Consider the following 59891-nt stretch of genomic DNA (forward strand, 5'->3'; position numbering starts at 1 on the left):
GAAATATGGAGGAGAGAGAATGCAAATGGACATATATACAATTAATTCTGAGCAGCGTCAATTTGCACGTGCAAACAAACACAAGGACCTTGACGGCAAGGCCTCGTGGAAATGTCAACCGTCAGATGTGAATCCAGCAGTTTTTCGTTCAGATCCGTCCGTCCATTGCCCTAGACCTCCGGACGGACAGTTTTTTTGTCCCACGGGACGAAAATCGTCCCGTCCGGTGGTCCCCGGGACAAATTTTCGTCCCGAAATTCGTCCATATCCTCAGACGGGACGATTTTTTTGTCCCGGGACAAAAAATTCGTCACATCCATGTCCCTGAACTATAAGGGTAATGACTGAAATTCAATAGCAAAATGAATGTTGATATTTTCTGTTAATGATACAGTATTACAACTGCAAGGTCAGGCCCATTTGAACAGCCTGCCACCCTTCTTCCCCATGCCAGTCCCGGCAAGGCTCTCCATGAGTACGGACCTCGAGTCGGGCCGCCACTTCAGCTCCTTAAGCCGCGAGAACAGCCCTGCCATGGCCGGCGTCACCCCGCCCTCGGTCACCTTGTTGCACGACACAACCTTCAAACTCTGCAACTCCATCCACGAGAGTATCACCGCCTCCAGCCCCTCCGTCGTCAGCACCGAGCACCCCTCCAACGACAGTGACTTCACCCCCCTGCCAACGTCACCTTTCATTCCTCCGTAATTTAAAGCAACAGAGTGTCAAAGGCGACACACCCCGGCGATAAAAAGTTTAAGAGGAAAAGTAGCGCCCCAGCTATCAGCTATATCTTTTAAGTACAATAATAGTCTGTTGGGTCTTAACACAGTACCACAACCCAGGTTGAGGAGTTTGAATCCTAGGCAAAACACATTAAGCCTTAAAAAAAGAAAGTTGCAGGTTGAGGGGGAATCTTGAAAGCAACACCCTGCATATAAAAAAGGTTTAAAAGGAAAAGTAGCACCCTTTCTATCAGCTATAGCTTTAAGCACAGTAGCAGTCTCAACTGAATCTTAATTTAGTATTAAAGCCCAGGTAAAGGGTTTGAATCCAAGGGACAACAAAGTTTAAGAGTAAAAGTTGTGTCCATTTCTATCAGCTATAGATTTAAGTACAGTAATAGTCTCAATTGGATCTTAATATAGTATCAAAGCCCAGGTAGAGGGTTTGAATCCAAGGGACAACAAAGTTTAAGAGTAAAAGTTGTGTCCATTTCTATCAGCTATAGATTTAAGTACAGTAATAGTCTCAATTGGATCTTAATATAGTATCAAAGCCCAGGTAGAGGGTTTGAATCCTAGGGACAACAAAGTTTAAGAGTAAAAGTTGTGTCCATTTCTATCAGCTATAGCTTTAAGCACAGTAGCAGTCTCAACTAAATCTCAATATAGTATCAAAGCCTAGGTTGAGGGTTTGAATCCTAGGGACAACAAAGTCTAAGAGGAAGAATAGCGCCCTTGCTATCAGCTATAACCTTAAGCACAGAAGTTGTAGACTGGATCTGAACATAGTGTCAGATCCCAGGTTGAGCATTTGAATCCTTATTCAGGCACCTGACACATTAATCCTTACTTGTAAGAATTACCCGGCAATTCGCCCGGGTAAAACATAAAGTAGTGCCCTTGCTATCAGCTATAGCTTTTAAACACAGATAAGAAGGGGTGCTACCTATTCAGGCACCTGACACATTAATCCTTATTTATAAGGATTACCCGGCAATTCGCCTGGGTAAAACATTAAGTAGCGCCCTTGCTATCAGCTATAGCTTTTAAACACAGATAAGAAGGGGTGCTACCTATTCAGGCACCTGACACATTACTCCTTACTTATAAGAATTACCCAGCAATTCGCCCAGGTAAAACATAAAGTAGTGCCCTTGCAATCAGCTATAGCTTTTAAACACAGATAAGAAGGGGTGCTACCTATTCAGGCACCTGACACATTAATCCTTATTTATAAGAATTACCCAGCAATTCGCCCGGGTAAAAAATAAAGTAGCGCCCTTGCTATCAGCTATAGCTTTTAAACATAGAGTAGAAGGGCCACTACCTGCAGAGGGCGGCCAAGGCGAAGCTCTCGTCGTCGAGGCCCCAGCAGTCCCGGAAGAACAAGTCCTTGGCGGCGCCGCAGACGTAGAACAGCGCGTTCAAGCTGCGCTTATCGCGCAGCTGGCAGCGCTCGAGGTGGAGGTGCTCGACGGCGGGGCACACGCCGAGGTGCTCCGCCGGGCCGGGGTCCTTGTCGATGCTCCGGCAGCCAATCAGGCGCAGGGTCTTCAAATTCCCACAGAAGGGCAGCCCGGCGAGCCAGCCCTGGTCCATTCTATGGTCACAGAGGGTCAGCTCTTCGAGCATGGGGCAGCACCGGCCGACGGCGCTGACGCCGTCGTAGCTCCCCTCGCAGCCGCTCAGGTCGAGCTTGACGAGGCGCTTGCAGCCGTGGGCAAGGATCGTGAGCCCGATGTCGGTGACGGCGCCGCCGTTGACGAGCTTGAGCACCTGCAGGTTGACGAAGGCGGAGATGGCGCCAAGGGACGCGTCGGAGCACGAGTGGAGCTCGAGCTCGAGGAGGGTCGGGCAATTGGCGGCGGCGGCGAGCATCCCTTGATCGGTGGCGGCGGCGACGACGGCGAGCTTTCGCAAGCCGGGGCAGCCGCCGGAGAGGATGGCGAGGCCTCGGTCCGCCGTCTCCGGCGAGAGGCGGCGGTGGAGGGAGAGCAGGGCTCGAATAGGGTCCTCTGCGGGGGCGAATTGGGGGTCGAGGTGGAGGGCGAGGCGGCCGTGGGAGAGGACGATGCCGGAGGGCTTGGCCGGCTGGGGGATCGACGCCGGGACGAGGTCGACCTCGGTGAGGTCGGGGAAGCGGGTGACGAGGCGGCGGCCATGGCCGGCGAGGAAGCCCCAGTCGAGGAGGGTCAGCGAGCGGCGGAGGCGGCCGAGGAGAAGCAACCACTTCTTGCAGACGAGGCTGGCGGAGATTCGAAGGTTTGGATCGAGATGGGAGAAGATGCGGAGGAGGATCTCGTCGGTGAGGGCTGGAACTGGATCGGAATCGAGCTCGGGGTTGAATGCGGCGATGGCGGTGGCGGGGCCGCCGTCGGGCGGCGGCGATGGCTCCGCCGCCGCCGCGAGCATAACCCTAGACGGGGATCGACCGATGAAGAAGACGATGCCCTCGGCTGGATCATTCACGACCGAGGAATCGATCGCCGGCGAGTTCGCGGAATCGCCATGGCTTCGCCCTGCGAATTCGTCTGCGGGGTTGTCTTCTTCGACAGATTTGTTCAGTGGTTAACCCTAATTTTACCTGTTCTTGCCTCTTCTTTTGGGGCTTCATTGATGGTGAAAATGCCTCAAATATTCAAGATATGTTCAGAGGTTACCCTAATTTTTTTTACCTGTTCTTGCCTCATTTTTGGGGGTTCATTCATGGTGAAAATGCCTCAAATATTCAAGATATGTTCAGAGGTTACCCTAATTTTACTTTCTCTGGTCTCTTTTTTTGGGGCTTCATTGATGGTGAAAATCCCCAAAATATTGAAGATATGTTCTGAGGTTTATGCTAATTTTACTTGTTCTTGCCTCTCTTTTGGGGGTTCATTGATGGTGAATGCCCCCAAATATTCAAGATATGTTCAACTTTGAGAGATAAGTTGAAAAATATCTGTGTCATCTTGGGATATATTTCTAGTTTGAGTCTGTGAGGTGCATGAACATTTTGGTTTTGACATCGTCTCCTGTGAGCAATAACCAAAATTCTTATTGCTTATGGTCGATTTCATGAAACCATTTGTTCCAGTTATAAAGAGTAATGAAATTCCAGTTTTCGCTGTTAACATACCTGATTTTCTCTGACTCAAAATAGAATAATATTTGGAGTGTTCAATCTCTTCGTGGGGAGCATAATAATATCTAGGGTTTGACGGTCCCAGTTTGGTCCCGGTTTTTAGCAAAGACCTAAAACTTACCTAAAGTTCAGTCCCGGTCATGTCCCTGTCTGTTCCTGGTCTGGTCAGATTGACTTGTCAATGTCAAAGTCAAATTAGGAAAGTCATGTTGATGGTTATGTTGACTATCAACAATGTCAGTTTTAGAAACGCTGGTAATGAATGCCCCTACGCCTCTCTTCCCTTCTTTCCCCCCTCTCCCTCTATTGCACTCTTTGGATCTTTTTCCCTTACACGTCTCTTTCTTTATGGAGAACGATCCGGCAAATATAGGAGGAATAAACACTCAATAGAGGAAGAGGTTGTGATGGGTTCTTGCAGCCCGTTTATGAAGAAGGATTCATCTTCATCAAGTGGGTGCCACAGTCAGTTAAATATGATGTGACTAAGCGAAGCTCAATAGAGACCTCTCTGGCGAGTTCGATTTAATATTTTTTAGAATCTTACTAAAGAGTATAAAATAAATATTTAATAATTTTTGTCTTGCTCTCGTTTGGTTTGACCCTTGGACCTAAACCTGCCCTAGTAACCGGTCAGTCCTAAAATGGAGGATCTATTGTCCCAATTCATGCCGGTATGACCGATCCTCAGTCTTAAATGTCCAACCCTAATAGTGTCTTAAATATGATTAATTAATCTATTATCCAGCTTAGAGCATGTGCTTGAAACACTTGGCAAGTTGTATACATCTCAAAGCGGCCAAGATAGCTGATAATGTTCTATAAATAGTCAAAGTTACAAGTGTTTATGACTGATGTCATGGAATTCTTGTTTCACTTTTCACTGTTAATAGGAATATTTTTCTCCATAAATAATAGTATAATCTTTAGATAATTTGAGCTGTACCTTGAGGTTAAAATAGTATCTGAGTTTTGAGTAAATATCCTCAAATCCAGCCTTTGTAATGTGTTTGAAAATACAAGAGTTTTCAAAGATGGTCACAACTTAATATAGAACAATATAAAATCAATTTTTTCTCCCTTCAAGTGTATACATCTCTATACATGTATAAGATATAACAGGAAAGTAACCGAGATGGATGAGGTCATCCTAAACACTATGAACTATTAGGGTTTTGGTCCATAAAAACTTTCTAATGTATTAGGTCCTCCAGCTTTCTTCGATAACTTAAAGAGTACAGATTTATCGCCGTCATTTTCCACACTAAAGCTCATACTTTTTAGATCTTGTATCCTCCATGGGCTTTTAATATTTGTAAATGATGACCTTCCAAATCATTATGTGGCCGCCAAGCTAATCGCACCTCTATGTCCTATTTAACTTCATTGAAATAAATGGTTATTCATTACTATCTCGTGTAGTGTTTATATTGAAGTCCTTTTCTGCAAATGGAGATAACTTGGGAGTGATTTTCTGATAATAGCATAAGAAATATCTATAAATATATCCAAATTCTTATTATCTACTAGTTCAGAAATAATCTCATAAGTATTGCTCAAAGCTCACCATTGTACACTCGGTCATTTTTACAAATATACATGCATGAAAAGATGGATTTCTGTATCTTTTAATTTATTTGTTTATTTGTTTTAGAGAAAGCCATAAAACAAAAAGGAGGACTTCTTTCGAGTATGGAAGAGTAGCGGGTAAAGGAAGTCCATTGAATGAAGTTCAACATCCTTTGAAATGAAGAAGGGAATCCTAAAAAAGAGGGAGGAGAAGAGATCTTCCTCTAACTCTAAATCTCTCGTTATTCCTATCTCCATCTCTCTCTAATTCTAAATATATCTCAATACTTCTCTCTATCTATTATCCATTTTATTTCTCTCTTAATATGTCTCTAATTATAAGTTTCCATATATAATTCTCTTTATCTAAATATCCTTCTCCCACTATTTTTCTCTTGCTCTCTTTGGCTCGCACCCTCTTTCCTTGATCTTGAATTCTCGATATATCTCCTTTCCTTTCTCTATTTTTTTGTGATTCGGTCCCTTCATCTTCCTTGTTTTTTCCCTCTCTCTTTCTCTTGCAATCTGTCATTCTTTCTCTCCTCTCTTCTCCTGCTCTTGTGATCTTCTCTCTTTTCTGCTACATTCTCTCTCCTCCATTTTGGTCTCTTCCACCCTTCTATTCTTTTTCTTTCTCTCCCTTATTCTCCTTTTCCCTCTCTCTTTGTTTTCTGAATTCTCCACTTTTCGCTCTCTAGCTCTTTCTCTCTCTTTTTCCCATTTCTGTCCAGCTCTCTCTCTCTCATTTCCGTCCAGCTCTCTCTCTCTCATTCCCGTCCAGCTCTCTCTCTCCCATTCCCGTCCAGCTCTCTCTCTCTCTCTCTCTCTCTCTCTCTCTCTCTCTTTATGCAATCTCATCCACCTCTCTCCCCTCTGACTTCTCTCTCTTCTGATCTCTCCATTCTGACTTTTCTCTCTTCCGATCTCTCTCCTCTGACTTCTCTCTCTCTTCAGATATCTCCTCTACTATCTCGCTTCTCATCTCTCCTCTTCTCTCTTCCTCATTTTGCTTAATTCTCCTCTTTATGCTCTATTCTATTTTCTGTTATTGTTCTCATTCATATCTGAAACTCTATTCTTCTAATTTCTCTTAATATTGTTTCTCTGCTCTGAAATCTCTCTTTCCTATCTATCCTCTACTCTTCTTTTCTGTAATAACTCTTCTCTCCCCTATAGTATTTATTCTGATTACTATTATTCTTCTGAAATCTCTCTTCTAACCTCTATTCCAATCTCTTTTCCTCCTCAAGGTTGTGGAATCTAGTGGTTGTTATTCTTCCTTGGAATGTTGGTGATTGTGCTCTCCATCCCTTGCTCTTGAATTGTGGACTCCGGTCATTCTTCAAGTGTGTAATGTTATGGAATTTATTTTTTGTCTAATGAGTGTTTTTTGTGAAAGATCAACTTTGAAAGGATATTGATTAATTGAAGCAAGTTTTTCTTTTATTATCTTTTGCGAAGTCATCTCTCTATCTCTATCCTCAATTTACACCACTTTATTTCTCTCTTTTGTCTCTCCTCTCCTCTAATTTACCTATATTCTCACATTATTTGATATTATCACACCCTAAAATCCCAGAGGATCAACCTAGAAACCTATACAAACCAAATTCCATTCACAATCTATAGTTTTCTAGTTATAAACAGTAAATTTGTGGATTCAAACACATTACTTTGGGCCTATCAGTTTTCTTAAAGAAGAGGCTCCAGAAATATCCCAAAAACTAATCACATTTCTATATTCTATTTTTTCTTCTATGAATCTTCCTAATCCACCCAATAACTTTTGACATATTCTAAAGGTCTAGAATGCAGAACATTTGAGCTCATGCCAACCAGTCATCTGATTTACATGCCCCTAGAGATGAAGTTCTTAGGGTCATGATATGGTGTATTCATAACAAATCACATCTCTTTTGCTTCTTTATGGGATTCAATATCTCAATAGTGATTTAAGGTACTTGATATTTTTTATATACTGTTGAATTTGATTTATAAATTAGTAATTTTGAAATTTTCGAAATTTATTGTGTTCCCAGAATTTTTAATAAGGCCACCATTATCTATAAATTCATATCTCCAATTTATATTTAATTTATTTAGAATTTTAAATTTTATCAATATGTATCAAAGTTCGGCATGATAGGGGAGATGTAGACCTTCAAGAATAAGCATCTCTACTAACGTCAGAGTGAATTCCATGCACTCACACAGTATTATACCTTTTGCATGTATCATGGAGAGTCACATTCCCTTGTGAATAGTTTGATCATATTTTTAGACACTCCATTATTCCAATCAAGAGTTAGAATGAGAATTTTATCCTTAACTTGTTTTATAATTTGATGTATTGGGTTTTTAACTTCCCTTGACACATAATCTCATAAACAGAAAACGCAGTTCTATTTTTAAGAAATTTTCATCCCATGGGCATAAGATATACAAATATAAGCTTTATAAGAGAATTTTTTTCCATATTTATAAATATTAACTTATTAAGAATGTATGAGATCCAAATGATATACTAGGAAATACATGATGGAATCTCAAACGTGTAATACTCTTAAGTACTTTGTGAGGAGAGATGGTTGTGCAGTGTGGTGCAAATTTTTTCGTAGTGTTCAAAATTCGACTCCACCAGACCCCTAGTGTGGCGTGCAGTTTGATCTTTTGGCAGAAATTTGCACCTCACACTAATTAATTTTCACATTCAGGCAAAATATTTATATTATTAAAAAATCAAAATTTAAACTTTAATGATCCCAACCATCAACAGATTCAAGTAAAATCTGCCATAAATGTATTTTGCAATGATGTTGTTGATGGCCAGATCCACCCAGAAGCAGTACCAATAGCAGGTGGAATTAACCCATGAATGGTGCTTCTTGGATATGTTGACCAAGACGTTGAGCTTGAATTGGACCATACTGAAATGAGATTTACTAAGTGACTTCATCTGTGCATCAGCTAATTTTTCCTCACTGAAAAAACCAAATTTTAATATTCTTGGCTGCAACTTTTTCTCTAATGAAATGAAAATAATAGTCTATGTGTTTCACTCCAGCATGAAACACATGATTTGCAGCTATTTATGTTGCTCCAATATTATTACACCATGTAATCAATAATAGTCCGGTGTCAAAATTAACTTCTTTATAGAGATACTGAATGAAAAAAGTTCTAAGGCACAATTGGCTAAGGATTTAATTTTTTGCTTTTTACTTGATCTGACAATGGTCTTTTTTTAAAACTTCCAGAAATAAGGTTTTTCCAATATATGCTAAAAAGAGTTATATGGTTTTCCTATTAGGGTTATCTCCTGCCCACTATACATCACTGAAAGTGTTAATAGTTAACCTCAAAATTTTATGAGTGAGTAATCACCATAGGATGCTTCCTCTTAGATACCAAAGCAGATGTTTCAAGACTTTCCAATTGTTGTTAGCTGCATCTTCTGGCATTCCTTGTTCACATCAAAATCTATATCTGGTCTTGGATGAGTAATATATTGAATAAAGTAAACTATTTGTCTGTAAAGTGTGACATCATCTAAATAATCAGTACTGGTTGAGTATTTCAAAAGGCACATTGAGTAGAATAATGTTTACAACTATCCATGTTTGCATGATGTAAAATTGTAGAATAATATTTTGAGTAGGATAGAATATATCCTTTTTCATGTTTTATAAATTCAATTCCAAAAAAATGATGTCTAGACCCACATGTTTAATGGAAAATTAATAATGTAAATAGGATAAAAGATTTGCAATTGTGGAAGTATCTGGACAAATTATCAAAATATCATCTATATAGATGTGATCACGGAGAAGCTTAAAAAATAAAGATGTATATGTTTTAGATCCAATAAAATCGAGAGTTAGTAGACCAGTGGTTAATTTCATTAACCAACCTCTATGAGATTGTTTGAGCCCATAGATTAATTTTTTTAGATGAAAAACATGATTACCGTAATTATTATTCTTGAAAACTCTCACTTTCTCCATATAGATAGTTTCATGCAAATCACCATGTAGGAGTGCATTTGATACATATAATTAATGAATTTTCTTACCATTAATAATAGATAAGGAAAGTAATAAGCGAGCGGTAGTATGTTCAATAACTGGACTGAAAGTTTCAGTAAAGTCGAATCCGTCCTATTGGGTGAAGCCTTTAACAACCGTCTGGGCTTTGTATTTATCAATGTCTCTAGTAGGTTTTTATTTTGACTTATAAACCCATTTACATCCAATAACATGGAAATTTGGATCCCTTGGAGTGCATTTTTTTAGATTGAGATTTTTGAAGCTTAATTGAGTTTTGATCTTGACAAGGCCCTTGATCTAGTCCCCTATGGTGATAAATATCTTGAAGATCTTGGTTTCCAAAATAATCCCAGGTTCAAGAATGCAAAATCTTAAATAGGATTTATTTCTTGATCAGTTTCTACAAAGGTATCAAATTAATTTCTAAGACATTGTTTATTAGTTATGGGGATGTAGGTAGATTTTGAAAGGGACTTATATTGGATGAGAGCATGTGAGTGGATTCTTCTGGATCAGTGTTAAATACATATGTAGAGATCGAATCTGGAATGTTATATTTGATGAATCAGTCACTTTAGGAATATCATTGATATTGCTGGATAAAACTCTAGGGTGAGATCCAAGTAACCCAAGGTTCTCCTTTTCATGTTCAACAGATAAGGGGAAAATACCTTCATAGATAATATCATTAGTGGGATAAAAAAACTTACATGTGTGTAGAGAGAGTCTCAACTAATGGGTATCAGAAACCACCAAAGGTTCTGAGTGGGGAATAATCTGGTTGAGTATTGAATAACACTCAGCATGGAGAATTATTTTCAAGAACAAGAGTTTTCATACAGTTGATAAGAAATGTGGCAGTAGCCATGGCTTGATCCCAGTTTTTTTTTCTGGCATACATGCTTGATGAAGTAAAGAAAGAGCTGTTTTTATTAATTTTTTGTATTTTTTTCTGATGTTCCGTTTTGTTCAGAGATCTATGTACATGACACCTTACAAACTGTAGCATTAGTTTAAAGATAGGTGTGTATGTATTGATACTTTCCACCCCAGTCAGCCTATAGATACTTATCTTAGCACCAAAGTAATTTTCTGCTTGATTTTGGAATTCTGTTGAAAAATATTTAAAAAATCATTAGTGTTGTTAAGTTGAAAAGGCCATATAGATTTACTAAAATCATCTTTAAACACAACATTGTATGAATATCTTGAATGTGAAAGAATTTGCGAACAACCCCATATATCTAAATGAATTAATTCATAAAATTAGTTATTTGTGACACAAGTAAAATAAAATTGAAGTTTATGAGATTTGGAATTACTACAAGAATCACATGTGAAACATCAATTTAATGTGTAGTTTCTGTCGATCCCTTTATTACAAGAAACATAGCTTTGTTTGATAAATGTGGCACCAGTTACTAGAGGTTTTCCTCAGTTCTTCCTCAAAGGAGGATCTGATGACTTTCATTTTCTTTCATAAGGTATTAAGAAGCAGCAAACTTGACTTAAGCATTGTTACCCATTGTAAGTTTATGAGCAAATATCAAGATTTTAGTTATCTCAAGAATGTGAAGAATATCATTTAAATGTAGAGTTATATTATAAGAGAACTTTGAAGAACCAACCAATAAAATTTTCAAACCTGTACCATTACCTCTATAGATGATCATTCCCATTGTATTACTGATGCTGTGTAATTTGATTCTGATCTGAACCCAGGTGATGTATAGCTCCGCTTTCAGGGTACCAAGCTTGATGGTTTGTTGAATTACTGATGTGTGATTGAGATACAGAATCATTTGATGCTCTATTGTAATTCTAAGGCTTCCGCCTTTTACTTTTTCTCCAGGATTGATGGAATTCCTTAGTTATATGTTCGAATTGTGAACAGAGTTGGCACTATGGCTGGAATATTTGATTCATGTCCCTTTCATGTCCATATTTCTGATTGTATACTCTGTATCAATTATAGCATGTTCTTTCTATATAGGCTGTTGATTAGAATCCTAGTGCCTGAGTGCTGTTGGCCGCAAGGTGAAAGAAAGTTCTATCTTCTTATTGTTGAAATATCAAGAGTGCACCGTGTGCCAGTTTGCCACAATTTAATCAAACTTCAAGTGATTAATTTTGACATTGGTACTAACCATAAATTGGGCATAATCAAACTTCATTCTATTTTATTCTAGAGATTCAATGACCAATCTAAAATGCCTTACAAAGTCATTAGTGATCAGCATACTATGACTATAAAATGTGTTATCTAATTTCTCCCATGCTTCTCATGAAAACTTAGCTTTGCAAATGTAGGGCATAAAAGATTTGGAAAGATTCAAGACAAGTAATCACAAGACTTGCTGATCTGTTCACCACTAATTCTTGAATGTTGGGTTTTCAACTATGTTTCCATGTGCATCTACAATGTCAATTGGGGATAACAATCTCATATAAACTTCATCAGATCATACATGTTTAGAACCTGCAGAATTTTGTTTTCTACAGTTGGTAGTTGCCATTGGTGAGTTTCAAGCAAACCATTGCTCCCATCAGAAGCACCACAGGTTTTTTCACTTTGTTTCCATATAAATGTGACTCAAGTATCTGGAAAAAGAGGCAACGGTGGAGGAGTTCCCTTCAGCCATCTTGAATCTTGTAGTGCTTAAATAACAAGAAAGAGTTCAAACTGGTTCAAAAACAATTATAAGAGGATATCTAGGATAATGAGAAATAGAGAGAGAGGGAGAGCTCAAGAGGGCTAGAGAGATCTTTGTGATTTCTGGCGTGGACATTGGTTCATATTTATCAAACCTTATAAAATATCTCATATTAGAAATATTTCTATGTATCAATCTAGTAGTTACAATCAGTCATAACCGCTATATCAAGACCATATCTTACCACTGGATTATTTCCTATCTAGGTTAAAACCTCTAAATGGTATTATACCAAACTGTCAATCAGGTTGATTCACGTCACGGTTGTGTAAGTGGTCCTTAGACTTGAGACACCAAAGACGTCTTGTGGACGGACGGTTGTACTTTGGCTATGGCCAACGAGTCTCTAATCATGGGATTCTAAACGGTCTTAGTTCGGGTGCATCATGAAGTACACAAAGGCGATTGAGTGGTCAAGATGGGATCGTCCACCCTCGGTATAAGAGGTGACAGCTCAAGGAAGATGATGTGATGAAGTCCTTGGCCAAGGCAGTGAAATATCGGAGAAGAGTTCTCCGATGATTTCCGAATGCATCAGTACTAACTCAGATGACCGATTAGGGTTTGACAGTTGACCATACTCTAAGTCATCCAAGGAGCGTCAAGTGGATGAGGGATTATACATACACGGTAACCGATGACGAACAGGTTCCATAAGTGAGTCGATACACACTCCTTTGTATCTTCTAGGACACAAGGTGTAGCTTGGCACCCCACGTGTCGGAGTCTCGACCTATCGATTGGGTTCAATCGATCCGACATTAATTAATCTATATGATGATATAGTTAATTAATTTGGAAGGCCAATAAAGGTTATTGGGCCACTAGAGTCGTTAGCTAGACTGATACATGGGCCTAGAGGGTCACACGCAAATGGTCTTTTGGACGTTGGAAGATATACTTAAGTTTTGGGGGTTTTTATGAAGAATACCCACTTAGTATAAATAGGGGACGGCCCTGAACGAAATTCACCTAGGCCAAAATTGTTCAGGGGCCTTTCCCCTTCTTCTCCACTCTCCCCACACCCCCTCTCCATTCCTGATGTGATCAGGACGACGTAACGACGCTTACGGAGAAAGAATGGGGCTCGTCAATGAGAAGGAGGAGATCCGGCGTGCCGAGGGCTGCGTGGATACGTCTAGAGGCTGCACACTTGAGCAGCTTGACTTGTCTCGTTCTGGGATCGAAGAAATAACAAATGAGATTCGTGCAAAGGTACATTGTTTCAATGTTTTCGTTGATGTCGTTCGATTCGCAAAAGACTTCCGCTGCGCATCATTTTATTCTGTTCATCCAAATCTAGGCCTATAGAACCCAACATTTCTAACCCGACTTCGAATCGTAGATGCTAATCTCATAATGAGTATAAGGGGTATGTGTTCAACTCTTACTATCAAATCCTAAGTTTAAATCCTATTGGTCCCCGCAGTACTCCATGTTGCTGACTGGGCTACTGAAATGGCTCCAAGTTGTGACTCAACAAAAGAGGTGTGTGTGTAGTGCAGTGAATGAGAGCAATAGGAACTTGATGCATTATTTTTTTTAGTCCACTACCAGCATGAAATTGTATAGTACAACACTTTGTTCACTAATGTTTACCTAAGATCCCATATTCCCTTTTTTTGAACCTCCACCTCTTTTGGGGGTCGATTTGGAAATTCTTCACCGCCTATCTAGGCTTATATAGACCAGATAAAGAAGAAGGATTGATGGAAGGATAGGTCTGAATTACAGTCATCTCTCAATAGAATCTCAGGTCATTAGTGGAGATCTTTATAATTTTTTTTTTCAATAACAATCCACCAAACCACAGAACTATACAACACATAGGCTTATGTAGTGTGAGGTATCGTTTCTCTCTACAGTGCACAATGCTTTGTTCAAATTTTGACCATACTGCACGTTGCATAAAATTGACCCTGTCTATTTATGAGAAAAAAATAAAAATCAAAGCAAGAATTTAGAATATTTATTGGTGTACTGTAGATCCCATATTCCCTTTTTTTGAACCTCCACCTCTTTTGGGGGTCGATTTGGAAATTCTTCACCGCCTATCTAGGCTTATATAGACCAGATAAAGAAGAAGGATTGATGGAAGGATAGGTCTGAATTACAGTCATCTCTCAATAGAATCTCAGGTCATTAGTGGAGATCTTTATAATTTTTTTTTTCAATAACAATCCACCAAACCACAGAACTATACAACACATAGGCTTATGTAGTGTGAGGTATCGTTTCTCTCTACAGTGCACAATGCTTTGTTCAAATTTTGACCATACTGCACGTTGCATAAAATTGACCCTGTCTATTTATGAGAAAAAAATAAAAATCAAAGGAAGAATTTAGAATATTTATTGGTGTAAATGACTTAAAACTTAATGGATAAAGCCATTCAATTTGCATTTTATTAAAAACTGAAAGTCAAATACCTCTATCTTCAAATGATATCAATGAAGGGCCAAGAAGAATTAAATATGTAGATTGGATCATCATAATTTATAATTATCAAAATAATAATTGGTATTATTTGAATAATATTTTTAAGATATCAATGAAAATAATAAAGATAATGAGATAAGAATAAATGACTAGTTAGTAAGTAGAGATGATAGTAGGTGAATAAGAGAACTAGACAGGAGAGAATATAAGATATTGTATATATTTTGTTTATAGATACTAGAAATAATAAAGAACTAAGATATTAGATATTATAGTTAAGGATGATAGTAATATGGGTAGTGAAGGAGTAGATAAGACCAATAATATAGATATGTTAGTATGATACTATTGATACAAGATAGGATGATATTTATTTAATTCATAGTATGTTATATTTCAGATAGCAAATAGGGATAATAATAATAGATAGTAATGTTTAATTAGACAGAAAAGAATAAAGATATAAGGTAATAAGATCTGACAAGTAAGGAGTTACTTAATAAGAGTAAAGAAGAAGATAGAATGTAAGTAGAAATCGGCTATGTAGAGAAATATTATTTAATTAGGTGTAGATAAGTGATCTAGAAAAGTATTTATATATACTGAGAATTTAATACAACTAAGTATCTAAATAGGTGGAGAGGTTAAGGTAATAGATTTTATATAGTTTTATATGGGTTTAATCAATTAGATAGAGACAGTGTTTAAGAAAGAATAAAGGGTCTACTAAAGGTAATTAGGGAGTATATCTATTTATAAGTCGCGTATAGTAGTAGAATACGATTTATCTAGGTATAATATTTTATAGAGTTAATATATCTATTTTATATACTTTTCTATATTTTATATATTTCTTTATAGTAGAAAATCGGGAGTTATAAGGGTAATTCTTTTGAAACCCGAGGGGTGTTTGACAGAATGCCCGAGAGCGGTTGAAATAGATAGATATATAAATTTTTATAAAATTTGTCTAAAGTGAAAGAAAAATCATGAAAATCCCACAATGCATAGCATGAATTTGATGAAATGCCTCACATCAACTACGATACCAAATTTCTTTGAAAACTCGATCAATCTCTAATCGTGACCAAAAATCAAGCATCCAGAATATATGAACACATAGAAATCAACCCATGGAAGTCATAAAGGAACCTGAATCGCCCTAATTCAATGAGCAAGAGTGGCGGAACCAATCACCAACGCCTAGCTTCGGTGTGCAGTCTCCCTCGCTATTCTCCTCCATCCTGGCATGAATCCAGAATGCTCCAGATCTTCTTAGGCACCTTTCAGAGCTCCAAGAGTGGTCAAAGGGGTGTCATGCCCCTCCTTCAGCTCTCGTAGCCGCCGGATGGGGTCTCCACCGCTGCTAAGAAAGATGGTTGAAAGACGGCAAAATTAGGGGCCTCCTGGCCCCTTTAACAGCTTGGGAAGAACCTCCCAAGGCCATTGATGGAGGGAGACGGGCCTGGGGGTCCTCCCCGACCGTCAAAGGCATTGGCGGTCCCCCCTCTCGGCCAAAAACTGCCATTAGGCGACGGTGTCGACCTCTAGGGGTGGAGATGGATGGATCTGCCTCTGGCCGTTGGATCTCTATTAAGATTCTTCCAAAGGCTTCAATCAAATTTCAGTCATGGACCCCTCTCTTATGGTGTATCCCTCTCCTTGCCCCATCAGCGCCTCATCAGTTTGCCGCATCATCGGTTTCCTCCATGATTCTATCTTAAGGGGACCTGTCAACTAGGGTTTGCCCATCCCTATGCCTGTATTGGATGATGGTATCGGGACGGATGCTGTATCAGATACCAAAAAGGAAATTTCCGGTATCCATTTTTTTATATTTGGATATTGTATATCGGTATCAGAGATCGGTTGCTACAGTGACGATATCCGATACCGATATCCATCTCGATGTCGTCATCCACCTCCGTCTCAGGGGGAGGATGACGACATCAGATATCGGGCTTGGATTTCGAATTTTGATATCCAAGTTAGAGAGTGTTGAGGTTTTTGTGTTTTAATGTACATTAAATTAAAATAGTAATCATGACTTTATAAATTAATAAGTTCTTTGAAGTTAAAGGTTTTTAAAGGTTTTTGAATGCTTTAAAAAAATGTTTTAAAATATTAAGAGCTATTAATATAATTGTTAAAGAAATTGTTAAAATCTTCTGTATAATTAAAAATGCTCTTTAAATATTCTGAAAATGTTTTTAAAATGTTTTAAATAATATAAAGGGCGTTTTAGGTTTTAAAGTGTCTTTAAAACATTGATTTATATTTTAAAATGTCAAAAAATAATAATAAAGAAATTAAAAGATTTTTTATTGAATGAGAAATGGTTTTTTAATCACTTTTTTTGGATTTATTTTGGGTTATAAAGGGCCCAATAAGGCCTAAATGGGCGGAGCCCATTAGCCTTAGTGGCGGACCCGACGGGCGGACTTAACCAGTTAAGTCAACGGTCGGGTCCGCAGTAGAAAGTCTAAATAAAGAAAAAAAAACAGGGCGGGCGGGATTCGAACCCGCGACCTCCGCCTTGGCAACGTGGCGCTTGACCAGTGCGCCACGTGTGCACTTTAATATAGAAATAAAATTTCTATATTTAACTCACTTTGGACCCGATAAATCGAATTAGGAAATTCGATTTATTCCAAAGGTCCGGTCCGACAATTGACTTTCCAAAATTCATTTGTCATTTCTAAAAATCATATTTTTTCCGACTTTTGGAATTCCTATATTAAACCTAACTACTTTAATTAGCACTAATTACTATAATTAATTTTTTAATTAAGGAAACTTTCTATAAAACTTTGAAAGAGCATAAAAAATTAATTACAGCTCCTTTTGAGCTCGAATTTTTTTTGAAATTCTCAGAAAATTACAATCTAGCCCTTTAGCCCTATAAATACCCCTTCAGAGCAAGGATTGAGGCATCCACTTTGAAATCCATCTCTCTTGAGCTCCTCTTTGAAGAAGAAAGTGCTCCCTCTTGTGAAGTTCTTCCCCTGCAATCAGTGTGCTTGTGCTTCTCGACTCTCAAGGGAAGTTTTTCATTTTCATCATTCATTCATTTACTGAATAGGGTGATAGTTTCCTCCACAATCATTGAGTTAGTGGTGATTTTTATGAGATTTTGTGAAGGATAGTGAAGGGATTGATATTATTTTTGAAAGTGATTAAGAGGAATTGATTTGTTGATCTTGAAAGTACTTATGAGACAGGTTTTCAGAATTGATCTTGATATCACATTTGAATCTTAGTGTTTGATCATTCATACATCATTGAGAGCGGTGATTGACCTTTGATCAATCACGGGGAGCGGTATATCGTTTCTTCCACTAATCTGAACAGGTGTTGAAGATCGAGAAGGCAGGGAGGTGACGTTGGTGGCACCAAGGACGTGACGGTGATGAGGGAAGTGGACGTACGAGGAAGAGCTCGTGACGGTCTACCCGAAGGCGATTTGGGGGTGAAGCTCGTGCACCCAAGGACGTGACGTACCATCGGAAGACTCCTCTGCAGAGGCAACTCGGTGAGTTGGGTTAGGGTGCCTTACAAGGGAGGATCCTTAGTAAGGTTATCCTGAGTCCTAATTTGGACTCGAAGGGGGGGGCCTTGGATTGACTCGATCACTAGCGGATCGAGGAACCAAGTAAATCTTGTGTTCGAGAGAAAGAAGGTGAGCGACAATCCAAGGAATCTTAAAAGTAATTTAGGCAAATTAAAAGTAGATAAGCTAATTCACCCCCCCTCTTAGCTTCCAACAGAGAGGATACTTAAAAATATAATTAACCGTTTAGAGTTTAGTGGTTAGGATGAATTAACCTGGACAAGAGAGTCAATAGGAGAGCTTTCCGGTTGATTAAGTGGCTCATTTAATATCTACAGCAGAATATTTTCAATTTCTTCCATATGGGATAACAGGATTCGGAGTTTGATGTTAAAATCCGAATCCCTTTATCCCATATGGAAGTTAATATAAATTTTTAGCTCTATTTCTTAGACGACATGGTAATATATTAATTAACCAACATATTTATGGGGCTTTAAATATAGCAATTGTAGATTAAAATATTGTTTTATTATTTAATATATAGTCTGCCTCATTTAATATATACAAAGCAACATTTCTAATTTCTTCCATGTGGGATAACGGGATTTAGAGTTTACATTAAACTTTGAATCCTGTTATCCCATATGGAAGGAAATAAAAATCTTGCATTCTATATATTAGCTGATGTTTAAAATACATCAAAACCATATGATGCTGATGTACATAAGTCATTGAATGTGATGAATAAGCTTATTTTTCTGTCGATACGGGATATTGATAACCGCAAACCCATTCCGATGTCCAGATATCGAAATCCAATATCTGGTATCTGATACCCATTTCGTCCTCACCCCCCCGATATCCGTCATCAATTTCCGTCTAGACCTAAAGGAAGGATATCGACCGATATCTGATATACAATATCAGACACCATCCCTGTTTTCTCCCGGATATCGGATATCCATTGTCGGATATCGGTTGTCCGATATCGGATATCAAACGGATATCAATTGGACAATCACTATTGTCACCCTTGCCAGCCAATCAAAAGCCTACACATAATGAAGAAAAAAATATTAGTAGACTATGAAGATCTCGTCATCTGATCTTCCTTAAAAGATCGGACAGGTGAGATATTTAATTATTTAAAATGGCATCATCTTCCTTAAGAAGTTGGGTCGGCTCGAAGCTATTAAACTTCTCCTCTCATTTCCTAAGATCGTGGCCCATCGGGCCGCGATCGATCTTTTTGTTTGGCAACCTGGCCTGATGCGGAGCTGAAAGAAGCACTGGAACATAATCTCATATCGACAAAGTTTAAAACATAAAAAGGCTACAAAAATTCAAACTATGATCTATATTAAAAATAAAACACTTTCCTCTCTTGCGAACTGAAGTCGATGGGCCTCCGTTGGCCTGCTGATGGGCCTCTATGTGGCCCGTTTATGTGTGTTGTAAGCGGGCTAGTTGTTGGGTTTCTGGTGTGGCGATGCTCGTCGGCTACTGGCCGGCTTAAGCGTTGTGCGCTCACTGGCTGGCGGATGGCTTGAGTGCCGCCAGCTTTATCCCCTTCAGCTGGCCACTAATATATTTTTTTATTATTATATTTTTATTTTTATTTATATGCATATACTTTGTTCCTACATCTCTAATTTTTATTTATATGCATATACTTTGGCTTCTTCCCTGCAAAAATATTAACTGACATACTAGATAGATCACTAATCTCATGATAATTAACACTGTTTTAAATGTATTTTTACTAAGAAATTCTTGGTCTTGTAAATAATGTAAAAAATTATATTAAAATGCATTGTTTACTTGCTCTATTTCATGCATGAGATGCAAATTCTTGTAAATTTGAAGATAATACAAATGAAATGATCCCAAATTGACCATAAAATATGTATGATTCTATGCCAAATTTTGGGCCTATCATTTATGCAACCGTACAGATATCAAAAAAATTATAATTATAATCCATCCAAACAGATATCAAATTCCCTTCAAACTAAAAAATTATAATTTTATTACTTTAACTTGATAATGAGAATAACTACTCCCTATGCCATTAGATTATGAATTTTATTCAATATGATTTAGTTTTACAAATAGTTCAGAATTAAAAGGGTTAAAATGCTTGTTAGTTTTTTCAGAATTAGAATTTCTTCCATAATAATTGCTAATGCAAATAATTCTAAAATTAAATGAAACAGATTCCCAAAATGATAAAAATCCATAAAAATGCAAAACCGCAATGATATTTGATATACAAATTATAAATTAGAGAACCTAAACATCCCTTTGTGCAAGCTTCATAATATCTTGAAACCTGACTGAGGTAATCTGCCAAAAAAATCATTACAAAAATTGGCCTTGATTGTTACTATTATCAGTTGTTTACATAATATTAGAAACTTCATCTGGGAGAAAAAAACACCTACATAATTACAAGCAGGTAGTAAGATGTACAAAAAAGTAGTTCTAAAAATAAAATAATACTAAATATGAACCCTAAGCTATATTAAAATTTTGGAATTTTATATAAGGAAATATTTATTTGGAGTTTTCTAAACTTTTACTTGGCTATGGTTTAAGCAAATATTGGTTTGGCTATTCGTAGTTAAATTAAATTTTTATTTAAAGAAATTAAATGAATGTAAAATTTTAAATATAATATGGATGAAATTATTATTTGAAATTTGATGATATTTAATTATCTAGTTCATTTATTTTATTTACTGTATTTCCTTTTTGATTTCGTTCATGAAATTTCTACGCATATTTATGATATTTTATTATTTATTGCATAATTAGTCTCAAAGAGAAAAATTTTTAACATAAATGGATTACTTTATTAAACAATTTGCATGTTGAAGGATTGATAATTATCTCATTACTACATATTTACTTGTATTTGTAAACATCTCTATATTGGTGTGGCGATGGGTGTCTCTAAATGTTGAATTTGAAGCATTCACAGTCTCAAAATATACATTCTGAACCATAAATCTTGGATACTTGTCAAAATAGGTAAACAATATTTAATGAAATGAGTGTGAGTAAGAAACTCATATCTACAAAGATCTACCACTCATTTTTTTCTGAACTATTCATAAGTTGAATTTATTAATATGTTTTACTACTACAATATTACTTTAAATTTAATGGAGTATTTAAACTTGTACTGTTTTTATTCTGTTTTCAAAATGTGAATCTTCTGATATCCTTTCATTATCAGCTTTATTTTTTCTTCATCCTTATCAATACTAAGTTTAATTATTAAGTTATTTTATTTCATATATTTCCATTTTGGTTTTATTTTAGGTATCTTGATTCGATAATCAACATTATTTTTATTTAGATTTTCTTTGTATCAGTTATCATTTTTTACTTTCTAATATTATAAGTGATATTGCAATAAATTTCCAACGATTTTCAAATCCATTCTTTACTAATTGGAATAACCAGCCTTATTGATACTCTAAAAGTCTGATGGGGGACCATCCAGTTGACGCCGGGACGGGACGAGTCCAACCACACCAGGCTGCTCGCGCCGACGCTCGCCATCCAAGGTTTAAATACTCCGTGTAAGTATCTTCCCATTTTCGCATTTTATTTTGTCTTGTGTGTTTGTAATTTTCGGTCATGGATCTTACGGACTGGGCCGGTGTTTGGGTCTTGTCCATGTTGTTTTCCTTTTCTTTTGTAACCGTTGAATAGAGGTCAAACCACGTCTCGTGAAGGTTCATCCTCTACCCGACGTCACTTGACACCTATCCTCACTATATAAGGGGATAGCATGTCCAAGTGGAGAAGGCTTTTGTTGAATTGAAATTGTGTGTTCTTTTCTTCCTTAGTTCTTAGAGAGATAGAGATAGATAGGAATTAGAGAGTAGAGGGAGCGTGGCTGTTCCCATCCCACGTCGAGACCACTCCGTGGGTTACCGCCGCACGACTTTACGTCGAGACTACTCCGTGAGTCGTCTACATCCGTCCTCGTCGAGACCACTCCGAGGCCGAGAGTTAAAGATTCAAGATCGTCATCTCTTGGAGACATCCAAGCCTCCTCGTCGAGACCACTCCGAGGTCGCCTTTAAAGTTTCAAGATTTGCCCTTGTCAGGGGTGCCGTCGCCAGCAGTTCCTTGTCAAGAATACTCCGAGGACGTGCCGCTGTCATCATCCGCCAAGATCCACTGTTCTTGCAGCAAGATCCCTCCAAGAATCAAGAATTGCTCTATCCCTTGGGATTCTTGGGTGGTTATTCTTCAAGAAACCCTGTTTTGGGGTGTCGTCACTGAGTCGCCCGCACCCCAGCTGCGCGTTCTTGCACACCACAGGCATCTCGCCAGCGCGCCCTGCATTGCGCCCGAGCTATCCCATCTGCCCGTGCGCGTGCCCGTGCCGCCCCGCCGCGCGCACTCACACACTCAATCGGTGCGCCCGCGCGCCCCTATCTGCGCGCCCCGCGCGGCCCCAGTCTGCGCGCCCCCGCACGCCCTGCCATGTCGCTCCGCACTCCAACTGTGCACCCGAGTGCCTCATCTGCGCACGCACGCACCGCCCTATCAGTGTGCCTGCGCACCCCAACTTGCGCGCCCCGTATGCCTTGCTACGTGCGTCCGCGCACATCCGCCCGCACGGTTGCGCGCCATTGCCGCACACACCCGCGCGCCACCGCCATGCGCGCCTGCGTGTCCATGCCCAGTCATCCAAGGGTCACCACCGCGCCATCCATGCGTCCTCCCTCGGTGTCTCGTCGATTCCCCTCCCCCCCGGGGAATTCGTCTGCCATCAGATCTTGTCAATCCAGACATTCTCGGCGTGGACCCCACCACACCAGGTATCTTCTCATCTTCCCTCCATTACTTTCCAGTATCATTACCTATTGCAGTGGCGTCTCCTCCTATCTGTTCCTCTGCCCAGAACGACGTCGATTACTGCTATAGGATAGCCACTTACCAAGAGTGATATGATTTCTTGTGGTGGAGGATTTCTCGCTGACCCTTAATCTTGGAACTACTCAAGGCCGTTAGATGCCCCTCACACCGTTGACGTCATAGTTAGTCTCAAGGGTCATATGGAGTCTAAGATTGATTAGTTTCTCTCTCATTGGGGTTCACTGATTGATTCCCTATTCGTAGACGTTCTATATTTCTCATTGATGTTTTCTCAACGCATCCATTCATATAAGAATATTCCTGAAGTTGAACTCGTTGTTAACTGTGGTGTAATAGGAGTCGTCGATCCCGGTGGAATCGTATTACATCAAAGTCATCCTAAAAGCATCAAGAGGATTATATGCATAAGATACTTGATGAAATTAGGTTTCCATGCGATTATTGAGCCCTGATCAATTAACCAGTATGTTGATATAGTTAATTCATATAGTTTTCTAATAAATTGTCGATGGATATTATGTGGGCCATCAAGCCAAATCACCCACCATGTTTATTTAAATCCATTTAATAAAATATTTTGTTCATTATTATTCCAGTGTGATGTTTATAACAAAGTCCATGAATAGTTACAATGCCATAGTGAATTATGATGAGATCATAATATAGTGATCACTAATCTTTAAACATGTATTCTAAATATTACTATTCAATGGATAGTCTAGATGGACATCGAATTATTCGGATAGAATAGCACTAACTGATTCTACAATAAGTATAGCTGATATTGGGGCTATTAGTGTGGTGGCACTAAGGGCAGATAGTGGGTGATTTTTGGAGAAAGAGTTCACTAAATTGATCTGTCTGAATCCCTGAATGGTGTTATACATAAATGTATATCATGCTGATTCATGTCACGATTGTATTAGTGATCCACTAACATGAGACGCATAGGACATCTCGTGAATGGACGACTACATTTTGAGTGCGACTTACGAGCTTCTAATCATGGGATTAAAATAAGTCATATCTCAGATGTAGTAATAAACTCACACAACTGATTGAGCGTTGAAGGTAGTATCATCCACCCTTGACATAAGAGGTGATAGACTCAAGGAGGATGATGCAGAAAATCCCTGGCCAAGGTAGTGAGGATTTTGGAGAAGGCTTTCTCTAATGATCTCCGTAACATTTTAGTACTAATTGAATGATGGATTAGGGTTTAACAATCAAACATACCTTAAGTCATTCTAGAGTCTCTTGCAGATGATGGATTATATAATACAGTAAGTGATGATGGTAAAGGTTCCATGAAAGAGTTCAAACACTACTCGGTATCTTCTAGAGCACGAGGTGTAGCTTGGTATCCATGGCTTGGAAACTTAGCCTATCTATTAGGTTAAATTGATCCTTAGGTAATTAATCTATATGTTGATATAGTTAATTAATAAGGTTGGCCAATAATTGTTATTGGGCCACTAAAATTATTAACTAGAATGATACATAGGCCTAGAGGGTCACATGCATAGGGTCATAAGTGTAATGGTGGATATATTTTACTTTGTAAGGTTTTTTGAGAAAATAGGGGAGGGGCACTCATTTTCAAGCACCTAGTCCAGCCAGAATTGAGATCTCCCTTTTTCCACTATGTTCTTTTCTCTACTCAACCAAGGAGAGTGTCTTCATAAAGAGGTGGAGATCCAAGAGAATGTGATCGCATGGATACTTCTAGAGGCCGGGCATGTGAACAACTTCAGAACTGTCTCAGAGTGGGCAAGTCAAGGATGTAACAAGTTCTCCATAAGGTACATGTCTTATTTTACATGATGAATTTAGAATTCATAAACATTTCTGCAGCCATGGAAAAACTTGCTTTCTTTGGTTGAACCAAGGCACAGACCCCAACACCCATTGTGTACTATACTTCATCTGTCTTATTTTACATGGTTGGACTATATATCGATACGATAACATCTAAAAACATGATTTTGCGTATGCATATATATTAAAGAGAGAGGTAGAGGTAATAAGAGGGATGTTTTCCCTCAGCTTCCAAACTTTAAATAATATTCCCCTCTCTTCTCATTTTGGGGTTGCAATCGGAGGCTGGTCATATGATAAGGTCATCGCTAGTGTGCAGATTAACAGGGTTGAATTAAGTTTATGAGCTGATTTTTATTCATTGTTCAAGTTTACTTTGTATTTGAAAATTTCATTGATATGGGCTAATATATATACCCTTGGTAAGTTACTACATTGAAAACTCATAATCTGACCTTGAATATCTTAATGAACATTAAGATATTGAATTAAGTTTATGAACATTAAGTTTCTACATTACCTTCTCATTAAATTTTTATTGAACATTTAATTAGACTTTCAGACCTTAGACATCCTTATCAGAGATATCATATTCATGAAAACTTTTTAGACACCATCATTTTGCATGCCTTAACCTTGAGGGACTAAAGTGTGTTAGCATTGTTGTAGGTTTCAACTTTATCTGGAAATTTAATTTGAAGCTTGAATTCAATTAGAAAATTGTGTTTTATAGAATCAAATTAGGGCTTTTACAGGGATATTTGATTGAAGTTTAACCATTTATGATACAATTTTTCTAGGAAGGAAGAAGCATGAATGTATTAGGAATGAAAACAAAATTAGAAATCAGGCCAAGACGACTGATCAATAGTCTTGAAATAACCCATAAGCCTGGAAGTCAGAATGAAAAATATATAGAAATTTCTGGAATAATCTAATAATCTATGTCACTTTAAGTCTAAACTATGATATAAATTCATAAGAATCTCTATCCAACCATTTTTTGATTCCATATCAATAGTTTATGCACCATATTTTTGGGTTTATACATTGAAATTCTAACAATATAGCCTTTAGCGTTCAGTAGCAATTTTTTCCTTAAATCTTGAATGATTCATGTGATCTTGCTCCTAATGAATTTCAATAGATATGGATATTAGACTAACAGAGAGATCAGAATAATAGAAATCATTAAAAATATGGGAAAGACGAATGAGGATAAGATAGTAGATATATATATCAAAACTCAATCTCAATAGCAGGATTGTCTTGACATTGTACTTTGTTATCATCACAAGGCTATGCTAAACTGAAATTCTGGTGTTCACCGCAAAGTTACATTTCATTATGTCTAGGATATGACATTTTCAAGATCAGTTTATTGAATCAAAAGATGTGGCCTATGTGAATTGAGAGCTTGGCTTTGTTGACTTGTAGTTTTTACAAGGAATGGTATAGGGAAGAATCTAGCCTAAGGTATGGGAATGATGTAGAGAAAAATTAGATAACTTTTAATAACAATAAAAAGTTTTAATTCACTATGGATTCAGAATTATCACTTATTAAAACCTTAGATTCATTGCCACTCTTGAATATTATGAATAAAAAGTAAGATATGGTGAAAAAAATGGTAAACTGTGTCATAATGGGGTTTCTAGGGTGTAATTTAGTGTGATAAGATTGTATCCATTCGTGCTTGGTTGTTTCAGATTTGAATAAATATCCTTACATCCTTACATATTATTTGAATAAATAAAGTATCAGCCCATGTCTAATCATGATATAAGAATTCAAAAAACCATGCCAAGAGTTGATTGGATCAACAGGTGTAAAACAATCTTAGCTATTTTCAAAAACACAAATTACGATTATCCTTTCACTCTGCAACAATTTTAAATCATAGTATAAAAATCCAAAAAAATAGGAAAATATAGGACAATGTAATTTGGGAGTCGGCCAATTTTATTTTAAAATTATAATAAAAGTATGAAGAATAAATGTTAGGAAATATATATAAAAATTATGTTTGCTTTTGACCTCAAATTAATTTATTTACATGAAATTCTTGATGGAAATATATGTGGTCGGCAAGCCAATCACACATTCCACATCTCTTTCCATGTTCATTAATATGAAATATTCATTATAGTGCACGTGTTATGCTTATAATGAAGTCCATGAATACATGGCCGGACTTAATGAATTATGATGAGATCATAATACAAGGATTACTAGTATTTAAGTATGTGTTCTAAACATTGATATTCATTGGATAGTAGAGAAGGACATAGTTATATCCAGATAAATAGCACTATCTAACCTTACTCATATGATGAGTACAGTCGTTCTTATAGCCATTAGTGTGGAGACATTAAGGATAAATAGTGGGTGCTCTTTAGTAGAAAGAGTTCACTGAATTGATCCGTATGAATCCATGAATGGTATTATACCACACTGTCAATCAGGTTGATTCACGTCATGGTTGTGTAAGTGATTCTTAAACTTGAGACACCAAAGACGTCTTGTGGACAGACAATTGTACTTTGACTATGATATACATGTCACTAATCATGAGATTCTAAATAGTCTTAGTTTGGGTGCATCAAGAAGTTCACGAAGATGATTGAGTGGTCAAGATGGGATCATCTACCCTCGTTATAAGGGGTGACAGCTCAAGGAAGATGAAGCGATGAAGTCCTTGGCAAAGGTTGTAAAATATCAAGAGAAGAGTTCTATGACGATTTCTAAAGGCATTAGTACTAACTCGTATGACCGATTAGAGTTTTGACAGTTGACCATACCCTAAGTTGCACTAGGAGCGTCAAGTGGATGAGGGACTATACATACACGATAACAGATGACGAACAGGCTCTATGAGTGAGTCAATACATACTATTTTGTATCTTCTAGAGTACAAGGTATAGCTTGGCACCCCACCTGTTGGAGACTCAACCTATCGATTGGGTTAAACCAATCAAACCTTAATTAATCTATGTGATGTATAGTTAATTAATGTGGAAGGCCAATAAAGGTTATTGGGCTTCTTTAGTCGTTAACTAGACTGATACATGGGCCTAAAGGGTCACTCACAAATGGTATTTAGACGTTGGATGATATACTTAAGTTTTGGGGGTTTTGATGAAAAATACTCACTAAGTATAAATAGGGAAAAACTCTAAAAAAAAATCATCCACACCAGATTTTTTCAGGGGCCTTCCCCTTCTTCTCTCTTCTCCCTATGACTCCTCTCCACTGTCGATGTTATTTGGACGGCTTAACGACGGTGACGGAGGTTGAACGGGACTTGTCAACGAGAAGGAGAAGATCTGCAGGGCTGAGGACCGCATGGATACATCTAGGGGTTGCACACTAGAGCACCTCGATTTATCTCACTCTAGGATCCAAGAAATCATGAATGTGATCCGTGCACAGGTTCTTCTTTTCAAGATTTTAATGATGTCCTTCGATTATGTTACATGTCTTCTTCTGTGTGGAATCCTCATCTTCATCCACATATAGACCTCTAGAACCCAACAAGTCATATTTTCCATAATTAGCCCTAATACCATGTAATTTCATAGTGCTTAGGACAATATAGAATTATGTTGGTATTATATTTTAGTAAGATGTTATTAAAAAATAAATGCAAGGCGAGATAGAGAATTAGAAGTACATACATGCCAGAAAATGGATACAAGGATAGACTAGTATGTATAATGATAGGTAACTTTATTGGTATAATAGCCAAAATATATACAATGGTATAATATTCGAAGTCCGTTGAGAAAAGCTCCAGCCCTGAGTTCATCCCTATATCGTGTCAGTGTCTCGAGATCTGCAGAAGGAGGCTGATATACAGCTAGGTCGGTGAAGATGGATTCCATGGCACCGTAGTAAGCCTAGAGTGACCGAGAGCCTTGTTTGCTGGCAAACAGATCTTCATATAGGCGTACCGTCTTGATCACATTGCTTTTGTTCGCGTACATCGTGGCAAGACGCTGCCAAACAGCACGATCTGGTTGGGTCTGACTAATCGGTTCCATGATGTTTTTCACGACTGATTTGACACAGCTAACTCGAGGGAACTCCACTCGACATAGGACGGATCTGATTCCTTTGGCGGAGGGTCGCTCAGGTGATGTCGAAGACGATGGCACTGAGAAACTCCATGAACGCCGTAGAACACAAACCATAATTGGTACCGTCAAAAGTGTAGGCTGGTAAGGTAAGCGCGGTGATGATAGAATGCTTCCCAAATGGTGTGTTTCCAGTTGGAGCAGAGGTTGCCGCCAAAGCAGAATCTGCTGAGGAAGTGGAATCACCCATGAAGGAAAGAACTACTGAAGAGTCCAGCTGATAGTAGCCAAAATAGACGCCACCGCACTGCTGGCAAGATAGGATGGACGCCGCGTGGATAAATCACAGATAGAAATTTCCGGATAGAAATTTCCAGAAAGAGTGCCGCCGATTGGAAGGAAAATGACGTCGGATCGGAAGGAAGACGACGCCTGGAGAAATAGTGCGCTGCCTGGAGAAATAGGGTGCCACCTGGAGAGATCGTGGATGGAAGTTTTTGGATAGAAATTTCTGGAAAATTTTTTGCCGCCGATTGGAAGGAATCACCATAAATCGCCGCTCGGAGAAATGACGGCTTCGGATGATGATGCGCCGCCTTGAGAGTCGCCGCTTGAGATGGAAATGAGCTCCGGGATTACAACTGCTCTAATACCATGTCGTTCAAGGAGGAGAGGTAGGGCGACCATAGAGAAGAGAGAGGAGAGAGAGTTATATCTAGAGAGAGATGAGAGAAGAGAGAGATCGGCTGATAGAGAGAGCCCACTAATAGAGAGAGAAAGAGACCCAATAACTCTAACAGTATTATATCTGAACATCAATTAGGTAGATTCATATCATAGTGATGTCAATAATCCATATATCTGAGAATCCAAAGACATTTTGTGAATGAACATCTATGTTTTGACTATCGCATTCTAATCCCTAATCAGGGGATACAAACTAGTCTTATATCAGGCATAGAAAGAAGCATAGAAAGGTGATTGAGTGGTCAAGGTGAGATTCTTTACCCTTAATATAAGCAGATAGAGACTCAAGGAAGAAGATGCCTTAAATAATATGTCCATGGTACTTCAGCTATTATAATAGATGTTCTACACGACACATAAGTACTAATTGAAATGAAGATTTATGTTATCATGGTTATGATGGAAATATGTGTGGTCGGCAAGCCAATCACACATTCCATGTCTCTTTCCAAGTTCATTAAGAGAACATATTCATTATAAGGCATGTGTGATGCTTATAATGAAGTCCATGAATAAATGATTGAACTTAGTGATGTATGATGAGATCATAATACGGGTATCACTAGTATTTAAGCCTGCGTTCAAAATATTCTTATTCAAAGGATACTTGTGAAGGGCATCAAAGTATCCGGATAGAATAATACTATTGAGCCTCACTCATATGATGAGTATGGCCGGTCCCGTAGCCATTAGTGTGGAGACACTAAGGATATATAGTGGGTGCTCTTTAGTGGAAAGAGTTCAATGAATTAACACATAAATCCCTGCATGGTATTATACCAAACTATCTATCAAGTTGATTCACGTTATGATCGTATAAGTGGTCCTTAGACTCAGGCACCAAAGATATCTTGTGGACGGACAATTGTACTTCGACTATGACCCAAGCCAGAATTGTTCAGGAACCTTCCCCATCTTCTCCCTTCTCCCCATAGCTCCTCTCCATTCCTGATGACATACTCAAATTCATGCATGTAGTTTGTTACTTTAAAGGTTACATGTTGTATATATGATGGAATTAGCATAAACATTTCTTGATATGTGATCACTAAATTCTATTTCATGCATCAATTCCCACATGAGGTAAATTTCCTATTTCTAATGAATTTGGCATGATTATTACATTAAATATGACCTAATGAGTAAATTGGTGAAAAAATAAAAAGGAATGTATAATATATATATATATATATATATATATATATATATATATATATATATATATATATATATATATATATATATATATATATATATATAAGTTGGGCCCCTAAAGGAGACTCCAAGGGGTCTAGCTACAACCGCAGCCGCAACCCAAGCGCTAAGGTCCACACAGTTGCAAGCCACATCTGCAGCCATATCCATAAAAGTGTACTCGACGGCCTTAAGGTACGTGCACATGCACGTGTGAGAGTCCCTTTATTGTCTTGTTTTTATCTCAAATCTTTAAATTTTCAAAAATTTATATACCATTGAGAGATTCTAACACTTTCGATATGGGATTAAAAAATTAGAACTTTCCGAAAGGATTGGGCTGGGCTAGGGAAAAATAATGAAGTTCTTGGCAGGCCCACAGGACGATGTAATATTGATTCATAGAGGAAGCTAATTTCAGGCTTCAATTTCACCCAGCCCAAAGCCCATGTTGGTATGGGCTTCTCTTATAACAAACGATTTAATCATGACCGTCAATCTTATCTAAGAAGATCAAACAATCAGATTAAATTGATCTCTTTTTAATATATCTCTTTTTCTTTTACAGGTGCCAAATCAACGACGACAGCTGACTGATAAACCATAATTTGAGTTAAATAAGTCATTTTAACACTATGATTTGTGCAACAATATTTATAAATTTTCCTTACATAGAATTCGGTAAGTAAGGGTGAAATACACAAAAGGAGCAGGTAACAAGAGAGTTAACTACATTTGAAATATATTTTAAAATAATTATCGTAGGTGATTTATATTATTTCTAGATTTTATGTAGTTTCTAAATTGTAAAATAAATGAAATAAATATATTTGATTCATAGTAGGTGAAATAAATCAATGAAAACTAGCCAAAACTATTTTTTAAAAAATGAAATACATATTTATTTTGTTTTAGATAAGTTATAATAATATGGGCTTTTTAGAGAATTTTTAGGGCAAATAATAAGATTAAACATTGAAGAAAACCTTCAGCCGCAATTCGTGGGTGGCGGCACTGTACCGGCCAGGCAGTAGATTGAAAACATTGTAACTTTTGCTACAAGAGGAATTTATCAGTTCTGTTTGATGCATTGGAAAGCTTGAAGTCTTGGCTATCTTATGGAACTTAGGAAAAATGGTGAGAAAATTCAAATCAAACATTTAAGAGATCTCACGAACCTTGTTGTCACTTCCCCCAAGGGCCAAGTGGTGCTCTTTCTCCAAGAATCTTGATCACCCTTGAACTCTCTCTCCGAAAATCTTGTAGAAGAAGAATAGATCAAAGAAATCTGATGAACTAGGCCTCCAACAACAAGTTGAGATCAGAAATCCAAGATGAGATACAAAGAGAGGATATAAAAGAATGAATAGAAGTTCCCTAACTCTCCCAGCCATTGGATTTAATTCCAAGGACTTGGAGGGCTAGGATTTCTTCATTTCCATCCTGGACCCACATGCCCTCTTTCTCAAATTTTAAAATAGACCTTTCAAATTAAAATTGTGGGTTAGTTCCACAATTCTTGCCTTTAGTTAACCCAGTCTAAAGTGAAGTGGGGTTAGTCTAAAATTTTAATAACTATTTTAAAATTGAGCTTAGGGAAATAAATCATAATTTTCTCATTTTATCCTTAAATGGTGAATAATGCTAGTGCAAATCTAATAATATGTAGTAAAAATAAGTATAAAAGCATATTTTATTGATTTAATTCGATGTTATCACTGACGCAGGCCATTGAAGAGCTGCCATCGGAAGGAGATGCTGATTGTGTGTGGACCATAGAGTAATAAGTGGATCCACTAGCTATAAAATACATAAAAAATCCTCTTCTTTTCTTATAAAAACACCATATAATATGTCTCATTCAGTCAGATATTTCGTCGAACAATTCACATTCATAGTTATTTTAAAACATTTAATCTGCATTTTCTATAATAAATGGAGCTCTGAAAATTTGATAAAAGTTACCTTAATTCTCTAATATAAATATAATATCATGATACACCTTTTCAACTTCCAGTAAAATCACTAGAGTGAATTTCCCCTTATAAGAAATTCACCACTTCTAGTAAGACTGGATGGTGAAAAGATAAGCTACATCTTCAAGGATGATTTAAGAAAGTCAAGCCTAGTTCATCTTGCTAGTGATTGCATCAACACTTTTAGAGGCTGATCATGTGAAAAACTTGAAGGCACTCTTACTGGTTGACAAATTAGGGTGTAATCAGTTCCGCATAAGGTGATGTGATAATTTTATGTTTTATGGATTAAAATAAGATATGCTTTATATAATTTATACTGTACAAACCATTTTTAAACAGTCAATCAAGTCCAAAAAACCCAATTGAGAGCTATAAAGAGAAAGAGAGATGGATAGAAAGATAGAGAGAGTGTGTGCTAAATAGATAAATAGATAGATATAGATAGAGAGAGGGAGTGAGAGAGATAGTAAGAGAGAGAGATAGAGTTATGGACAATATAGATAGTGCCTGGCTATCCATGACCAGCTTGGCCATACTTAACGTTACCGTTATCTCTAGCTGCTACCGAAGCTTGCTGCATCCATCGCTCATGCCCCTGCTAATTCTTCACTCCAAAGTCCTTGTCAAGGCTAAAGAGTCCAAGTCACAAAATGTCTCTATCTAATAGGAGCACTAATAAATAGTAAATTACCCTAAATTAAACTAGAAAAGTTATCTGATACCAAATCCTAAAAACTACATAAATTGAAAATACTTATGAGTAACAAACATGTTATAGGATAGGATATCATGTACTTTTGAATTATCCAATTTCATTATACAATTACAGATATCTGACAAGGATAACAAAATGGCTGATGTTGTACGAATCAAATATAAAAATCTTGGTGCTGTAATCACATGGTATCATTCCTTTATCATTATCAGAAAGGTAGCAACCTATGTCAAACTAGATTGCATAATCAATGGGTTCCGGTATCTGTAATTTTTTTACCAAATGTATAACTAGAGGCGGAGAAAGAGCCCCTTAATCTTGTCTCGGGTGCTCAATGCCCGTGGTCAACTGCATGATGGGTCAACACATGGGATTTGACTTTGGATGGTCAGTGAACACAGAAATTCTGGATTTCTCTTCGCAGTCCAGCTTGGCTTTGTGGAAGATGATTGCGGAAAATCGCATCGTCGCTCTCTCAAGACATGGAGGGTCCAAGGTGAGGCAGAAGGCTGCTGCGACATCATTCAATACATAGATTACACAATCAATGTAGATTAGAATGTAGATTGGTAAACCATAGGGTTCATGATTTCTTTGGGATGAATAAAATGGAGGGTTGGATTGAGTGACTTGGGTCTACACTTTGCTTTTTTGATCTGGCCAGGAGTTATGGTTGGATATCTAGATAAAGCCAATTAATGGTTCTGTATAGGATGTTATCGGTATGAATATCATATACCACTATTGATATGTTGATGGAGACCTAGTGTTGGAATGGATGTATTTTAAACAATCACTAATCATATCTGGATAATGGAAAGAGAACAAGGAAAATTATTTAATTTGGAATTGATTTTGGATAATGGAGATTTATTTAATTATGAATCTCTAAAAAATATCTTATAATATGTAAGTCTCTACTCGTGCATTTGGATGGGGTGATCTTCTTATCCTTTCATAATTCGCTACATTTTAATTCATGTTTTATTTATCTATACATCTTTATTTGTTTTCATGGACTGGAAATGTGTGCTTATTAAGAATGGTGGAGACAAAGTACAAGGAAAACAAGTATGGGTCTCAATTTGTTGAACTTATCGTCAATCCTCAGGGAAGGAATGTGGCAAGACCAAAAGATTGAGGGAGCACAGACTACCAGTTCTCTTTGGAATTTAGTAGTTATTTTTTGTAGTTAAGCTCCCCATATCTTGAGCCAAATGTTTCCTTGACATATCACCTCATCTGTTCATTCCAGGTTCAGTTTTGACTAAAGGTGAAAGGAAGATATTAATTATTGTCTTATATACATTTTTGCCAAAGTTAACCTTAACTAAGCTCCTTGAAATGATCCTGCAAATCAAATTCGTCAATTCTTGATAGTTCATGTTCTTGTTACCTTGAGCCAAATAATTTACCCACAATTAGTTTCCTGGACACCTCAACTAGACTGTTAATTCTGAGTTTAGTTTGGCCTTATGAAGAAAGGAATTCATACTTGTATATTTTACTTACACTTTATCATTGATTCCTACCATTGGTTTATGTCAACATAGGGAGAGTGCTAGATATTATGTGGCCTTCAATCCAAACAATTTTTTTATCATGTTTAAGTTCATTAAAATGAATATTTATGCATTACTATTCTTGAGTGATGCTTGTAACAAAGTCCTTGAATATATGTAATGACTTAACGAATTATTAATATCTAAACATGTATTCTAAACATCTAACTATTTGAAAGGAATAGCGAAATCTGATCCTACTTATATATGATAAGTATAGTAGATCTTGTGGACATTTGTATAGTGACCGTAAGGATGGAAAGTGAGTGTTCTTCAGGAAAATATGTCAATGAATTGATCAATATAAATACTTGAATGTTATTTTACATATACTTGAATCAGGTAGATTTATTTCATGATTGTGTACATGGTCTTGAGACCTAAGACGACAAATGCATGTTGTGAATGGATAATTACGCTTTATCAACAATGTATAACTCAATAATCACGAGATTGAAATTAGACTTAGCTCAAATATATAAAGAAGTACGCATTGGTGATTGAATGGGATTGTTTGTCTTCAGTATAAGAGGAGATTATGTGGAGGAATAGGAAGCATTAAATTATTTTCAAGGGTAATGGAGATTCTAGAAAAGATTATCTTTGTTACACATCAATACTAACTGGAATGAAAGATTAACACTTGAAAATTAACCATGTCCTTAGTCATTTGACAGTATTGCACAGATGAAAGAATATACATATACAATAAACAATGATGGTAATGGCTCCACGAACAGACTGGACGGTTTTCATCCAGTCGGACGAAAACCATCCCGTCCAGAGGTCTCAGACGATGGACGGCAAGGGATGGACGAAAATCTGTCAGTTTCGCTTCCGACGGTTGAGATCTTGTCACGTGGCATCGCGATATCAATTCATTGACATTTTGCATCAAAGTCCCTGTTTTTTTGTGCGCCCAAACTGATGCCGCCCAAAAGTAATGTTACATATGTCCCTCCGCTTTCTCTCCTCTTTATTTCCCTAAAAAAACTTGGAAAAATCCATATTAATTCAGTCAGATCTTGGAACTTTTTTTATTGGATATTTCGTTTGAGACGGGATGGGATGATTTTTTCGTCCTGTGATGAAAAAACCGTCCAGTCCGCGTCCCTGCACTGATTTTGGACGTCGGACTGGACTATCTTCGTCTCGTCCCGTCCATAGTCCACGATCCAGACGATCCTGAACTATAATCTTAGCCACAAATCCTCTTAATTGAGTATAGGGGTATGTGTGCATTTCTTACTAACAAGAATAAGATATCATATCCCAATATGAGTCTGTCACTTGGCGTGGATATTATTATTATTATTCTGAATGAAAAGTTAGTGTCTGTTGACTGTGACGTGGCGCTGTCGGTGGCCGTCGATGTGACTGGGAGATGCGGCCAGGAGATGATGAACTGGCTGGGAAGATGCGCCGTTTTCGGGCGTTAGTTACGGTTTTGGGCGTATTATTTAAACCCGAGAGATAAATAGAGAAGAGAGGGCACCCTCTCCACTCTCTGCGACGAAGCAGGAGGCCCGCCAACCTCTCCAAATCCTTGATCGATCCGCTTCTCTCCAATCCCTCGAGAATTCCCAGATCGTCTTCGCAATCTTCACTTTGATTCATGATCGTTTCTGATTGATCCGTCTTTGATCCATGGACGGTTCGTTGAGGAATTGCCGATTGGATCACCTCAGAAAGGTGGCTCCTTTGGACTTTTTCCTTGTCCCCTCGGCGAAGCAGATACAGCGGTCGATGATCTCTCCTCTGTTCTTGTTCGGCTCCACCCTCTTCGTTCTCGGCCTCGTTTCTCTCCTTACCGGGCACATTGTGTCCCATGGGGAGTGGTACGCGCAGCTGAGGCGGCCGTGGGGTTTCAAACAGGTGACTCCCTTTGCATTAATGGTTTGAATTTCATTTTTTTTAGTTTTTTCCTTGAATTTATCCGTAAGATCCATGGATTGCAATCTGGCGATTTGTCGAGGGGCCGAATTTGATTCTGGCATATGGTATTTCCCTTCAGAGAGATATGGCGAAGTATTTTGAATCATGCGGAGTCGTTTATCTATAAAAATACCTGCATTGGATGTATTTTCATTGAGTTGCGGATTAATTGAATTGTTTTTTTGGGCAATTTGTGAAAAATGCAGGTTCATTTGCGCCATGGAGCAATTGACATCTGGGAATCAAAGCTCTCGGATGCATATCGTAGATGTAGTGAGAGAAGTCCTAGATTCAAAGGTATGGTTTTCCCTTTCTATATTTTATCACCAATGGTCAACTCTCTCAGCAAGCTTGATGGGCATTGTCGTTCTTTACAGTATTATTTTAACTATTCATGATTATCTGATTTTAAAAAGAAAAGTATTCCCAATTATGTTCTTTCTCCCATGCCTTGCCGACGTAAATAATAAATATTGACTTTCGTCATGAAAATGACTTGAGACTACGACTTTTTGCATTGTTTTTGAAAAACGGAATATCCCTCTTGAAATTACAGGTGCAGTTAGTGAAAGGGCGTCTAATGGGTACCTGCTAATTGCCGCAAGTGGTGGATTAAATCAGCAACGCATAGGGGTGAGTTCAAAAACCTCCTCAAACATAATATGGAAGAAGCTTGATTTGACAACGTCTAGGAAATTAGGAAATAATGCGACTCACTTAATCTTGTTCATCATTAAATTATCTAATGAAAAATACTTTCTTTCAAGCATTCTTAACAGGCAAAGTGATTTAAATTTCCTGATTAAATTTCTTTGATACTTAGCCTCATATTGTCCATCTGAAGCCTTTGTTTGTTCTATTTTCTAAATTTTGTTTCGGAGAAAGTGAGAGTATTAGTTCACACCTTTCTGATGCTCTGCTTGTCCATCTGTGGTGCAGATAGTCGACGCCGTCGTCATCGCACGCATTCTAAACGCGACGCTTGTTCTACCAGCACTGGATCACCATTCATTTTGGAAAGATGATAGGTTGGTAAGCATTCCCCAGCTTCAATAAGAGTCAACCATCGACGTCAACCGTTGACTTTAATGGATTATTTTTCACAACCCAGTTGATGGCGACGTCAACCATAACATCCTTCATTATCTTTAACAACGACTGAGCCCATTTTCTCCTTCATGAAACAGCGATTTTGCCGACGTGTTCGACGCGGATTGGTTCATCTCTGCCCTGTCAAAGGACGTGAAGATTGTGAAGAGAATTCCGGACAAGGTGATGCGAAGGATGGAGAGGCCCCCATACACAATGCGCATCCCCCGGCGATCTCCCCCGGAGTACTACCTCAACTTCGTCCTCCCAATCTTACTCAGACGCCGGGTTTGCCTCTCCACTCAAACATTTATTTTGGTATGGTTTGGTTCTTAAACTGTTTCAACAGGCTGTGCAGCTGACCAAGTTTGACTACCGGCTGGCAAACGACATCGACGAGGAGCTTCAGAAACTCCGTTGCAGGGCCAATTACGAAGCCCTGAGATTCACCAGGCCCATTAGAGAGCTCGGCGAGAAGATAGTTCAGCGCATGGGGGAGAAGGCGGCTCGCTTCGTGGCCATTCACTTGAGGTTTGAGCCGGACATGCTGGCCTTCTCCGGCTGCTACTACGGCGGCGGCGACAGGGAGAGGAAGGAGCTGGGAGAGATAAGAAAGAGGTGGGAGAATTTGCCAGAATTGGACGCGGCGGGTGAGCGACGGAGGGGCAAGTGCCCGTTGACGCCGCAGGAGGTGGGGCTGATGCTAAGAGCCTTGGGCTTTGGCAATGAGACGGCGGTCTACGTAGCGTCAGGGGAGATATACAGAGCAGAGGAGACTCTGCAGCCATTGAGGGAACTCTTCCCACACTTCTTCACCAAGGACTCCATCCTTGCCGGAGATGAGGCCTTCACGCCACTCCTCGCCTTCTCCTCCCGTCTTGCCGCCGTTGACTACGCCGTCTGCTTCGCCAGCCACGTCTTCGTCGCCAACAACAACGGCAACATGGCCAAGATCCTCGCCGGCCACAGGCTAGTACTACTATCTAATCTCTTCTCTTTTAAAATTCATGCAGTCAGAAAATAACGGAATTACTGGTCACATGCTAGTAAGTATATTTACTTTGATTGGTGGTTCGAGCAGGCGATACGAGGGGCACCGGAGGACGATTAGGCCGAACGCAAGGAAACTGAGCAGGGCATTCAGGGCGCGGGAGGAGACGCCGTGGGCTGCGTTCGTGGGCCGGGTACGGGCGGCGCAGCGGGGGTTCATGGGTGAACCTGATGAAATGAGGCCGGGCCGAGGAGACTTCCACGAGTTCCCCTACGCGTGTGTCTGTGCCAACCCCAACTCCACCTTTGAATGGCGGTGACGGCAGTGAAATGCCCAACGGCGACGATATCCTGACCTAGTATCAAATCTTTTATGTACACAATTTAGGGAGAGAGAAAAAAAAAAGAGCAGCCCTGCAAGGTCCTGACCGAAAATGCCGCCTCTTTCATCCCTGAATTGCTGCCGCCGCCACCTCCGCTGCCGGCAAAAGATTTTCATACTAGTGTCCTCCGATCCAATCTCCTTCAGTCTTACCGTGCTTTGTCGGCGGCGGATGCTTCGATGAGGCCTTGGGGCCGGCCACGCTGGCCACCTTGGGGGCAATCATTGAGCTCTGTAGCCCTTCCAGCAACTGCAACAACAATAGGCGGATTATCAAACAAAGAAACAGTAGGCAGGAAAGGGCGGTGACGACAGGGGCAGTCCGATTCTCACTCGGGAGGTGGGTTGGATCCTTCGGTTAGACCTCCTCAGCTCGCTCCCAATTTCAGGGACGACGCTGCCATGCCTTTCCTCGCTCTGGGCCCTCTCCACAGCTCTTCCTCTGGCCACCGCCACCGGAGCTTTCTTCTTGGACCCGCCCGCCGGGCCAGCCCCGAGCCGTGTTGAAGATGACGGCGGCTCGGACTCGCCAAAGCCGCCCTTCTCTGGTTGCCGATGGTGCTTCTCCTCAGGCCTGGGAATCGCCTTCGGGGGCCTCGACTCGGGGACCTTTCTACTCTTGGTGGGTGCGCCAGGGAGAAGATACTTGGTTGTAGCTTCAGGTTTATCATAGTGCTTGCTTACTTCCATGAACTTTCTCTTCTTCCCCGGCTTGGGGATGCCAAAGACTACCCTCGACTGGCTAGAGTCCTTGGGCCCGGACCTCAGCCTCCTCGGCGGGTTGCCAGCGACCTCCGCCGCGGTTTTCCCAAAGGAGAATATTTTTTCCTTTTCGGATAAACCCAACAAAGGCCTCCGCTCCACGGGTTGTTGGATAGTAGCAGGCTCTTCGTGGAGCTCCACGCCCTTGAATTTCGGATAGTTCTCGCCTTCGGGTCTGGATACTTTCTGCCTCTTGTCCTTGGGAGTGTCGCCCTGATCACAGTCGTGGGTTATGAAGAAAGAAAGATGATAACTGGGACAAATAGGAAAAGAAGACCGACCTCGTAAGCATAGCACGTGTTTTCTCTGAGTCGAGACCACTCCACCCATTGCCCATCCTTCCAGACAAGGGATGGACGGAGCTGCCAGGCTCTGATAGTGGAGATCTCTCCACCTGATGCAAACATAAAACCCATAAGCTTAATAGATAAAAAAAAAGGAAAAAAAATTCCAATTTCTCTTCTTTTAATGGGCATCACGTTTTAAGAATCGCTTTTGTACCTGAAAAGTGAACGGTCAGCTTTGTCTCATCCTCCTTGTTCTTCTCCGTCACGACACCCTCGCACCATCTGGCAAAGCATCCAGTAAAGGCTAGAACAATAAATTTCTACAAAACATGAAAATCTGAAAAGTTAAACACGGAAACAAGCACACCCGTTGTGAATCGATGCATCGACTCTGTCTCCAACAGCCCACAGATAATTGCCCGCAGCAGCTCGCCTCCGTTTCTTAGTTCCTTCGTTCTTCACAGTCATCAACGGATGGGCAAGGCGTATTCTGGGAGGTCGGTCGACCAGTCCTATGAGTGGTACCCACTCTTTCTGCTCATCTACTCCTACAAAATTATTAAAGAAGAGAAAACCGAGTCAATCCAACACGATCCAGACGCCAACAAACCTTGAAGACATACTCGTCAATGCTGGAGGAACGTTTACCTGAATCAGGAGGCAAGTCATTGTAGTTCACATATGCCTCGCCATCCTTCAGATAGAGAACGTTAGCCGAATACCATATCCTTGCGTTATCCTTGTCGAGGAGAACCTAGAATCATAGTTTCAGAACAAAAAAACAATCAAGAGATTACTTTAAAAAAATTAAGGAGATGCCATAAAAAAAACAAGTTCAAGTTCGAGATCAATTTTATCTTTAAATCTTGCTAACTCTTGAATGAACCTTACGAGGGCCTTCAAACATGAAAGTACCCATTTACATAGCAAAAAATAACACCAAGAAAAGGCTCACCTCAACGAGAGAACCTTCCTGGATGTACCTCTCATTCAAGCTACCCTCATCACGATCTTCAATATTTTCAGGCTCTGGACCAAAAACCAAGGTAACTCCTCCAAAAAAATGAAAGTAAAAAAGGAAAAAAAGAAAATATACGAATTTTCCTTGCCTGTCAGATTCACCGCAGATTCCTCTGGCAACCTTCCCTCATCAACTGTCGGTAGATTATCATGCATCTGGCCTAAACCGGCATCATTGTTACTAACATCACTAACAAAGTCCAAACTCGGCCGCTTTTCAGTGTTTGTGTCAGTGCTCGAGGGTGCTTTCCAGTGACCCTCAGGACCAGCTTCTATCAAGTCATTCAACGTAAAAGGCAGAGGATCCCCCATCGCCACCACGGCACCTGCCTGGCAAACAGCCACTGCAGCGAGCTCTGCGGCTCTTAAAATTGCATCAAGATTTTCGGCCTGCTTGGAGGCGGCCGAAGCAGCTTCCACTCTTCGCCGGGCAACCTCCTTGGCGGCAGAAATAACCGAGACGGTCGATGCAGTAGCCCTCTCCGTACCCTTCAAAAGATTAGCCCCCTGGTCTGCAAAGATGGTTTTTGATGTCACTGCCTCGTCCGCCATCAACTTAGCCTGCATCGCTGCGTCACTTGCCACCTTGGCCGCGGCAGCTGCCGCCTTTGCAACAGAAGATGCTGCCGCAGCAGCAACAGCAGCTGCAGCAAGTTTCACCTCAATCTCGGAAGCCAGTCCAGAATTCCTTTGAATGGCTAACTGGGCCCATATCCCTTCAGAATGCCTGACTGCCGCAGCTGAAAAGGCAGCAGCATCTTCAGCTTGTAACCTAGATAGCTCAATCTTACTGCATGTCTCTTCAGACAATATGACCCGCTGTTCTTTCCCGCTGTTTCCTACAACCTGGAAGTGTGTTGGGGGCGGTACAGATGGAAATACCACAATATCAGACTGGGAATGAGTTGATTCTGGCAGACTGGTAGAAATCTCGTGTTCCGACATGGACGAGTCATCCCCTTTTTTCATTTTCCTTGATTTATGATTGGTGCTTGCCGTTTTTTTCTCAGAAGCAGGCTCCGCCTGCAATGCAGGGACTGAACTGGTCGCAGCAAAGTCCCTGATAGACATTGGTGTTGTTGCTTCAGCTGTCGGTGGCTTCAAAAAAGGAGTTGTCCCCTTGTCGAGAACAGATGGCGGTGATGGCACCGAAAAGGGCACTGGAGTTGGCGATGGTCCGATCAAATGTATGGACGAAGCCGGCGGTAGCCAGGATGAACAACCACTTGGGGGGCAATGCTTCGATTGTGAAGATTGGAAGCCATGAGTGGGAGACAATAGACTTGGGTCCCTTGATATGCTGGATTGAGAAGCATCCTGCCACGTTGGAGACGATAAAGGCATCAAATTAGAAATTACAGCCGAGGAGCACTTCCCAATGCTTCGGCTTGCAGTCATTGTTATAGGAGTCATAGGAGGTTTGGATTGAACAACGGATCTTGGAGACTGTTCCTGGATCCGTGGACCTGCAAATTCGAAGTACTTGATGGTTAAGTAATTTTAATAAAATACTTTTAAGAAATAAATAAAAGTTAAAAAAAAAGACCTGCGTGGGAAGGTAGAGGAGTTGCAAAACTTGCAGATGGAGACTTCGGGCCGCGAAACCTCTCCAATGAAATACGCCAAGTTCCTTCCCATGCACTTCGTGCACTATCTGTATATTCCACGCAATAAGATTAGAATCAGAAGAGGTAAACCAATAAAAAGAAGAGAAAAGACTGGCTGTGACAGAAAGAAAAAACAACCATTATTGCCGAATGCTGCAACCATGCATGCTTCATCAGGCGGAATGCCTTGACTGCGAAAATTGAACCAATTAACACAATTAGAAAGAAATTGTGAAAGAGAGAGATCAACAAAGGGGAGAGATCGTCAAAGAGCTCACATTAGATATCCATAAACATAGATTTGTGCACGCAGCTGAACTTGCTGTTCATCTGTAAAAGGCTGGAGACCTAAGGTTGGCCCGACAGATGAGTCAGACTGTTTGAGCCCACCTCCTTCAGCACTAGACTGTTGATATCTCTCTTCTCCTGGTCCTACATCTAGGTTTGCACTCGTTTCAACGTGAGCTGAAGTTTCCTTCGCATGTGACCTCTTTCTAGACGTTGACCTTTCAGATGGACTAGACGCTGCCTTACTTTTATCCTTGTGAGCTTTCTTAGTACTAACATCAATCGGGTCAGACTCACCAAACTCCGTTGCATTACCCTTCCTCAAGCCGGAGGCCGTTGAATTCCTTTCCTCATTCTACAACAGTAACGTTTTAAAAAGCAAGAAAAAGAATTAAAGTTTACGCCAAATTTTAGAAATAAAAGCTTGATAAAATCTAACCTTCAATGTCCCTAGGGGCTCCATGGCCGAGAATGATTTCCACCCGCTAATAGGAGACTCTTCAGACGCATTTCTCGATCCAACATTGAACGTAAAGGTTCTTTCTTCAGATGAGCATGCATCCTTGGGCTCTCTACTGCTACTGTTCTCAACAAAATCCACCGCTGGCGCAGTTTCTGATGGCTGTTTATCAGACGACTGTTTGTCAAGTTCTTGTTCTTCTAACTGTCCACAATAAGATTTTGCATAGCTGATGATCGTTGGTGAACCACAGACAGGTTCAAGAGCAATAGGATCGTCTTCTACAGGCGCATGAGCCGATTGATGGGACTTTTCTTCATGGCCTACAGGTCATCAACAATAATTAATCAAATCGATTAAACTGATACGGCACTATGAAAAATGGAGATAATAACATAATAAGATACAGACAAATAAATAAGGTCCAACATATCGTCACATTTTGGGTAATCTCATAATTTATTCCGAATTATTTCAAATAGAAATATAAAATACAACATCAGGCGAGCAAAACCTTAACAAAAAATAGAAAACTTTGAATTCTCGCCAGAAGATAACCCAATCATAAATAAATCATTGATGAAGATAAAAGTCAAAAATAACTATTCCGAAATTATTACCTGCCACCTCCACAATTTGACAACCCTCACTATCCAATGGTCTAACAGTGTGATGAAGCTCACCTGAAGACTCCAGTGGCTTTTCAACAACATTAGATTTCAAATCAGCAGAATCCGGGGGCCTGACATTTTCCACGCTCGACTCCACACGATCCAGTTCAGAACCAGCACTACACTTTTCAGACAGTTCCCCATTCTGAACCTGCGCCTTATTCACGTTCCCAGACTTCCCATCAACTTCTGGAACTATCTTTTCAGCAAGACAGGCACTCTCACCATCTACAGTTATCCCGGCCTTCTTATCCTCGTCACTTTCAATTCTTTTTAGAGTTTCTGTAGACTCTGGCACGCTGGGAATAAGTTTGGCTTTAGAAGAAGTCGGATCATGACCATCAGTCTCTTTTTTTTGCGCCAGATCCGAAACAGCAACCTGACTTCCTACTTCCTTCTCTCTTTCAGGCAGAGGTTTCAAAGTATCTTCATCTTCTTCAGGAACAACGACAGACTCATTAACAACCAAGGAGTCATCTGTAATTAAGTTATTATGCACTCTAAGCTCACAACTCTCCACGGGACTCTCCAAAGAGCCCGTTTTAGCCAACCATGCCAACTTCTTGGCATCTTCTAAGCTGCCACCTTCGACAGAGTTAACTTCAGTACTCGTCTGATTGTTAAGAGTCACAACTTGACCGGAGCTAGAGTTCACTTTACTTAGATTCTCAATCTGGTGGGCAACATCCTCGAGCAAACCATCTTTCTCAGTTATCTCATGTTTATTGTAATCATCCATCAACAGTGGAGACGGCTTCATTTTCATATCTAGGTCAGATAACGATTCCGGGACATTTTGGCTCAGCTCAGACACAAATGCCACCGAACCTTCACTTCCAGGGTCCACAGCTCGTGAGTTCGACGTCAAACTATCAGGGTCTTTCTCAGAAATATTGACAGAAACTAATGCTGAATCAGTGAGACAAGCAACCCCCTGGGTTGCCTCGCCAACAAGGGCAGATTGGTCACTTGACATGGTCTTTTCCACAGAATTGTCATCTGATTTACTGTCGCCGGAGGTCATATGGCCATTCCCTCCATCCGGCGAATGTTCCTTTGATACAAAAGATACATCAGTAGTCCCAGTAATTACCTCACTTCGTCCACAGTCATCCTGAAGAATTTCACTAGAGCTTGGATTTGCCACATCAGGTCTCCTATTCACTCCGTCTCCACTACTACTAACCACATAACTATCCTCCAACGTATCAGGGTGGAGGTCAGTTAATTCCTTCTTGGATTCTTCAGTAAGAAGTACAGATCCCGCCTTCATGGCTTTCGTTTCTTCTTGAAAGCAACCAGAAACAGTGTGATTGTCCACGTCAATCAAATCATTTTGAGAAGTCAAATCAATGAAAAATGTTCTCTTATGGATCACATCATCCTCCCCAACAGATTTTAGTAATATATCGACGGATTCTGAAGATGTGGCTTCAGACCACACATTTTTCCGCCTTGAGATTGAGCATGGGTCGGCAGGAACGGAATTAAAATCCAAGGATGCGTTACTAGAGGAGAAATCTTCAATCCAGTCCCTTTCGTCTTGGTCTCGAATGTCAATCAAAGGCTCAGGTTCAACTAGACCATCAAATCTCAGACTGACCTGGAAATGATCTTCCAATTCAAATTTGGGCAGAGAAAAAGAGCGTAAACCTGATGAAAATCTGTTGTTATCTTCTCCGTTCAGCTGAAAATTCTGATTTTGAAAGTCATTGCCATCATAATCCATCTGTGTATACCTATAAATTGCACAGGCGAATACGGAAGAAATTAGAAGCCTGCCTGATTATAACAACAAAAATACTGATATGCGCCTTCCGTACAAAGCCATTAAAATACAGATGGTTATTACACGAAAATTTTCGGACCAAAAATGACGGAAAATTAGTTTGATTAAGAATTTCATTGTCCACGAATGAAAAGTAAATCAAACTGAAAGGGGTGACAAATATATGATAAAAAAAGGGAAAACAGCCAATATGACCGAGCTTCATATCAGTAAAAAATATATTTTGTCTTGCTTTGACGTCAATGGCCACTGAAACTTCATCTGGCGCGTAACTTTAATAGACCAATTAAAGTCGAGAGTCGAGATACTACAATTTATTCAAAACTATAAGAACTAATCATACGTAATATCTCTTTATTCTAAAATTTCTTTAACAGCGAAATTCAAAAGTAATGATCGTCAAAAGGAATTTCCTTTATAATTCCTCTTTTGACCACACGATCGTTGAACGGTTAACGAATGTTAACAAATCAACAACAACCCCTAGAGGGCAGAAAAGCCAATTAAAACATAAAGATTTTAATTTATCACGGGAATCTGATAGGGTTACAACAGAAACATGCGGAACGTACGGAGACCAACTTCGAAACAGACTTGACAATTACGAATCAAATTATGAAGCATACGAAACACAACGACCATCCAGCTCAAGACTGACTTGAAAATTTCCATTGGAACATCAACGCGATAAACTACTCTTTAGAGAGACAAGCAACAAAAGAAGCTGTTTGAAAGAATGACATTACATAAGGTGAGGTAAGCGATGAAGAAATCTGAAGCCAAAAGGTACGAATCCAGATAGGAGTAAAGCAGTGGAAAAGAAGCTACTGGACATAAAACACTCGGATTTTCAATCCCCAATCCAAATTAACCTCAAACCCTATTCCCATTCTGCTCAATCTTCTATTTAGACTATCTTCAACGGCGGACGAATCAACTGAACCGGAATATAGATCCCAAAAAAGACAGGGAGGCAGATGATTGAAGATGGGGAGGACCAATATAATGTCACCAATAAACAGAGCGAGGACCAATGACGAGGAAGGAGAAAGAAATGCGAGACGCGAGAGTTTAAAGTAGAAAACTTTGAACCAAATTTTCCCCAATCCAACGGGAAAGAGAAGACCCAGAACAGTTCCCAAAAACCCTAACTCCGATCTCCCGAAACAAATACGAACAGAACATTAAAGTTCTCGGCTTTCAGAAGAAACAAATTAGGTACATCCTCCCGCTTTCAACCATTAGATTAAAAACACACCCATAACCCTAGCTCTACAATAACTACTCACAAAATCAAGTTGAATCGGGGAAACAACTTCACAAACAAGCAAAAACGAATTCAAACAAGAGCGGCGAGCCGGACGACGTACCAGACAACGAATTCCTAGCTTGCTCTTTACACCCTCCATCCGTTGACGAAAACAAAACAGACTTCTGACCACGCCCCAAATCCCACGGCAATCCGCAGGGTCATTTCCCCAAGCGAACGAATACCATCTTCCCCGTCTCCGCCAAGCGTCCGACTTCAATCTGCCAGATCCCCGACATGGATTCCCCCTCCCCGGCAGATTCCCAACTCGCCAGAAGAGATTCCACGGTGCGAAGAGAGGGCGAAACAGTAGAGTGAGATCTCAGCGAGAAGAAGATCGACGAACTCGAACAATCTACAGCCGAAATCGCGAAATCCCTCTCTTTTCCTTCTTCTCCCGCTCGACTCTTCGCCTTCTCTGAGCTTCCCTCCGACGAGCGTAACAAAAAATGTGACAGTTCGGTTTAAAAAGGACGCCAAGAAGATGTCTATGAGCTTTTTGCATAAAAACCCTTTCCTTTTATCTATCATCGCAGCTTGACCACACGGAGGGATACCCTCCTTCGCGGTCAGGTTACCGCTGGGTTGTACCATTTCTAAGTTCGGTCAGGGGGTGGCAACGAGGAGGTGACTGGATCCGGTCTGACTCGGATGGACCTCCGCAATAAAGACGTCACGTCATAGTTCGGGTTCGGGTCCCGGATAATCCGCCCCGTATCCGGCCCAATAAAGAGACCGGGGCTTGGAATTTTCCTTCAAAGCGGCAAATTTTTTAAATATGAAAGGGGTTGTGTATTTCAATACTCATGGGTTCTCTTTTATACTTTGATATTTTTATGATGTGTGTGTTTTTTTTCTGAGATCATGGTTAAGGTACTGAAGTAGGATTCCAGTCAAGGGTATGCGCTTGATTATTTTTTCGTATGATCAAATATCCAATGTTTGTTAGGATCAATTCACTATGGATTCCTTTGAATTAGATATCTTCTTGCCTTAAAACTATGACTCACAATGAAATAGTATAGAGCGAGATGCTTTCTTTGGCCTCATTTCAACGTAAGAAACAAACTCAATGAATACTGAGACACATTATCGATATTAAAATGCTTCAGTATTTTTACTGTTTCAATATTGTTTTCCGATGATATGATACGTATCAGCATTAAATTGTTTAACAAAACCCAAATTTTTAATATTTTGAGGAAATTTTAGAATAAATATGGAAAAACACATATACTATTTTTAGTAAATACTTTACCAAATATTCAAAACTTTAGAGAATCTAATACTAAGATTATCACCTCCCATTAACAGATTAAAAAGTCTCTTAATCCAATTTCACAATAACAAGACAGTCAACCGATGATGATATCGAATCAAAGATTCAACCATGACATGATGTCCAAAGAACATATGGGTTTTACAAATATCTAAATGGCAACAAATATCAAAATAGGATTGCGATGAATCAAAACTTGAAATTAGCTTAAAAAACATATCTATTATTTTTTAACACATTAGTATCTTAACATATTCTTCCTTGAGTCAAATTCCTCATATACCAAGGGCAATGATTCCATCTTGACCACATAACAACCTTTGTGTCTATCCACAAGGTGTCTTTAGTGCCTCGTGTCTGAGGACCATTTACACAACCGTGACATGAGTCAACCTCAAACATGTAGGGTATAATATCATCATGAAACTCATATATATCAATTCATTGAAATATTTCTCTAAATAGCAACTGCTATCCGTCTTTGCTTTCACACTAATTGTTACGTTATCAATAATCCTTATCGTATCAGCATGATTACGCAGTGTTATTCTTGTCATTTACTTTGATGTCTTTCTTGACTATCATCCAAATAGGATATTTAGAGTGCATATTGAAAGACTATTAATCACAATATTACGATCTCATCATTATTCACTTATTCTCTACATGTACTATTTGTCTTCATTTATAAGTATCACACATGCATTATACTGAATATATATTTTATCAAATGTGGACTATGAGATTGGATTTTTGGACACATAGTTCCAATACCAAATAATTAAGTATTCTTATATAATGATGACACTGTAATATTATCGCAAAATGTCAAATGTTTTTTGGGCCAACTATCACCGTCCATGTTGGTAATGTGAAATATTATTTTATCAGGGACACTCATATTTAATTTTTAGTCCTAATTTTTTAGGGTATTTCTGATATAAACTACTGATGAATTCAATTTAATATAATAAGTAATGGGTTCTTGATAAGAGGTCATATCTTCGAGTAGAATAATGTTCTGGTTTGTCTTATCTTTGTTACAGACCTCAAAAAAAAGATACAAACTTTTTAAACTTTACAGAGGTAAAATGGATCAATCCTCAAAGATGTCTTGAATTTTTTATAATTAAATTTACATTCTACAAAAAATAATAAATATTTGATCCAAATAGACCTTGAAAAAGCAAAGAGATGAAATAATAAGGTGATGTTTGACCATAATTATGTCACCTAAATGTTATTCAAATCTGAGGATATTAATGATAAATAAAATCATTTGTTGTCATATTTTCAGATGAATGAAAAATAAAAATGAAGATCTGGAGTCAAAATTATGGTGTTGCATTTGAGTCAATGTGTTGTATTAGTGTTCATCAAACATCACATTTATTCACCATTACACGTTGTTCTAGATACGTGATTAATTTTGGATAATAGAGGATTCTTCAAGCATTTATACAACAGCCAAGGAAATAAATGCTACCAATATCTGATCCTCTTAGCATATGTGATACAAATGCTATCAATATCTGATCACAATAAAATTTAGTGTCGATGTCACTCTATATATCTTATTTCACATCAACTTATATTTACAATTTAATATTTTGATAAACACTAAACCAATTACAGGAATGTTTTCTAGTATGAATTACATGGATACTAGGATTTGATAGACACAATTCAACGTGTGGTAAACAAGCATAGAGGAAGGTTTGGTATTTTCACTGAAAACAATTCATCAGGGCCCCTGATAGCACTACAATGGGATAAATGTAGTGTTGTATCATCCAAATGAAAATTTACATAATTAGTGGTGCCCCATTGTGCTAATTTGAAGTCAACAACATTTTGTAAACCTTATCAGGAATGACTTAATAAGCTCATGAAATTTAAAAAAAGGGATCTTTTTTTTCCCTTCATTTGTCTCTAGAAATATTGGCTACCTCTCTCACACCTCTTATCTTTATCTCAACCTGAAAGTATCCGTACACTTCACTCATAATTCAACCTCCATAAGGAGCCTTCTTACTTGGTAATAAAAGTAATTTACAGACTACAACTGACTAGGATTCATTACTATTTTACTCACATAATGAATGAATTTTAATTTATTCAAAAGGCGGCAGTTCCTGATGAGCATGGAACCTAGAATCAAAATGGGCACTTTGAGAGGCTGGTCAACCTATGAACCCCTTCTATTACCCATGCACTATCACGACACATGGTTACCATTAGTGATTTTTTTCTAATAATTTTTATGTCATATTATAAAATACTACTCCATGATTATTTTTTCGATCCTCATTATGAGTTGAATTCTGATGATCTCTTTAAAAATTCCCAAACATTGACATGGTCATTATTGAAATGGTTGCAAAACCAATGCCACATTCATTTCGACCACTCAGAACTCATTGGTGGTGAGTAGATCTCCTCCTTTCAACTTGCTCAGCCACCATAGGCTTTGACATCTACAACATGATATATAAGTACTGATAAAGATCCTTGCGTTCACAATGTGACACTAGTTTTAAGCTTAGTACTTTGGATATGATACTATCTTCTTTCTTATATTTATTTCTCTCAATCCATTTAAATATCCTGCAGGTTAGTGACTAACAAATAATAAAATAGACGAAATCATAAGAAATTCTAAGATGGGTGAACCCGATTAATAAAATCGCCACAGTACCAATAAATCTATTAAATTAATCAATCAAGCTAATATACCATCATTCAAGGAAGCTCTTACTTATAAGTTTTCAATGCCTCAATATGTATTTCTAATAAGAAGTCAACAGGAACCAAATATGATCCAATGCCACAAAAGGAATCAAGAATGTTCTCACTAAATCAGCAGTTCAATTTTTTCAACCAGTCAAAATCTGCAAAATAGATCATAACTTAAAAGGACTGATCACAATGTGTATTATAAGAATGTATTTTTAAATCAGAATAATATATATTATAAAGAGAATCAGCAGATTTGAGTTTTTGGTTCAGATTAATAGGAGGAAGCAGAAGATTCAGGTTTATGACACTAGATCAGAGGATTCCGATGTCTAACACTAGATAAGAAGATCCAGATTTGAAAATTCTTATTGGTTGCAAGTATATCTATAGTAAGTAAGTTAAACATCTTACTACTGAAGCAGTATTTTAACCAGTAAATGATATTTGGAATTTGTTATTCAGATTTATAACCTCAGATTCCAATAATATAGTATATGATTCATAGTAATAATGAGTAAATACTATTTAAAATTACTGATTCAGAGACATAATAACCGGTAAATACCGTTTAGAACAAGCTCATATGATTTCAGATTCATAAAAATAAGAGTTAATATTGTCTGTAAGATTTTTAATTCTCAGATTATAACGAGACTAAGGAATTTTGCGTATAGTGATTTAAGGTTAATAACCATGAACAGAATATTCAAGTTCTTTATTCAGATTAATAGGGAGAAGCAGAAAATTCAGATTCATGATACCATATCAGAGGAATCAGATATCCAGCAGCAGATCAGAAGATTTAGATTTCAAAATCCTAATGTTAATTCTGATTCATAAATAAGATTTGACAAGTAATAATTAAAAAAATCACATTAAGATATATCGAAACAGATAGTAATAATTCTATGTTTTAATTTTTTCAGATATACGATTGGTGAAGGTAGACGCAGAATATAAACTTGAATTTTAAGATCAGATTGGAAATTAGAAAAATAAGATGACTATAATATGGATTTTTCAGGATTATATTGATGATGGGAGAGAGCCAGTTCTATTCGCTAATTTTCAGAACAGCGTAAACTGATTTTGCATCTATAGTCTGAAATTCAGAGCTATATAAATTTGTTTCGAACTCATGATCTGAAATTCAAAAACAGAATGAACAAAATTAGAATTTATAACCCGAATCTTAAAACGGTGCATCCAAATTTCTCTTTGATAATGTCACTGATAAGAAACATATAATTTCTTTTCACCTGTTGTTTTACCTCCGGTGCAATATCTCTCTTGTTGTTCTGCCTTCTTTTTACCCGTCGTTCTACTACAGAACAGTCTTCTCGTTTTCAATTTCTATTTTTCTTGTCGTTCAGAAATCTAGTCCACGTTCTCTATCTTCCTGCTTTTCTTGTCGTTCAACAGTGGATTCAACGTCTTATCCATGTATTCTGTTCATCTGTTGACCTGCACAGAACACATTAAACGTGAACTTTGATCCTGAATATCAGTAAAATATAGTCTTTTCACAATGGCAGACTGTTTTCAATATTATTCACAGCCTCCGAGTTGTCAGATTTTGGAAGCGGATGAGGATAGTCGCATAGAATAAATCTAGTAACTGGGTGTCTGGCAGTGCGCGTAATTATTAAAAAAATGCTCAGCAGGGTGGCAGAGTGATCTAAGGATTGTCTTCGAGCAAGAAGGTTTTGTTGCTCTTCTCCTTATCTCATTTCTGGTAGCCGCATAGCCTACTTTCTTTGACAGCATCCTACTAAAATAAATATTTGGCTGGCCCAGGCAACGGTCAGGCCTAAACATGAGACAAACATCTCAGGAGCTCAATGTAGCACCATCTTAGAAATATTGCCATGCTGAAGATTAGTTATTGACCATTTGAAAAAATATGTAGAAATGCAGCACAATGGTCAGATAAATACTCGACAGTATAACTTTCTAGACATTCATCAAAGTATAACATGATGTGTGATATAATAATAATAACATAATTATTTCTTCAAAACATAAATTAAATATCATTTTCTTTCGTTCATTTTTTATAATTTCCTTTTGTTCATTTTTCATATCATCTGTTCTTATAAATTCAATGGATAATGCATGCCATTATTGATGATATGTGATTTGTGGGTCATAACTTGTATGTTTATGATCACATATATTGCAAAACCCATGAAAGGCATGTCTCATCTCTACTAATCCTAAAGAAATAGGGATATTACTTTTATGAATGACAATAACACAAAGTATGCAATTTAATATGTACAACTTCACACATTTGAATAATTCATCTGTTTACCTTTTATCTCAGAATTTCTATGTACCATTTCAATGACTTTTGGGCTGTAAAATTTTCATCGAGTTTTTTAAATAAAAAATAAAAAGGAAGTAATATTTTTACTGGTCTTAGACGATTGAGGATGGCCTAAAACCACCTGTCAATGGGGCATGTAATCGCAAACAATAACTAGAGACTACCCAGTCAGTCGGCTTGGCCACTCAAGATTCCATTGAAGGATTTAAACTAGTCTGAGAACACTGACTTTATAAACTCATAATTCACTAAGAATGTATATTTATATATATTGAAACGAAAAGTAAATATCTATCCATAGCGAGATTAGATAAATTTTATGGGTTTTATCATATTTTGAAAACTTACATAAACATGTTAAGGAGAAAATGAAACAAAAAAACAAACTGGAATGGGTGATCAAAGGCCTTTCAGTTCACCTGCAAGTCAGAAAACTCAAAATGATGGAAATACAAAATATGGTGATCAATGAACTAATCTTGTGAATTTTGGTAACTTAAGATTAATAGTAATCAAGGTAGGAATCACCATTAGATCAATGAACTAATCTTGTGTCATATGTTGATTCCAAATCAGTTATTCACTGTGATAGATATTGTTTTTCAAGACAATATCTCTATTTATTATCAACCAATTTGAATGCTCTTGAATAGACAAAAAAAGTTGGATATCAACATAGATGCCTCACACGGTCCAATGTTTTTAGATTATATCTCTAGGAAGAGCAGAAATAGGGATAATATTATGAATAAATCATAATTAGTCCCACATTTCGATCAGAAGTAGACTACTCGAATTTCTTGTGTTCATGACTATGCAATGGCTCATGGTCCCATCTTCACGTACCACATTGATAACACTATAGTTAATTGATCAATTTCATGAGTTTTCTATGTTTAGATACACTAAAATGATTATATATGAGTGTTTTCAAGCTTAAATCATTAAATCTATTCGAAGAATGATATTAAGATTTTTCTGGATTTTCAGGTATTTTTATGGATTTTCCCAACATCATATTCGTGAAGAAAATAAATTTCTAAGTTCAAATATGTAATATATAAATTAAGAAATTAAATTTGAAGTGATAAAAAATTTTAAGTAAAAAATACTTTTATGAATAAAATTTAATTTATGGAATTATTTACTGAATTTTAAAGAAAATTTCCAAATTAACTGAATTTTTTGCACCAGAATGACACTACGGGAATAGAAAACCAGAGGAAACGAATATTGGAGGGCAGAGAACGATTCAAATTCAAATTTCAATATATAATGATCTACAATGTTTTTTGGGCTGGGAATTTGAGGTTTAGGATTGTCTTTCCCTTCTCTTCTCATTCAAATGGTTGGATGTATAAATATACTCTTGATTCATGTAAAGAGTATTTTAAAAGTTCTCTACTCTAATATCCTGAATGAAAGAAAATGATTTCACAATCCATCAAATTTTCTTATGTTATTTTGTCAATTTAATTTATAAAGTGAAAGATAAGAGGAAGAGCTCTCCTGTTATTTCAAATAGCCTTAATCGTGGCAGAACATAGGGATCAACGGTGAGCTATCTTGTGCCTAATTTGTTGTATTATTCTCGATATCATCCATATCCATCCATATCCATTCATTACACCCATCCATTCACATCTATCCATTCCAATCCATCCAGATCCATCCATAACCATCCATTTCCCATCTCATCCATAACATCCATACACATCATCCATTCATATTTAATTAATACGTCATCATCATTTTCTGCACCCACTTATTCCATTCTTTTAGATCCATATATATTTATTTGTTATATCTATATTTAATTATCATCCTTCTAACTTCGCCGTATTCTAATTTAGAAAAAATAAATTTTCATCCCCTAATCACCCTAAAAAAAAAATAAAGTCTTAATATATGTTCCCTTGGAGACGACCCTTTCTCATCACTAAGTAGTCAACATATTTTATGAGTCAAGGTTTATAAATTTTCATTAATTAAAATGATGAGCACAAATTATTTGCCTAAATTTGAGTTCATCACCTGCCTCATGCCCCCCTGACTTGCTTTGCAGCTGCGCCTATGACTGTAATCCATTGACCAACTCAAGAAATCCACTAGCTCAAATAATTACAAAAAGTTCATGAATAATCCTTTCAAATATATCTTCTGAATTAATGGATTCATTTATTTATGAAACAACTTAAAAAATTCGTAAATTTCATTAACATCCAAAAAATCACAATGAAACATAGAAAATTCAAGATTAACATTTGGCTTTATTTCATGTATGATAAACTTTATATAATGATATTTAAAATAAATAATGGAAAACGTGCATTGTTTCCTTCAATGTAGTGCATAAAATGATGAGAAATATGGAAACACATGATACAAATCTGGGTTATCACTTGCTGAAGTGAACTGACGGATTGAAGTTTACTTTATTTTGTTGTGTTTTAAAATTAATCCACACATTAAAATTAATGACAACAAAATCACCTAGAAAAATTGAAATTTTCCTTCCATGTGCGTTTGATGTAAACCACTTAGAGTTTTGGTATAAAATCATTAATTTTGATGTATTTATTTTAGAGGGAAAGATGAAGAAGGGTGTTAAGAACAGGTCCAAACTAAAAATTAAACAAAACTAGGTCATTAATGATATTTTAGTTATCCAAAAGTGTGAAACATTGGAACAACATTGATATGTATTTTTAAGGGGATCTGGCAGGAGGGTGAAAGCTTTCAGGCTTTCAGGCTTTCATGTTGGTGAAAGTTTTCAGGCTGGAAGGAGGGTGCCCAAAAACTTGATAAACTCCAAAATTTACAAAATGCCAAGGGAGCATCTAGACTTATTATTCCTGAGGCTCCTCTCTCCTACTCACCTTCTTGCCCAGGACCTAAACTTCCCCTATTTTAAGTACTGATTTTCCTCCTCCTCCTTATAAATTGATTTCAAGGGCAGTATCTCCTTAGCCTTGTGAAATGCTATCATATCAGCCCCAGTAATCCTTGTAATTCATGATGATAATTCCTAGACAGTTTTAACTCTCCAAGAAGTAAAGAGACAATTATGAATACACAGCGCTCTAATTGTATCAACATAGACACCATGTTTATGAAATGATATCTTAAACTCATCCTAGATACTTCAATTCTTTTGATGATGATTTTTTTTTTTGGTAAATTTTGAATTTCTCTTGCAAGCTTGGTTTATCGGCTACTTGCTTTATCATCTCCATCTATTTGAATACTATTGAAGATTAATGGTTAGTCCATTTTATTAAAACGCCTGAGTATGTGTTTATAATGAATGTTCAAAGTGGACTATGAAAAGTAAAAATCTCATTGCATGGGGTTAAATTAGTTCGTACGAAGATAACCTAATTTATATGGTTCAAAATATGCAATTTACACGTGTTGGATGACTACCTTGGTGTATGTACACATGTGATTTTTGAGCATATAGTCAATGGGTCAAATCATTGAGTTAGGCCTCCTTTTTTATGTGAAATGTTGATAACCAGATCCTATGTCACTGGTCAAATATTTATGTGAATCAGACACCATTTGGCTAGTGAAATATGATGGTAGCATGGCCTTCTCTACCTAACTTTGATAATTATTTATGAATAAATATTTCACTATCAATGACATTAAATATAGATGAATAAAATTAAATGTTTATAATATTTTGAATAAGATAATTTCATATATCTAAAATAACTCTTATGAAAATTTTTGTTGCCAAATTCAGGGAGGAAATGCAGTTATTAGACTTACCTTTTATGGCTTATGAAGTAAATGACAAATTTTTAATTCTACCAATTCAAAACTGAAGGACTTATTTTGTCTTCTTTTATGTATCATATAAAATACATATGACTGTTACATTTATGAATAATACATAAATTATACTTTCAATTTCGGAATCCAGATGGGTAGATCAAGCCCTAGTTTTGAATCCTCTCTCTCCCTCTCTTGGTTTAAATTACACTACAAAGAGCAAGGTTCAGATTATGGCCGTCTGAAGAAATTTACAGGTTATCCTTGAGGAATCTTTCAACACCAAGTTTCTTTCTAATATAATTTCAGATACATAGGATCTAGATTCATATTTTTGGTGAAGGTTTGAATAAGTTACAAGGAGAAAAATACTGTGCCCTAGAATCCACACCATCAATGACCTTGGTCGGACGATTATCCTTTGAATATTTTTTATAAATATTTCTTATTTTTTATTGAAATTAAATATCATATCTAACATCCTTACGCATCCATAGATTCCAGAATCATGACATCTGATGGAGGATTCAATACATTACAAGAGCAACAATACTATTCCTAAAGAATTCATGACGTCAGTGACCTTGGTCTACATATTACAGCTTGGAGATTTCTACTAACTGCTTTTGAGCTTTTGTTGAACTTAAAGGTTATAACTTAAATTCATAAAATCCATAGGCTCGACGATTGTATCATTTGATGCAGGACTGAAGAAGCTACAAGGGGAAAATACTGTGATCCAAGGTAGGTATCATCATCAACCTATCTTGAGGTTTTATTGAAAATGAAAATGTATATTATCTATCTTCATTTTATGCAGTACTGAATAAGTTAAAGGGGAATAAAAGAGAGAGCTCCAAAATCAAGGAGACAAAGAAGTAGCCAAATTGCAAGATGATTTACAAAAATATCACAGGAAGAATTATCACAAAATAATTTTCTGCTTATTATCTAGTCTTTCAAGTAGTGATTTCCCGTCTGATATCCGATATCAGATATCCGGTAGAAGTCAGGGCAGTTTCTGATATTGGATATCAGACGGATATCGAATATCCATCCGACATTGGATATCAGGACGGATATCACAGGGCTCTGTTCATGGCAGATGTTCCGATATCGAAATCTGATATCTGGATATCGGATATCAAAATTCATACTGAAAAGTGGCATCCAGAAAATGATATCCGATATTCGGTTATTGACTTCAAATTATAGGAATAGTGTCCCATATGACAAAAATCTAAAGTTTATGGCAGTATATATACATGTGGTCACTAAATTGTTAAAAAAGTTCATGTGCTATACAAAATGCCAAATCAATAACAATATAGTTTAATCAGGAGAAAGGTAAAATCAAGGTATATTAAACCATATTGTTATACTTGATTTAATATTCAAGGTATTTTGTATTGGAACAACTTCAGTAATTATTTTTATTTCATATACTTAAATATATATACATATATGTATACATGCAAGCATATGCATATCTGTGAGTATTTTGATTAATTAAACATGTAAAATTGAAGTGTATCCTAGTAAACTTTGGGGGTCCACTAGGCGAAGGTTTAGGGAGTTTGGAGAAGACAAGGCCTTGGGACCGAGTCAAAGGAAGTTAAGCATAGTTGCTCCATGGAAAACTTTGGGAGTTCAGGACAATAGAGGTTAACCAGAATTTTATTTTATTGGTATAATTTTCATGCCTAATTACCAAGCATTTCTCTTTGGGGCCATTAACAAGAACTTGGTTAGGGCTCATCATCAACTTGGGCTGGATAACCCAAGGACAACATTAAGGACTAGTCTTCCCTATCCTCTACCTCATTAACTAGATATCTAAAACATATTTAACACAATTAACTTGATTAGAGTGAATACATCTGCCTCTAGAACCCACACTATGGAATTGAGGTGAATTTTGTTCATAAAAATTTAAGTTCCTTTGCTTTCATTCATGACTGATGCCTCATTGATTTGAAGTTATTTCTTGCTCAAACCATCCTTTAGGCCAA

At 38.0% G+C, this 59891-nt stretch overlaps 3 protein-coding genes across 8 annotated transcripts; 1 reads left to right on the forward strand and 2 right to left on the reverse strand.

Annotated features, from left to right (window-relative positions):
* Nucleotides 1-338: 338 nt before the first annotated feature.
* On the reverse strand, nucleotides 339-3312 carry LOC144716760 (F-box protein At5g51380-like). 3 transcript variants are annotated; one of them, XM_078592004.1, is made up of 2 exons: nucleotides 2053-3311; nucleotides 339-678 (listed from the first exon to the last, which is right to left on the reverse strand). In XM_078592004.1, the coding sequence occupies exons 1-2, from the start codon at nucleotides 3135-3137 to the stop codon at nucleotides 411-413; spliced, it is 1353 nt and encodes a 450-aa protein (XP_078448130.1). In that variant the 5' UTR covers nucleotides 3138-3311; the 3' UTR covers nucleotides 339-410. The 3 variants fall into 3 exon arrangements, with proteins under 3 accessions (XP_078448130.1, XP_078448132.1, XP_078448131.1); XM_078592006.1 differs by having other exon boundaries at nucleotides 563-700; nucleotides 2053-3312; XM_078592005.1 differs by lacking the exon at nucleotides 339-678 and adding an exon at nucleotides 721-931 and having other exon boundaries at nucleotides 2053-3312.
* A 33331-nt stretch (nucleotides 3313-36643) lies between these two features.
* Nucleotides 36644-40252, forward strand: LOC144716763 (O-fucosyltransferase family protein). Its single transcript, XM_078592009.1, has 7 exons — nucleotides 36644-37038; nucleotides 37305-37395; nucleotides 37655-37731; nucleotides 38038-38126; nucleotides 38286-38475; nucleotides 38537-39156; nucleotides 39269-40252. Exons 1-7 carry the CDS (start codon nucleotides 36811-36813, stop codon nucleotides 39495-39497), a joined length of 1524 nt encoding a protein of 507 aa, XP_078448135.1. The 5' UTR covers nucleotides 36644-36810; the 3' UTR covers nucleotides 39498-40252.
* On the reverse strand, nucleotides 39500-48204 carry G2484-1 (protein). Of its 4 annotated transcripts, none has more exons than XR_013584985.1 (15): nucleotides 47814-48204; nucleotides 44604-46393; nucleotides 43963-44306; nucleotides 43514-43878; nucleotides 43374-43426; nucleotides 43175-43282; nucleotides 41718-43094; nucleotides 41564-41637; nucleotides 41257-41362; nucleotides 40976-41156; nucleotides 40823-40890; nucleotides 40603-40715; nucleotides 39893-40534; nucleotides 39607-39809; nucleotides 39500-39528 (listed from the first exon to the last, which is right to left on the reverse strand). XR_013584985.1 is itself a non-coding variant. In XM_078592007.1 (14 exons), the coding sequence occupies exons 2-14, from the start codon at nucleotides 46381-46383 to the stop codon at nucleotides 39678-39680; spliced, it is 5343 nt and encodes a 1780-aa protein (XP_078448133.1). In that variant the 5' UTR covers nucleotides 46384-46393; nucleotides 47814-48204; the 3' UTR covers nucleotides 39500-39677. The 4 variants fall into 4 exon arrangements, 2 of the variants coding, with proteins under 2 accessions (XP_078448133.1, XP_078448134.1); XR_013584984.1 differs by having other exon boundaries at nucleotides 39500-39533; XM_078592007.1 differs by having other exon boundaries at nucleotides 39500-39809.
* Between the last annotated feature and the right edge of the window lie 11687 nt (nucleotides 48205-59891).

The sequence above is a fragment of the Wolffia australiana genome, chromosome 2, assembly GCF_029677425.1.
Source record: "Wolffia australiana isolate 7733 chromosome 2, ASM2967742v1".
NCBI classification, from domain to species: Eukaryota; Viridiplantae; Streptophyta; class Magnoliopsida; order Alismatales; family Araceae; genus Wolffia; species Wolffia australiana.

Bases quoted from the DNA above. Each gene is read 5' to 3' on its own strand.
- LOC144716760 (XM_078592004.1), bottom strand. From the start codon at position 3,137: ATGCTCGCGGCGGCGGCGGAGCCATCGCCGCCGCCCGACGGCGGCCCC. The intron at 679-2,052 runs GTAGTGGCCCTT...TGACGTTGGCAG, and splicing joins GCCTTGGCCGCCCTCTGCAG to GGGGGTGAAGTCACTGTCGT.
- LOC144716763 (XM_078592009.1), top strand. From the start codon at position 36,811: ATGGACGGTTCGTTGAGGAATTGCCGATTGGATCACCTCAGAAAGGTG. The intron at 38,476-38,536 runs GTTTGCCTCTCC...CTGTTTCAACAG, and splicing joins CAATCTTACTCAGACGCCGG to GCTGTGCAGCTGACCAAGTT. The intron at 39,157-39,268 runs GCTAGTACTACT...TGGTTCGAGCAG, and splicing joins AAGATCCTCGCCGGCCACAG to GCGATACGAGGGGCACCGGA.
- G2484-1 (XM_078592007.1), bottom strand. From the start codon at position 46,383: ATGGATTATGATGGCAATGACTTTCAAAATCAGAATTTTCAGCTGAAC. The intron at 40,891-40,975 runs GTGTGCTTGTTT...ATGCTTTGCCAG, and splicing joins GATGCATCGATTCACAACGG to ATGGTGCGAGGGTGTCGTGA. The intron at 40,716-40,822 runs GTACAAAAGCGA...TGTTTGCATCAG, and splicing joins GCTGACCGTTCACTTTTCAG to GTGGAGAGATCTCCACTATC.